Below are 71,116 nucleotides of genomic sequence, written 5' to 3' on the forward strand. Positions count from 1 at the left end.
TGTTGTAATACTGTATAAAGATACAAAATATATACTATATACTGTTGCAATATACAGTAAATATACAAAATGTATACTGTACAGTATACTGTTGTGATATAAATATACAAACTATATACTGTATACTGTTGCAATATAAATATACAAAATATATACTGTACAGTATACTGTTGTAATATAAAGATACAAAATATATATACTGTTGCAATATAAATATAAAGATACAAAATATTTCTGGATCTACATTTTTGAAGGTGTTATAAATATACTGTACTGTACTTATGCGTTAGCTACCCTTGGTGCCCTTTTGCGTTCTCTGTTTTTTCCGTGTGCATGATAGCTCACGGTGGTTGCTGGCACAACGATGCCAGAAGTAGCTAACCAGCGTTAGATAGTAGCAATTCGGTGTCCGCTCGTTTACATCTCCTAAATTCGCATGCTGAGATCCTTGGAAATCTTCTTAACAACCATTGCTGCGAGTAGAAAGAAATACAGTTCAAACACAAGAATGTATATTCGATGTTTAGTCTGTGTATTCAATGTGCAGTGAATCCACAAAATGGATGGTGTATTTATACGGAAATGACTCACACGCCCACTTTCAACACCTGTACCTCGCTGCCATGCATAAAAGGTTACACACTTTGCATTCTGTACAGTAGCACACCACTCGATTATGTTTATCTGAACTTGCCCTTGTCCAGATACTGCATTGTGCCACCTGCTTCCATGGAGCAACCCCGATTCTACGGACGCAGGAACCCACTCGCCTCTGCCGTGCCTGTCAAGCAGAAAAAGCGAAAGGCGGTTGCCGTTCCCACACCAAGGCCAAAGCGACAGGCTAAGGCCAATAAAGAAAACCTTCCGCTGACCCCAAAGGCTAAGGGTTTTCATAGACGTAAGCCTTATTATGTCAAGAAGATATACGGTGATATACTGTCGACGCAAAACGATTGGCAGCCAACCCATCGAACCCGCAGACCACCACCTCCCATACGCTTCGACGACTCTGCCGCCGCTGTCCCGGAAATCTTCAGCCCGTCTTCTCCACCCCTCGTTGACGACGCTGCCGCCTCTGAAATCCATGGGTCACTTTCTCCTTTGCTCTTAGACGACTCTGCTTCTCGCCCGGAAATCCAAAGGTCACTTTCTCCATCCCTCTTCGACGATGCTGCCGCTTCTCCTCTACCGGATATCCACAGGTCACCTCCTCCACCCTTCTCATCCTCCGTTGCACCCAACCACCCAGATGTCCAGACGCCATGCACAAGAAGCAGCTTGTTAGACCGGATGCTCAATGGGATAAGTGTGGATATCCCCGGGAACTCTATTTTGCTGGCAAAGATAGATTTGCTTCTGGAGACAATGCTAGATATGGAGCAGCGGATGGATCGACGGATGAAGAAGATAGAGGCTGACATAGCGGGGTATACATTATTTGCTCGGTGTTCATGCCCCAGTTTCCCAGGTGCCAGAGCAGGGGGGTGACATGGATGTGATGAATGGGACCTTCGACCCCTTCCATCACCAAGCGCACCCTCTCCACCAGAAGATGTAGTGTACCAGTACATGTATGCCGTTGAGGAGGAGGATAACATGACAACCCCATCAAGACGATGCCAGGAGACAACACGGCGACCAAGACTGGAGGAAAGCTTCCTCCCAGACAACCTACCATCGCCTGTCGCCTCAAGTACACCCGCTCCCAAAAGACCTACTCCCGCTCACATCGATACGGTGCCCGACATCACCCTGTGCGATCTGACACCAGCACTCAGGGAGAAGTATAGGGTGAAGAGTGCTGGTGCACCCCATAAGTATGCCATGTTACTTTTTTTTTTTTTTCCAAATTTTTTTATTAGGCAATAATAATTGTTAACAAATTTGTTAAAACAGATCATATGTGGCCTAATACAGTTTTTAACATTTTGAAAGAAAGAGACTCCACGTCCCCCTGTTCCTCCGGGGTCAATCGGGGTAGCATGGAGTTGAAACAGAAAGAAGATGAAAGAGAAAGAAGAGAGGGGGGGGAGGGGGGGGAGCGGGTGTATCACCCCCTCGTCCTGATCCGCCCAAACACTTGCCATCTCCTATGATGGCCTCCAGGGCTGTATTTATGTATTAGTTCTATTGGTCTGGGTCATACGTGTGTACCACGGATCCCAAGTTTTGTTGAAGGTGGTAGTGGACCTTTTCACAAATGCAGACAGTCTCTCCATGTCTTTTACATCATTGATTCTGTTTATCACCGTCTGTCTGGAGGGGGGAGACACCTTCTTCCAGGCGGCTGCCACCGCACATCTGGCCGCCGTGAGAATAAGGGAGATTAATTTGCCTGTTGGTCGGTCCAGTGTCTCTAAGGGCCTGGCCAAGAGGTAGGTCAGCGGTTCAATTGGGATTGTGAGGTCTGTGACCTCTTTTATAAGATTATGTATAGTTTCCCAGTATTTTTGAATTTCTGGACATGACCACCAGATGTGGGCCATGTCCCCCCGTTGACCGCAGCCTCTCCAGCATAGGTCGGAGGCCAGTGGGTAGATTTGGCTAATTTTGGCTGGGGTAAGATACCAGCGAAACAGGATTTTATAAATATTCTCTTTTATTGTGGTGCATATGGAAGTTCCTGAGGCTGTCTCCCAAATACTTTCCCAATCCTCTCGGTCTATAACAATGTCCAATTCTGCTGCCCAATGCAGCATATAGTCGTGCGTCTGAGCTTCTGAGGCTTTCTCAAGCTCTGCACATATTTGCGTTATAAGACCTTTCTGATGGCCGGACTCTCTGCAGAGCCTTTCAAAGCCAGTGAGAGGGGGAAATTCCAACGTTGGGGATAGTGTTTGAGTGAAGTGCCGAATTTGTAGGTATTTGAAGACGTTTAGGTCTCTTAGTTCATATTTGGTCCGTAGATTTTGGAAACTCAGGAACTGCCCAAAGCTCAGGAGGTCAACAATTGCTCTGATATTTTTGGTTTCAAATTGGTCAAATTGTCTGGGCTCACATCCAGGTGGGAATTTTGGGTTTTTGTGGATTGGTGTAAGTTGGGAGTGAGGTGACATGAGCTTAAATTTATATCTGCATTTCGTCCAAATTTCCCAGGTGTGTCTCATTGGGCCTAATTGGAATTTGTTACTTGGTATGTCTTCCTTACTCATGGACCAAAGGCAAGCTGGCAGTGAGGGCGTCCCGGCATAATGTGTTTCTATACCTAGCCAGCAGCATTGTTTCGGGCTAGTGTTCCAGACCACCTCCTGTCGCAGTTGTGCGGCCAGGTAGTATCTTGATACGTCTGGGACTCCTAGTCCTCCTCTCCCCCCTGGGGCCAGAAGAACCGTTTTGGCGACTCTAGGTTTTTTACCTTGCCAAATAAAGTGGAGAATTGATTTTTGAATATTCTTTAATTCTGAGCCAGGGATGGGGACCGGGAGTGTCTGGAAGTAATATAGCAATCTAGGGAGTATGTTCATTTTAACCGAGACCATCCTCCCGGTCCATGATATTTGGTATCCTCCCCATTTGTTTAGATCTTGTTTGATTTTTTTGAACAGTGCCGGGTAGTTATGTTGGTAAAGAGTTTGGTAGGTCCTCGATATCTTAACTCCCAAGTATTTGATACAGGAGGAGCTCCAACGATAGTCAAAATTTAATTTGAGGAGTTTCACCTCTGGCTCTGGCAGGCTTAGATTCAGGCCTCCGATTTGTCTTGGTTTATTTTATATCCTGAAATTTGTCCAAATTCATGGAGTTCTTTATGAAGGTTGGGTAGGGAGATTTGAGGTTTGGAGAGGGTTAGTATGACATCATCAGCAAATAGGGATATTTTGTGCTGCCTTTGTCCAATTTCTATTCCCTGGATGTCTCTATTGAGTCTTATTGCTGATGCCAGCGGTTCTATGGTTAGTGCAAAGAGGAGAGGAGATAAGGGGCACCCCTGTCGAGTACCATTTGTAATCTCGAACCTCTGGTTATTGCCGCCAGGTAATTTTACCGTTGCTGATGGGTTGTGGTATAATCTGCGGACCCCCTCTAGGTATGCGTCTTTGAAGCCGAATTTACGCATAGTTTGGTCCAGGAATTGCCAGTTTATCCTATCGAACGCCTTCTCTGCGTCTAGGCTTAATAAAAGTGCTTTGGTCCCCGAGAGGTGGACATGCTCAATTATGTTGATTATCTTCCGAGTATTATCTGAGGTTTGTCTGCCCATTACGAATCCGACTTGATCTATATTTATGAGCCTCGGTAAGATGGGATTTAATCTGTTAGCCAGAATTTTACTATATAGTTTGAGATCACTGTTAAGTAGGGAGATTGGACGATAGCTTCCACACTGCATCGGGTCTCTGCCGTCCTTATGAATAATGGCCAGATTGGCTAGAGACATTGATGCGGGAATCTGATTCCCTTCCAAGAAATGGTTAAATGTAGCTAGAAGATGTTTGGATAGTGTGGGCAGGAATCTTTTATAGTAAACATTGGTGAAACCGTCAGGGCCGGGAGACTTGGTGATCTTTAATGATTTGACCGCCATTTCCAGTTCCTCTTTTGTAATCTCAGCATTGAGGACTGTGTTTTCCTCCTCCGTTAAGGTGGGGAGTTGGCATTTATTCAGATATTGTGTTATATTTTCTATGGTTATTGGTGGAGAGCGGTCATTTTTGGATCTGAGGTTATATAACTCCGTGTAGTATTTAGTGAATTCTTCTGCGATTTTATTCTCACTATATTGTATCTCACCAGATTTACTTTTGATAGCTGTTATTTGGGATCGCTTTTGCACCCCTCTTAGTTTACTTGCTAAGAGTCTGTCAGCCTTGTTCCCTTTGTCGTAGTACAGTTGGTTTGTCCATTTAAGGGCCTTTTCCACATCCTCCAGCTGAATTTGCCTAAGTTTTGATCTAGCTGCAAGCAATTGTTTATATAGTTTTTTTGTAGGGTCTGCCTTATGGGCTTGCTCTATTGTTTTAATGTTATCGGTTAGTTCCTTGATTTGTATTAGGCGGGCTTTTTTCCTATGGGAGGCGATGGAGATGATTTTCCCTCTGATGTTTGCCTTATGGGCTTCCCATAGGATTGCTGGAGAGGAAACTGTACCTGTGTTGAAAAAGAAATAGTCCTTAAGTGAGGCTCTTATTTCCCTTTCTATCTCTGGGTGATTTAATAACGAATCGTTAAGTCTCCAAGAGTAATTTGTTGTTTTTTCAAAGGGGAGTGATAATGTCAAGGTGATTGGGGCGTGATCCGACCAGGTGATAGAGCCAATGTCTGAATCAGTGGTTGCCGCCAGTACGTTTTTTGTGGTCAGGAAATAATCTATTCGAGAATAAGTCTGGTGAGGAGCTGAGTAAAAAGTATAGTCTCTCTGGCCCTGATGCTGGGATCTCCATATGTCCACTAATGAAAATTCGCTTAGAATTCCCCTAAACCTTTTCCCCTTGATCTGGGAGTGGGTTGTGCGGGGGGGTCCCATCGTGGTTGATCTATCCTCGGTGGGGTTTAGCACCATATTTAGGTCTCCTCCCACTATCATCGAGGATAGATATCCCGGGTCGACGCCCTCGAGAACAGTCTGTAGAAATTCAATTTGGTTTTCGTTTGGGGCGTATACATTGATCAGGGCAATTGTCGAGCCCGCTAAAGAGCCATACACCACTAGAAATCTACCCTCTGGGTCCGCTGTTGTTTTGATATGATTGAATGGGGTGCCTTGTCTGATCAGGACAGCTACACCCCTTTTCTTACTGCTGAATGAAGCAAAAAAGCTTGTTGGGAACATTTTTTTGAATAAATTTGGGGGGTCCTGGGATGTGAAGTGGGTCTCCTGTAGGAATATAATGTCCCCCCCTGTTTTTTTCATGTCCTGGAGGGCCAATCGTCGCTTTCTATGATTTTGCAGTCCTTTAACGTTTAGAGATCTGACTCTAATCGAAGCTGACGTTGCCATTTTAATGCTTTAAATTTATGGTGCGTGGGCTTGAGGTCTCAGCTTTCCCACTAGCTGAGACCCTGCTCCCATTTTTGGGTGAGATGATGTGCACGGGAGTGCAGTTTTTTAAAGTAGGGGGTATGGCTTCTGTGACAGTCTTTGAGGGCTTATAGTCGGGCTGCTCAGGCGAGGGGGTGGTTGGGGGAGGGGAGAGGGGGGGGGGGATAGATCTGCCGGGACAGGGTCAGCAGATAAAGGAGAAGTGAGAGTAGGCCTTGAAAAGGTCTAAATGTGGTTTTGCCTTGTCTCCGAGAGACCGGCATTCGGGTAGGTTTACCCGTTCTGGGGTGGGTCCGGGGCCCGAGGTCAGGGGTGCAACAGTGAGGTCCTGGCCCTCTGTTGCTTGTGTGACCCTTCGACCCTTCGACCTTTGGTTACAGGTAGGTGTACTGGAAAGGAGGGGGGGTGGAGGTGGGGCTACGGCGGGAGGGGGGGGGATTGGTATTGGGTGGGGGGGGGAAGGGGGGGGGAGAGGGGGATGGGAGGGGAGTGGTTGGCAGGGAGGTAAGGAACGAGGTGGGCGGGGGTAGGGAGGGAAAGAGGGGGGGGGAACAGATAGGAGGGGAGCAAGAAAAATGTAGATCAGAGCCGGTAGTTGAGCAGCCGTGAGTTATATGGTACTGTTCTAACATCTTTTGCAAACTGATAAGACATGGTACACATTGTGATAACATTAGTTAACATAGGTACGGGGAACATCATTTTAGTTATACATTTTGTAATACAGAGTTCTTCTGGCTTTGCCTCATCCGAGGCGTAGGCCTTTTGGGAGACGCTCCGAATGTGTCAATAGGGTCAGAGTCCGTGTTCGGTGCAATGTTGGTTAGCATGTATCTAATTTGCACTTCTTAGAGGTAATCGGAGTGTAGAGCAAGGCGTGCTTGAGTTATGTGTTGGTTGTGGTTTGGTTCCTGTCACATAACTGGGTGTATTATTGAGTTGAATGTGGTGGTTAAGTAGTGTATTACTAAGTGTTGTGTTATCTTTGGGTTGGTGATCTGTACCTTTTTAGATATTTACGGAGTTGCATATTTGTCACATAATGATTACCTTTGGGCAAGTTCGGGCCCAGCACACATTGATCTCTACTGAGGCATGCTCAAACCAAGTCATAGTACATTTTACACCACTTGTTGCCATGCGATATCGATGCGCGGGCATTCAGGGGCCTATCGGATAGGCATTTAGACTTTACATGTGTCTCATTAGTGTGAGCGCACTGGGTCACATTTGAGATAAACCTGTGGCTGTGTACTGAGTCCCTTTTGAATCCCCGATAGTAATATTTAGGTTGGACCCATTTCAAGGGTTGGGGTTGGAGGGGGGGGGAGGGGGGGCACTGGGTACCCGTGATTACGTGGGGGGGGGGGATTGCCAGCTGGATTTCATGTCTAATTGGGGGGGGAAGGGGGGAGAGGGGGGGTGGTCCTGGGGAGGGTGGTGGGGGTGGTGGGGGGGGCGGAGGGGAGAGGGGAGAAAGGGGGGATGGACGGAAGGGGGAGAGGGGCGGAGGGGAGAGGGGGGAGGAGGGGGTGGGGGGGAGAGGGGGGAGCGGGTGGGGGGGAGGAGAGGGGGGCGGGGGATAGGGGGGAGGGGGGATAGGGGGGGGTGGAGGGGAGAGGGGGGGGTGAAGGGGAGGGGTGGTGGAGAGGGGAGGGGGGGGAGGAGGGGGAAAGGGGGGGGTGGAAGTGGGAGGGGGGAGGGAGGAAGGGAGAGGGGGGAGGGGGGGATGGCGAGGGAAGGGAGGGGGAGGAATCCACAGTTTGTATGGCAGACTACCAGTGGGGACATTTATATTGGTGCAGCTGCTGCCTTATGTATAGTCCACGACGTGTGTATGTGAGTACAAATTGGGTCAACATTGTGCAGGTTACAGTGAGTCTGAGACCAGTGGCTCTGGTTAGAGCTTCTTTGGGCTCATTCTGTGCTCAGTCTGCTGGTTGGCGCCGTCCTAGTTGGCGGTGGGTTCCAGGATTATTGAGTTTAAGAGCGTTCTCTTTTGGGCTAGTAAGGAATGGCTGGGGAAGGGGTAAGGGAAGCAGAGGGGGGGGACGGGGGGGGGTTAAGGAAGCTAGGGGGCAGGGAAACAGGGGGGTGGGGATGAGGAGGGGAAAATGCTAGGGAGCGAGTGGAGGGAGGGTGAGCAGGGAATAGAAGGGTTAGGATGGGGTAGGGGCAGCTTTATTAATAACTCCTACTAACTTTAAACTTTAAACCTTTTAGGGATGAAGGTAAGCACTTGTCATTTTTTGTTGCCGTGCGCATGTCTGGTCTGGAGTGTATTTGTGGGGGCTCAGAGGTCACCAGCGCAGACAGGTTTTATTCCCGTATGCTGAGAGGCCCCACTCGTAGCAAAAATGTACTTACAGTTTTCTGTTGGTGGAGGGGGGGGCCCGATCTCGTGCCTGAGGTGGATCAGGATGCAAGCTTTGTGAGTGACCAAGCACTCTGGGTCGCCGGCTGTTGCAGGCCAGGGATTAATGAGGGGGGGGGGGGCGGCACAGGCAAGGGAAACCGTGGAGGGTTTCCATCCGTCTGATCTCCATAAATGAGTCCTTTCCCTCCCCCACCCATGACGCCCAGCCCCTCCCCCCCCACCCAAAGGGTCGCTTTATTACTGCGACTCAGCTGGTAAGCTTTGTGCCGGTCCCATGGTTGGCTCCTCCTGGACACGTGATCGGCGCTCTGTGCTGGTCATTCTGGATCCACAGTCGGTCTCCTCGGCTCGCAATTCCAGGCGGGGATGGCGCCCTCTTCTGGTTTGTGCCGTGTGTTCCTCGTTGTGCTGCTCCAGGGTTGTTCCAGCTTCTGTGCAGGGAGCTTGCGTGAGGGACCTCATGCGGTGCAAACCTTTCTGCTTTCCCAGTTCGAGTACTGCACTGTCACGTTGCCATGTTACTTTTTAAGCACCATGTTCCCTACTCGTTGTACTGCAACTGGGCCTTCAAAGTGAACTATGAAGGAAATCGCGTAAAAAAGGCGCTTCCTGTCAATTTAAGACAGAACATTATGGACGAATTGCAGCGCTTTTATCCAATTACAGATCCTGTAATGAGAGGCGTTCGAGACTGCATTAATGGCGTTTTGCGCCATGCAAGGCATCGGCCATGGACGGACCATGTGGAGGACATACTGTTGTGCTGAACTGTATTGTGCATGTTTTGACATTACTGAAGCCCATGCGCATTACAATTCATGAATATCTGCCATCTGGCGGACACGCGAAGAATTGCAACCTATTAAATCAGAACCATTCTCAATAAACGCATCAACCGCGCATCAACCCGTGGCTGAGAATGCAAAATGAATGCAGCATGCTCCGGGTGAAGTGCCTCGCATTCCAGGAAAAAGCCAGGGAAAAACCGGCGATGTGTTAGACTCAGATGCGCCGCAGCAGTAGTTTCAATTAATGGCTCCGCAGAATAGAATAGGGAGGGGCATGTATGCGCCCTAGTTAAAGAGCAATGTTGTGTATTTATCCAGGATTCAGGGACCATAGGACTTGGTGGTTGGATTGATTTGCTTTGAGCGAAGCTAGCGAATGTTTTTGTATGTGTGTGTTTGTCCTACTCATTGCTCTCTATGTGTTAAGTACAGCAAAACTCTGATCCAGAAGTGCGTTGCAACCCCCACCGACGCTATGCCTCTCTGCGGTGATGATGTCGCCAGTCCCCCAAAAGAAGAGACCAAAGAAGAAATCAACTGGGCTGATATAATGGCTGGAAAAGAAAGGAATTAAGTTATGCACAACTTGGACATCTTGGTCCATCAGGACTATGAAATGGTTAACTGTTCTTTAAATAGACTGTCTCTTAAGGATCTGGGGGGACTGAGAAGACTGGATATGAGGAAGGTGGAAGGACACCAAGGGCCGTGAGTCAACCACAAGGAAAGGATCACAAGTCATCCATTTTGACCATAGCAGTCTTCTTGGTCCGTTTTGCCATTCTGAGTAAATGCAGTATGAAAGATGCGTGCAAGAAGAATGTTTGTGCAGTCGCTCTTAGCAGAAATGAGCCCCCACCAATTCTCACAAATAGCTGACCCTTAAATTATGTGACATATTGAGATGTAAGCCATTTCTAATCTATAGAAATATTTAATGATATATATATATATATATATTATATATATGTCTCTATTGGTCACTACAAGGTCATAGTCATAGAGAAGAGTACCAAATAAGGGTATTTGTTCTTTTAGAGAACAAAAAGGAGGGAATTGTTAGGACCAGTAGGTCAGGCCAGAATCTACACTTGTGTTAAGCTTCCATTTTGTCTGATCATAACTAGTTAAGATTCTGTAGTCAGCCTTTTGCTGAAATATAATTCCTAACGCACTCACTTTCTGCCAAATTGCATTTCCTTTCTTCCAGCTCAGGATATTGCTAAGATACTTTTTGTATCGTTAGTCTCCTGCCTTTTTAGTCAGAATATAATAAACTGGTTCTATGCAAAAAGCAAAATAGTGTAATTTAGTTGCTAAAGATTCAAGGTCTCTTTTGATAACAGACAATGAATAAGCTATGTATTCATACATTGCTTGTATTGGGAGAGACACTTCCAAAAATCATGCCACTAATATGTCCTGCCCCTAAATCAAGCCTCTAATCAAAGCTATGCCCAAGACACACCCAGGTTACGCCTATGTTACGCCTCTAACCAATATCTTCTTTTTCTGGTATAAAAGTAATTACCCTATGAGTAATAAATTGAGACAAAGGATTTGAAACCTGGCTTGCGTTACGTTTCATTTCTTTCGTATTCCCAGGCCTGTAAATTCAACAAAGATCAAAGATAACAGTGGCAGAGCGTGAAAGCTTCCCGGGGAAGTCTGCTGTAAAACGGTGCAGATTGTATCCAGTCACAAGGCCTTCAGCTATCTTGGCAGAGGAAAGGTTCCTCTCAGTTCTGAAGCCTAGGCGAGGAATAACGGGTTTCCTTCAGTGTCCATACCAATAAAGCTACTGCATTCAACTGTGGATCTGACGTCATTTGGCTGTTTGCTGTTGCACCGGATCTTTCCTCTTCATTTTCTCCATTTTGCAGCTCCCTATAGGTCGCTGTTGCAGCTCCATACGATCCTATGGGGAAACTGGCAATTTGGGCCCATTTTCATCAGAAGGCCTGCAGGTGGCGCCCGAGAGGAGCGGCGGTTCCCCATTGTAAGTCAATGAAGCCATTAATTTCAAAGGGGATTCCTCGATGTCGACCTCCAGGAACGGGTTGGCAGCCATCCAAACCGCAGACCGCAGAAGCGGATACATTGTCTAAAAAAGAAAATTGATCACATTAGGTCAAGTTCAATGACAGTTGGCATGGGAAACTTAGGTTCTAGGGCACCCAGTAATAAAATTTGTTTTGCCCCTAGACCCTAGGAACACCCACACTCGACAACCACCGGGTACGAGAATTAAGGACCCCCGTAAAGGGTCGCGCTCGCCACGAGGGTCGCGCCATTGACTTTAATGGGAGCGGAGGTCCCATTGAATGCTATGGCGGCGCCAGCCCATACATTTCCTATGGAGGCACCGGCCATATTAATTCTAATGGAGGAAAGCCCCTTGGCTTTGAAACGGCTAAATCAGAAAATGTGAAAGTCTATATCTCCGGTTCTGTGAGTACCAGAGGGCTGGGATTTTGGTCGCAGATAGTCACTGTTCCGGCATGACTGCATGGCCATTTCCAGCCCTCTCCGATCAACCAGACGGAGTATGGGCAAATGTGAAAATTGTGATTTCCCCATTGACTTCAATGGCGGAGTTGCTCTATTGAAAGCCTATAGCGGCGGAGCCCATTGATTTCAATGGGAGAGTGAAACGCATAGATTTCTTTTAGCTTATAGCGGAGAATCCTGCATTAAAGTTAATAGGGGATTTTAACTTGATTCTTGTATCTCCGGTTCTCGGGGTCGTGGAAGGCTGATATTTGGCCACTATGGCAAGGGTCCTCCGGCATGAGGACCTGGCAAATTTCGGCCTGCTCAGACCCACAGAACGGATTATTTTAATATGTGTAGATATTTAAGAATGTATTGTATTTTTGGTCCAGGGTAAAAGACCGGGAAGACTAGCGCCCATATGGTATGTTAATGCTCAGGGGGGAGACAAGTGGTCTACAATAAACCCCCTGATTAAAGGCTCCCCCACCCTGCTTGTGTAGGCTAGCACAAAGGAAAGCAGGACGTGGGTACTTTATGATAAGTGTTGTGTTTCACACATTGGGACAAAGGTTTTCCTGTCCCAAGCAGGCTTTCAGATGCCAGTCTTGTGGGAGGGGGGCTAGGGAAATAAGCCTGATAAGAATAATATCCACCCAGTGGGCAGGTATTACTTTGCCTCTCAATTGAGGTGGCAAGGAGAGATTGGGTGCAGATAATTGTCCTCCAATGACTTGCACTCAATGCCAGGGTATAGAAGTGAAACCCCATATAAACGAGTGTAAGCTCTATGCTCAGTGTCTTTCGTGTCTTTTCGTGATGTCTTCATTCGAACCTGTATTGCTGAATGAATTGCCACTCCTGTACCTGATTGCTTCATTGTCCAACCCTTAAGTAAGTGTCCATTTCTTGTCGGTTATTTGTATCATCTTATGTGTTCTCCTTCTTTAAGGAATAAACTATATTTATTATATCTAAGTCGTGTTCATTTCAACTCAGATATTTTGGTGTATATTATACCCTGTCACAAGCTACCGTGACACTTTTTCCCTATGAAATATATGGGGTGCTGGTTCTAAGTTTCCCCGCTCCAAGATTGCAGGACAAAACAGCACCAGGATTATGATGGGAAAACCCCATGTATTTGCATTGGATGATTTTTATTATCTATCAATGACTTGCAGCAGCATACAATGCGTTGTTAAGCTTTATTACCGGAAACATTACACGTTTAGATATACAGTAACATAAGCGATTTAAGAAGCATATAACTGTTAGCGTCCATGGCAGGTCCGTGCGCGCAACTGTGCTAGGGGTTTCACGCTTGGCTGGAGCGATGTGTGCCCTGTAGTTGGACGCGACGAGGGGGGCATGGCGTGGCCGTGACCGACTTGATTCACTCTCATTGGGCGAACTGCTCACATGGCCCAGCCGTCATGCGAGGTAACACATTTATTTGGTTCCTTGTGCATAGGGTGACCAGATGTCCCGGTTTTTAATGTCTGTAACGGCTGCCCGACATAATTTAAAATGTCCCGTTTTTTTGTGACTGTCCTGGTTTTGGCCATCAGAGCAGGGGGGGCAGCTGAGAGCAGAGAATGCTGGCAGGGAGGAGAGCGGAGGACGGGGCTGCAGCGGCAGAGGGTGGGGGCGGGGTTACCTTCTCCGGTGCCCCAGCAGTGTGACCCGGAATTGTCAGTGAGAACTTCCGGGGTCTGCTGCCAGGGCTCAAGATGACTTCCCTCCCCACCCATGCAGGTAGGGTCCAGAATGTGGGGGGGACACACACTTTCTAAAGGGAGACAGACACAGAATGGTTGGGGGGAGAGACAGACAAAGATTTGGGGGGAGAGAGACAGACACAGAATGGGGAGAGACACACACACAGCATGGGGAGAGAGACGCTCAGCATGGGGAGAGAGACACACACACACAGCAGCATGGGGAGAGAGACAGAATGGGGGGGGGAGACACAGAGAATGGGGGAGAGAGAGAGACAGAGAATGGATGGGGAGAGAGAGACACAGAGAATGGGGGGGGGGAGAGAGACAAACAGAGAATGGGGGGGGTGAGAGAGACAGAGAATGGGGGGAGAGAGACACAGTGAATGGGGGGGAGAGAGAGAATGGGGGGGAGAGAGAGACAGAGAATGGCTGTGGGGAGAGAGACACAGAGAATGGGGGGGGGAGAGCGAGAGACACAGAGAATGGGGGGAGATAGAGAGAGACAGAATGGGGGGGAGAGAGAGACAGAATGGAGGAGAGAGACACAGAATGGGGGAGAGAGACACAGATAATGGGGGAGAGACACAGAGAATGGGGGAGAGACACAGAGAATGGGGGAGAGACAGAGAATGGGGGAGAGACACAGAGACACACACACACACACACACACACACACACACACACACACACACACACACACACACACACACACACACAGAGAGAATGGGGGAGAGAGAGACACACAGAGAATGGGGGGGGGGGAGAGAGACACACAGAGAATGGGAGAAGAGAGAGAGACAGAGAATGGAGGAGAGGTCTCTGGTGTCCCTGCTGGGCAGACCTATAATATCTGCTAAAGACTCATTATGCCAAATCTTATCCCAAATGGTTGATTTTTATTTCCAACCACTTGTTTGCAATATGAATGGTTACTTAAAGGACTGAAGCGATTTCATTATCTGTACCATACATCTTGACACAATTAACCCCAATACTTTATTGGTTACACTCGACGTCTCAAGCCTTTATACCAACATCCCCCACAACTTGAGTAAAGAGGCCATAATATCACACATCCTGACTCACACTGACTATATACGACCACCTAGTGGCTTTGTTTTGCTGCTGAGAGATGTCATTCTCAATAAGAACAGTTTCTGATTTGAGCATACTTACTACCTGCAATTAAGGGGCACAGCGATTGCATCAAACATGGCCCTTGTAATGAAAATGGCAGGGAATATTAAGTATTTTAAAGAAAGGTAGAGGCCCTAAGATAGGTCGTCGCCCACATAAGGGCTGATGTGCCTCAGAGGTTTTAGAACCAAGATGGCAGAGACACAGAGCCACACACAGAGCCATTGACCCACACACACAGAGCCACAGACCCACACACACAGAGCCACTGACCCACCTACACACAATCACAGAGCGCCACACACACACTCGCAGAGCGCCACACACTCGCAGAGCGCCACACACACACTCGCAGAGCGCCACTCGCAGAGCGCCACACACACACACTCGCAGAACCACACACAGAACCACTGACCCCCACACCCACTGACCCCCACGCACAGAGAGACATACAGAGACACACAGAGACACACACACACAGAGACACACACACACACACACAGAGACACACACACACAGAGACACACACACATAGAGCCACACACACACAGAGCCACACACACACAGAGCCACACACACACAGACAGACACAAAAAGACACACACACAGACACACACACAGACACACAGACACACACAGAGACACACACAAAGAGCCACACACACAAAGAGCCACACACACAAACAGAGCCACACACACACACACAGAGCCACACACACACACACACACACACACACACACACACACACACACACACACTCACACACACACACACACACACACACACACACACACAGACACACACACACACACACACACACACACACACACACAGAGACACACACACACACACACACACACACACACACACACAGAGAGAGACACACACACAGAGAGAGACACACACACACACACACACAGAGACACACACACACAGAGAGACACACACACAGAGAGAGACACACACACACACAGAGAGACACACACACACACACACACAGAGACACACACACACACAGAGAGACACACACAGAGAGAGATACACACAGAGAGAGATACACAGAGAGAGAGATACACACAGAGAGAGATACACACAGAGAGAGACACAGAGACACACACACACACACACACACACACACAGAGACACACACAGAGGCACACACAGAGACACACACACTCAGAGACACACACAGACACACAGAGACACACACACACACAGAGACACACACACAGAGAAACACACACAGAGACACACACACAGACACAGAGACACACACAGAGCCAAACACACAGAGCCACACACACACAGAGCCAGAGCCACACACACACATATAGAGCCACACACACAGACACACAGACACACACACACACACACACACACACACACACACACACACACACACAACCACTGACCCCCCCCCCACACACACACAGAACCACTGACCCCCCCCCCCCACACACACAGAACCACTGACCCCCCCCCCACACACACAGAACCACTGACCCACACACACACAGAACCACTGACCCACAGACACACAGAACCACTGACCCACAGACACACACACACAGAACCACTGACCCACACACACACAGAACCACTGACCCCCCCACACACACAGACCCACTGACCCACACAGAACCACTGACCCACACACACAGAAACACTGACCAACAGAGCCACACACACAGAGCAACACACACACACACAGAGCCACACACACACAGAGCCACACACACACAGACACACACACACACACACACACACACACACAGACCTCTACCTGCTCTGAGAAGGAAGCAGCTCAGTGTGCTATGTCCTCCAACCAGTCCCCGGCAGCCTACACACTTGGGACGTTAGTTTGTGTCTCTGTGTCACGGTTGTGCTCGCCACAAACCTGGGTCGGACCGAGTGGCTGAGGTGGGGTTGTAAAAGCACCGACCTTAGACCGCGCAGGCTGATCCGGATTGCGCAGTTCGTAGTCGTACGTAGCAGGGTCAGGACTGGAGAAGGCAGCATCGTCAGTGGATAAGCCAGGGTCAGGACTGGAGACATCAGGATAAACGTTGTTCAAGCAGGAGTTCGGCAACAGGTAGTCAGGAGTTCCCCGCTTCAGCTTAGGAGCGCGGGAGTGGACTCTGCGCGTGCGGTGACCATGGCCCATGGTGTTGGTCTCAGGAAGTGATAGGTAGACCGGAGTGGGCACACCGTCAGGCAGCAGTGGAAGATCAGTGCTTCAGCGCAAGAGTCCTGAGCGGGCTGGAGGATCCTCCGCTTCAGCGCCGGAACCAGGACATGGCCTCTGCAGTAGAGAAAGAGCAGCAGGCCCCAGGAACCAGGGAGCTGAAGGCAACACTGGGGAAACCTCCGCTTCAGCACAGGAGACAGGAAACAGACCGCTGCGTGACACTAGCAGCCGGTCTCAGGAAGCAAGGAGCTGAAGAAAACAAGGAGAGTACTCCGCTTCAGCACAGGAGACAGGAACAGACCGCTGCGTGACACTAGCAGCCGGTCTCAGGAACCAAGGAGACAGGCAAGGCTTATGGCAGAACACTGTGACATCCAGGAAGGACTATGCTCGGCAGGGAGCATTGTGGGAAGGCAGTACTTAAAGGTCAGTGAACCAATAGCAGAAGGGGCGTGTGACAGTATTGTTTTAATGAGTGAATCCAGGCTGCAGTAAATATCAGGGGAAGTGTTCCAGGACTGCACAGGTCTGTAAGGCAAGATAAACAGTAACCTGAGGTGTGGATTCCTTACACTCTGTCCTCCACCTCAGTATTCAAAGGACGATTCTTGGACATTTGGTCGCGGCCGTTTCACCGCGACTCATACCACCCCGGCCACTTCGCTTCTAAGGTAAGTGCCTAAACCCCCTACCATAAAACCCATATATCCTAAGTCCCCCTTACCCTAAACCCCCCCCCCACCCTAACCGCTAAAACCACTTAAATGAACCCCCTAAAGAGTAATAATATTAACATTAGAAGCGGCTGGTGGCGGAGGGTCCGTCTGCGGCATAAAGCCGACGGCCAGCTGGTCGCGGCAAAACTATTCTGATTCAAAGTTAAGTGTGACTACATACCGCTTCAGCATAATGGGAAAAGTACATTTTATTAGAACCAACAGCATAGAAATATAAAACATTATTAAGAACAACATTTTTCTTTAAATAAAACTACAATAAGAATGATACAAATAACCTGAATTTAAAACATTATAACTTTTTATCCTTTTAAAATGCTCGTTTTATGCACCATAAACTAAAGTCACTTTTCATTGTGATTTAGCGTAACACAGATACACGTGTGCACTTATATGTGAGCGTCTTAGTCGCTGGTTATCCCTAAACATGCCTGGCTTTAGAGATAGGTCTCTCACTTGTGTGTGTCCTCTTGTCTTTCCTCAGGCTGGATAAATCACTAAATCCCTTCCCACATTCACCACATAAATGCGGTCTCTCCCCTGTGTGTGTCCTCTTGTGTTTCCTCAGGCTGGATAAGTCACTAAATCCCTTCCCACATTCCCCACATAAATGCGGTCTCTCCCCTGTGTGTGTCCTCTTGTGTATGTTCAGGCTGGATAAGTCCCTAAATCCCTTCCCACATTCCCCACATACATGCGGTCTCTCCCCTGTGTGTGTCCTCTTGTGTTTCCTCAGGCTGGATAAGTCACTAAATCCCTTCCCACATTCCCCACATACATGCGGTCTCTCCCCCGTGTGTGTCCTCTTGTGTATGTTCAAGTGGGATAAGTCACTAAAACCCTTCCCACATTCCCCACATACATGCGGTCTCTCCCTTGTGTGTGTCCTCTTGTGTTTCCTCAGGCTGGATAAGTCACTAAATCCCTTCCCACATTTCCCCACATAAATGTGGGTCTCTCCCCTGTGTGTGTCCTCTTGTGTATGTTCAGGCTGGATAAGTCACTAAATCCCTTCCCACATTCCCCACATACATCCGGTCTCTCCCCCGTGTGTGTCCTCTTGTGTATGTTCAAGTGGGATAAGTCACTAAATCCCTTCCCACATTCCCCACATACATGCGGTCTCTCCCCTGTGTGTGTCCTCTTGTGTTTCCTCAGGCTGGATAAATGACTAAATCCCTTCCCACATTCCCCACATACATGCGGTTTCTCCCCTGTGTGAGTCCTTGTGTGTGTGTTCAGGGTGGATAACAAACTGAATCCCTTCCCACATTCCCCACATACATGCGGTCTCTCCCCTGTGTGTGTCCACTTGTGTGTTTTCAAGTGGAATAAATCACTAAATCCCTTCCCACACTCCCCACATACATGAGGTCTCTCCCCTGTGTGTGTACTCTTGTGTTTCCTCAGGCTGGATAAATGACTAAATCCCTTCCCACATTCCCCACATACATGCGGTTTCTCCCTGTGTGTGTCCTCGTGTGTGTGTTCAGGTTGGATAAATCACTAAATCCCTTCCCACACTCCCCACATACATGCGGTTTCTCCCCTGTGTGTGTCCTCGTGTGTGTGTTCAGGTTGGATAAATCACTAAATCCCTTCCCACATTCCCCACATACATGCGGTCTCTTCCTGGTCTGTGTTCTCTTCTGTGCGTTCTGGTCTGATAACCATGTCAGACTCTTCCTACTTTCTCCAAGATCTTTTCCTGAGGCAGCTGCTAATATATATCTTTGGAATGAGAAGCAGTTACATTGTTTATTAATTGCCTTGACTGGTTGAAAGATGCATTTTTCTGTCAAATTTTATTGGAATGTTGCAAGATGTGTTCTGTCCTCATCTTTTCCATATACTCATTTGGGTGTTTGAACTTCAGATGTTTGAGGAGGTAATCCTGACTGCTAAAAGCAACCTTCCAGTTTTGGCATGGGTGGATTATTGAAGCTTGTCTTTGTACTAAGACGAGACAAAAAAAAAAATACATAATGCGAAAATTGGGTGAAAATTAGGCATTAGTTATCAAAAAAGTGTGTGCGCGCCCCAAGCAATTTCAGTGAGAAAATGCATTATTTTTGGTGCAGCAATGCTGATCATTGCAGAATGTGTATAAGGTACTTATTTTATGGGTGGTAATATGCATTTTTGGTTACTGTACAAGAGGCCTACACAACTCAAAGTGAGAAGGGCCGAACTGCTCCAAGGAAACAAAAATTGGGCCGCACGGGTAAAATCATCATCATCACCATCATCATCTCTCCTCCAGCACCTCATCCTCATATCTCCCCCAGCACCCTTCATCATCCTCATATCTCCCCCAGAACCCATCACTATCAACCTTTGCGATACTCCCCATCTATCTCTCATACCCCCATCTCTCCCATTCACCCACACACATAATACTCCCCCTCCACATCAAACACACAATACCCCCCTGCACAGCACACACATCACACCCCCTGCACCTCACACCCCTCTCCCCCTTGCACCTCACATCGCCCTCCCCCCCTTGCACCTCACATCACTCTCCCCGCTTGCACCTCACATCACTCTCCCCAATTGCACCTCACATCACTCTCCCCCCTTGCACCTCACATCACTCTCCCCCCTTTGCACCTCAAATCACCCCCCCTTGCACCTCCTCCAATCACCCCCACATGCACCTCCAATCACCCCCCCCTGCACCTCCAATCACCCCCCCGCACCTCCAATCACCCCCCTTGCACCTCATATCAACCCCCCCTTTGCTCCTCAAATCACCCCCCCTTGCACCTCAAACCCCATTGCACCTCAAATCACCTCTTGCACCTCCAATGATCACCCCCCTGCACCTCCCCATCACTCATCATCCTCCCCCCCTGCACCTCCCATCACCCATCACCATCTCCCCTCCTGCACCCTCCCATCACCCATCACCCCTCTCCCCCCTGCACCTCACATCACCCTTCCCTGTCCCCCCCCTGCACCTCACATCACCCACAGGGCCGCCAACAGAAATCATGGGGCCCGGGACAAATGAAAGGAGCAGGCACCCCACCCCCCTGAACCCATAGCGCACCTACCACCAAAAAATATATTTTAGCACGCAACTTTTACTTAACACTGTTTTCTTATTGTGATACAGAAAAAAAACATACCCTCCTCATACCTCACCCCTCCCCTCCTCATAACCTCACCCCCCTCCCTCTCCCTTCTCCCCCCCCTTCCTCCCTCTCCCTCCACTCTCCCCTTCTCCCCCCTCCCTCCACCCACCCTCTCTCCCTTCTGCCTCTCCTCTCCCTTCTGCCCCTATCTCTCCCTACTGCCCCCCCCCCTTATCCCTTCTGCCCCCCCCCTTTATCTCTTCTGCCCCCCTCTCTCCCCCTCCTGCCTCCTCTCTCCCCCCACCTGCATCCTCTCTCCCCCCCACCCCTTCTCCCCCACTTTCTCTCTCCCTTCTGCCCCCCCTCTCTCCCTTCTGCCCCCCTCTCTCCCTTCTGCCCCCCCTCCCTCTCCCTTCTGCCCTCCTCTCTCTCCCTTCTGCCTCCTCTCTCTCCCCCCATCCCCTTCTCCCCCCACCACACCACTTCATTTGCCGCCCCCCACCAGCAGCCAGTTTTACACACCCGCCCCCTACCCCCTGCACCAGCCCGCTTTACACACCCACCCCCACACCTGCACCAGCCCATTTTACACACCCACCCCCCCACTAGCCCGTTTTACACAACCACCCCCCACCCCTGCACGAGCCCGTTTTACACAATTGCACCAGTCTGTTTTACACATGCACCAGCCCCGTTTTATACACCCACCCCCCCACCAGCTTGTTTTATACACCCACCCCCCCACCCCATGCACCAGCCCGTTTTATACAACCACCCCCCCCACCCCTGCACCAGCCGGTTTTACACAAACCACCCCCCCACCCCTGCACCAGCCGATTTTACACAACCATCCCCCCACCAGCCGGTTTTACACAACCCACCCCCCCACCAGCCCGTTTTACACACCCACCCCCTCCACCTCTGCACCAGCCCATTTTACACCCCCGCTTCCCCACCCCTGCACCAGCCCGTTTCACACAGCCCGTTTTACTCACCCACCCCCCCATCTCTGCACCACTCCATTTTACACACCCACCCCCCCCACCAGCCCGTTTTACGAAGGTGCTGGGAGAGATGAAGGGTGCTGGGGGATATGAAGGGTGCAAGGGGAGATGAAGGGTGCTGGGGGAGATGAAGGGTGCTGGGGGAGTTGAAGGGTGCTGGGGGAGATGAAGGGAGCTGGGGGAGATGAAGGGAGCTGGGGGAGATGAAGGGAGCTGGGGGAGATGAAGAGAGATGAAGGGTGCTGGGGGAGTTGAAGGGTGCTGGGGGAGAGGAAGGGAGATGAAGGGTGCTGGTCGATTTGAAGGGTGCTGTAGGAGATGAAGGGTGCTGGGGGAGATGACGAATGGTGCTGGGGGAGATGATGAAGGGTGCTGGGGGAGATGATGAAGGGTGCTGGGGGAGATGTTTAAGGGTGCTGAGGAGATGATGAAGGGTGCTGGGGGAGATGATGAAGGGTGCTGGGGGAGATGATGAAGGGTGCTGGGGGAGATGATGAAGGGTGCTGGGGGATGTGACGATAGCTTCCACAGGCTTATTAATATTACACAAAAATAATTGGGTTTGAACTGAACGAGGCTTAAGATATAATAAATTGTATTTATTCCTTCGAATAAAGGTGAACACAACAGATAATACAGTAACAAACAAGAAGTACACTTACTTAAGGGTTGGGGAATGAGAAGTATGATGTAGCATTTCTTTCAGCAGTGAGGAAATCATTCAGGTGATATCAGGTAACAATATCAGCAAACGAAGACAAAGGATATATGGGTGGACAGCAGTTTATAAACCATTCTCCTTCTATTCTTAACCTTAAGCACAGGGGATTGGTTTACAATTACCTCCAGCCACTCACTAATGTGGGAAAGCATTCTGACCCATGCCCCCCTGCTAGTTGGCACATGCGCAGTAGAACTCTGGGGGTCTCATTTCTGAAGCCCCACATTTACGTCAGGAATGCCAGACAGTCTACCATTTGGAGTTCTGGCAGGAAAACCTTTGTTGAAAGGTGTTAACTGGAACACTTAAGACCTGCCCTGGTTTGGGCTTCGGATAAACAGTGAGGGTGATAAAACTCTTTGAACAGCACTTAAATCCTAGACATAGCGGCGTCCCCAGGGCCATCTGCTACCTTATGGCCCAAAAGAATTTCTTCTGGGTCTTTGTCCATACCTTAAGATACACTATTAAGCATAAAACATAAACGTATTAAAATATCCGGTTCCGTTAGGTTTAGCAGGTCCAAACATCCCAGTTCGCATTGCCAGAACTGGGACACCATATGGTCCAAAAAGCGACTTGCTACGACCTAAGAAACCGGAGTTACACCAATGCACATTAAATCATTTTAATACAAAAATCTCCATTGAAAAAGAAATCTCAGCTTTTCACTAAATCCCCATTGAAAACAACGGGCAGCTCCGCCATAGACTTTCAATGGTAAATCGCCGCCATTGAAGTCAATGGGGGTTTTCTGCCATTGAAGTCTATGGGAAAAGTCCCGAACTTCAAGGGGGTCCATACTCCGTCGGGTTGGTCCAAGCGGGTCAAGGATGGTTCTGCAGCGATGCCGGAGCAGTGGCTACAGATACCCCAAACCCTGATCCGCTGAACCCTCCGGAACCGGAGATATGGATTCCTAAAATTCAGCATTTCTCACTTAGTCATTTTTCTGAGCCGTTTCTGCCGCCGCCGGCAAAGCCTATGGCGCGACCCGCTCTATCTGGTTCGACCCTTATCCGGGGTCCAGGATTCGGGGACCCGGTGGTGGTCGAGTGGGGGGACGATTAGGAACTAGGGGCAAAAAGAATTTTATCCCTAGGTGCCCTAGAACAGTTTATTCCCCCGCTAACTGACGTTGAACTTGACCCAGTGATTTTAGCTCTTTTGAAGGACATTGTATCCGCTTTGCGGTTTGCGGTCTGGACAGCAGCCAACTAGGTTACCTCGAGGCATCTCCATTGAAGTCAATGAGCCCATTGACTTTCAATGGGAAACCGCCGCTCTCCCTCTCGGACGCCACCTGCTGGTCACTACAGGAAACAGGACGAAAACAGCACAAATTCCTATTGAAATGCATTGAGCCCTAATGGCGGCCAATGGGGACCTGCAAAATGGTGTCCGAAAAGGCGGGAAACTTACACAAAGAGCTATAATCATTAAAGAATTATTAACCATTGTGCTCCCGGATGGATTCTAGTGTGTGTGTGATGCAAACACTGAGTAACCAGACATTACAATGGAACAGGGGAAAATACATTTACATGTCATAACAAGCGTTACATCACATTTCTGGACCTCAGCCCAGTTAACCCCTTGTCTCCCTGGTGCGGTCAGGGGTGGCCAAATGGGGGTGCAACCCCTTTAATACCGGGCCACCCCCTCTCTCCCTCTACAGGGGAGATGATGAAGGGTGCTGGGGGAGATGATGGAGGGTGCTGGGGGAGATGATGAAGGGTGCTGGGGGAGTTGATGAAGGGTGCTGGGGGAGTTGATGAAGGGTGCTGGGGTAGATGATGAAGGATGCTAGGGGAGATGAAGGGTGCTGGGAGAGATGATGACGGGTACTTGGAGAGATGATGAAGGGTGCTGGGAGAGATGATGATGGGTGCTAGGAGAGATGATGAAGGCTGCTGGGGGAGATGATGAAGGGTGCTGAGGGAGATGATGAAGGGTGCTGAGGGAAATTATGTTTTGTGCATTTTTTGTATGTCTGCGGTCTCACCAAATAAACACCATTTTATTCAACAATGTTGTCCTGCTTAGTGGATTGATCCAAGAAGGTATAAAAGGTGTTAAAAGTGCTTGTCTTCCGTGACAGGCTTTTAAAAAAAGAAATGTATAAATTGAATAATAAATGCTGTTTTACCCGTGCGGCCCAAATCTGTTTTCGTTGGAGCATTGTGGCCCTTCTCTCTTTACAAGTTGTGCAGGCCTGCTCTACAGGGTTCCTCCTTACATCACGGGCTACACCCTAGACATCAACTAACGAGCTTCTCTTACCTAATAGCCATCAGGTATTGCTGCAATATCCTGCAAGTCATTTACTTCAGGATAGTGGATGGTTACATTGTTAAATACCATCTTGATATTAAGTGTACAGATTATCTAGTTGTCTGTTATATTATAAACCACTGCACAACTAGTTAGATTAGCTACACTTACCCACACCTCTTTGGTTTATTTTTAATTGTTTTTATCTGTATTTTGTTCAATATTTGTGGTGTCCAAACAGTTATATATTTAGTTGATCCTAATAAAGATGTAATATTTTAATTTAGGGTGTCTCTCTAGTGCCACACAAGGGATCCTTTCTTTCCTAGTTTACCAATTGTCTCTACTTCCCTGTGAGCACCGCCCGCCCTACACTGTTTGGCTATAATTTATTCAATTTTTGGTTATCGCAGCTTGAAGTATCTGGCCCTTTGACAAAAGTCAGGTTTAGTGATATTAAGTTCTAGTTGACCGTAATGGTGTATATAGATCTAACACTATTTGCAATTTAACATCAGAAATAAGACAATAGAGATTTAAAAACCACGTAACACACATATTCCTGATTACCTTGTGCTGGCGCATTACTTTTCCATAGCGCACCCCCTTGATACCGAGCTCTTTCCCATATTCATCTCCAAACCAGGAGCTCTATGTGTGGGGGGGGAGGTCTGTGCAGGTTCTGTAGTAGATTTTCTTGTGGACTGGAACGCCACAAGGTTCTGTTCTTCCTCGTTTCTCACACAATTTACAAACCTAAAATTGTGACAGTTAGTGAGGTCTCAAAGTAATGTATATTTTATAAAGGAAGAGCTGAAAAAAGATACAAGTTGATAATAATGTGACTTGTCTTTTCTTTCTTCTCTACAGTTTTTGAGAACAGAAGTTAATGGAGAGCAATGTACATACGATGACTCACTCTTATGTACCCACTGTTTGATTGGAATAGGAGCCACAGGCCACACCAGTGACTACTTTCTTATTACTTAAAAAATAAATAAAAACACAGTAATTAATTAAAAAGTCCCCGACAAGATGACAAGTGACACAAAGGTGAGTTTTCTTCCGGTGGAACTAAACAGAAAGTGGGGTTGATGTAACAAGGTGTTGTAGCAGGAATGTGTTCCATTAGCAACCTGAGCTTATAACAGGCCGTGGACTGATTTGGAAAATGGACTATAGAAAACGCCTTGAGCCTCAGTCTAATGAGGTAACAATGTCAGTTTGGGTTTGAACCCCTTCCCTCCCCCCCATGCACATCCCATCGCTCCACATAGACCACAGATCACGGACCCGTGCACGTGCCACCAGGCAGTCAGACGCGCCTGCAGCAGTGACCACTGGGGCCGTAGCCTAAGCTCACACTGCCTGCTACAGCCGCGCTCTCCCATGCGCGCCTCTGCCGCAGGTTCCTGCAGCCCAGAAATCTGTGCTCAAGCTACAGGAGTAGGGTCATGGCAGACAGCTGCGGGTGCCGTCCCCCGTTCCTTCCCCTTTTTATTATTATACTCTGTTGACCTGTGTGTGGAGAGCTAGGACCGGAGAGGGGGGAGGGGGGGAGCTGTGTAAACAAACATAAAAGAAAAGCATAATTGTGTGTGTGTGTGTGTTTGGCTGGAGCAGGGAGCTGCCGAGTCTCTGTTCACTTTCAGCAGCCAATGCATTGATTGGCTGCTGAAACTGACGTCACGCTGCTGCAGCCAGAGATCAGTTTCAAAAGACTCCCGCGACTGCAGCAGCGTTGATGCCGTACTTTGCAGCCAATGGTAGTTTCAATACTGAACACTACCATTGGCCTCCAGGAGTCTGTGACGAACGCGCAAGCGTGCGCACGTCGTGTAGTGTGTTGTGTGAGCGGGGCCTAAGGCCCAGGACATAGTGAACTCAGCGTCGGGTTGAGCCGCACTGAACAGATGCACAAAGCCCCTGCATCTGTTATCAGCGCGGCTATAGTTTCTCCCTCCGCATGCGCGCTGATGCGTGCGGAGGAGAAACTTCCCCGAGAGTGGCAAGTTTGAAATTTGCCGCTCGGGGAAGCGGAGCAGCGGTCACGTGACCGCTCCCATCCAATGGGGCTGCAGCCGGTCCGCCATTGTTCCCTACTGAGCAACTAGACCAGAGGCAGCACCGAGGTGTGTGTGTGTGTGTTAAACTGGCTGGGGCTGGTGCAGGGGGGTAGGTGTGAAAAACGGGCTGGGGCTGGTGCAGGGGGGTGGGTGTGAAAAACGAGCTGGGGCTGGTGCTTGTGCAGGGGGTGGGTGTGAAAAACGGGCTGGGGCTGGTGCTTGTGGGTGTGAAAAACGTGCTGGGGCTGTTGCAGGGGGGTGAGTGTGAAAAACGGGCTGGTGGTGGGGGGGGGGGGGCAAACGGAGTGGTGTGGTGGGGGGAGAAGGGGTGGGGGGAGAGAGAGGAGGCAGAAGGGAGAGAGGGGGGGGAGAAGGGAGAGAGAGAGGGGAGAAGGGAGTGATAGGGGGGGCAGAAGGGAGAGAGGGGGGAGAAGGGAGTGATAGGGGGGCAGAAGGGAGAGAGGGGGGAGAAGGGGTGGGGGGAGAAGGGGTGGGGGGAGAGGGAGAGAGGAGGCAGAAGGGGGGCAGAAGGGAGAGAGGGGGGGGGCAGAAGGGAGAGAGAGGGGGGGAGAAGGGAGAGAGAGGGGGGTGGAGGGAGTGATAGGGGGGCAGAAGGGAGAGAGGGGGGGAGAAGGGGTGGGGGGAGAGGGAGAGAGGAGGCAGAAGGGGGGCAGAAGGGAGAGAGAGGGGGGGGCAGAAGGGAGAGAGAGGGGGGGAAGGGAGAGAGAGGGGGGGTGGAGGGAGGGGGGGAGGTATGAAGAGGGGAACCGGAGACGGGGGGCGGGGGGTGAGGAGGGGAACCGGAGACACCAGGCAGGATCAGGTGGGGACCAGAAGGAGTGTATGTATGTACAGCATAGCACCAACCACCCAGAAATGAATGTGCATGTGTGTGTGTGTGTGTGTGTGTGTGCATGCGTGCGTGTGTGCATGTGTGCGCGCGAATATATTTATCAAAGTTGCACAATGTTAATAAATAATTTATTCTCACGTCTTTTTTTTCCATTTTTAAAATATTATATAATATATATACACACACACACACACACACACACACATATATACACACACACACACATACACACACACATATACACTATATACACTGTCCCCAGTGACACAGAAACACACAGACCACTTCAAAGTGACACACACACTGACAGCTACCAAGTGACACACACACAGTGATACCCGCCTCCCAAGCGCGCTTGCTGTCTCCTTTGCCAGGACAGCAAAAAGCTCCTGGTAGAGCGAGCAGCAGCACCTAAGCGCTTACTATGTCCCAGGCCTAAGGCTACATACGGGCAGCAATGGTGCTGAACAAGGCTGTGAGCAGAAGACAGCAGTGAGGGGAGAGGTGCAAAGAGCTGCTGTGATCACATGCTCATTGCCATTTACTTGAGTGGCTGTTAAAGTGCAATTGGGGCTTTTGCACTTTAGTGAATCTAGTGTCTGGTAAACAGAGGAGGCAAAGTGGGTAAGGAAAAATAACCCCCTGGAGATCAGTACCTGGGAGGCAAATAAAGGGAGTGGGAAGAAGGGGGATACAGAACACAAACAACAATAGAAACAAAGTAAGAGAAACCATGTGAGACGGGTAACTCTTCTCCTGAGGGGTATTGAGGAAATTATTTGACAAGCTGTTTGGGGGATAAATAAAATGAATATTTCTGTTTCTTCAGTAGTTTCGGGAGGTTTTGCAAGCATTTGGAAAGACAATAAGTGATGGTAATTGTCTGGAGAATATAGATGTGGCATTAGTTGCCCAGTAAACCAGGTAAAGTAGTGTAGGTGACAGTAACCAAAGTTATCCATAATGTCAACAGCTGCCTCTGGTTAAATAAGGCTTTGAAAAGTGTGGCCCTGCGATCCTAAGACGGGGAAAGACTTGTGTGGGATGAGAGGAAAAGGAGTGCTTAGGATAGCTAGCAAGGAGAAAAGGCTGATTGTACAATCTCTTATGGGTTTGTATTCTCAGGATTTATTTAGACTGAAGCAGAGTAGAATTTAAAGGGGCAGTCCCTCCTAGGAAGAACGTGAACCAACAACAATGGCATATTTAATAGGTTAAATGTAGAGAATTGTCAAGTTAAAAAACTTGTTTAGCAAATAAAGAAAACATAACACTTCCATAGAAAACAAAGTAATTATAATGTCCTCATTAGTCAAACACATAAATGTTCCTGGAGAAATACAGAACAGGATTTCTTTCACAATACACAAATAAGTAAAACAGTTATTTTAACCCTTTGAGTGACGGAGGAGTCACGTGATCACTCCCTCACTGATGACAGAACGGACGGGGAGACCCCCTCCCTTCTATCCCACGTAGTGATAGATCCGTCCTGCCCTGCACAGGAGCACAGAATGTCATCTCCCCATGGAAAACCAGCAGGATTACTATGACGTAGCTATTACATCATGGGGCCAGACGCGGTGACATAGCAGCTACATTAAAAGGGCACCCAAAGGGTTAAATGGTGATTTCATCCTTTTCAAGGAAGTCATGTACTCCAAGTGATTTCATGTTTTCCCGCCGCTAGGTTGGATTTAAAGCAGCAGTTCAAGTGGCCTTTAAAAAAAAAGAATATATATATATATATATATATATATATATATATATATATATATAAGACAGAAATACAATGAGCGCAACCACACTGAAATGAGTAAATAGAATAATTACCACATGTAATGGAGGGTATACACCCTTACAATCTAACTTTCCCTGACTCAGTCTGCAGCCAAAAGGTCTACCGCTCCACGGGCTGGTAACGAAAATTTCCAAAGAGAATGACCTAGGCGCAAATGGAGACAAGAAAAAACAAACATAGGGTAGTATGTTCTAACAAGTAAACCGCCAGAAGGTATAATATGCACTCACAGCGTATAGGATAATATCAAGCCTTGTATCCACTCTGGGATCTGGAACAATTATATGATGAGTCTGGAACAGCTGGTCATCCACAGCAATTGCAATCTCGAGCAAAGATACCCATGCAGGAAGAGAGATAGAACACAAATAGCGTAACACAGTTTATTAAAATTATTAATAAAAAATGACTATAAGTAAAAGACTCACGTTCTGTGAGATATCATAAAACTTTTGAGAATTCTGAGCATCTCACACTCATTAGAAAAGGGTAGTAACACTAAGCAGATTTCTTCAACAGTCCTTAGTCTGTAGATTAGTAACCAATAGGGAAATGAGTCCAGGTTGTAAATAGCACACACACTTGGTGTCTCTACTGTTCCACACAGTCTCCTTGTGTGAGCTGTCTCTTTCCGTGGTTATCAGCCTACATAGGTCTATCTCACTGCACCTAATGTGCGTATAGTACTCACGGTACTTAAAGATAGGTGCTGTCCGGTTTCACATTTAGTAAGTTTTTACTGTTTTCCCACGAAGAGTTCTCAATCTTCCTCCGGTCACCCACGTCTCCTGGGGACGCTCCGTGCCACGTGACGACGCGGTGACGTCACTCCCTCTCGCGAGAGTTCGTCCGGTGGGCTGTGGGAGCGGGGCCTCAATCCTCTGCGCTGCTAGTCTTCCTGCAGGCAAATAATGGGACAAACGGCCACCGGCACCTCTTGGCTGCTGTGTGCTGCTACTCCTGCTGAATACACTGTGTTCACTGTCTGTAAACCACGCCCTACGCGTTTCTCCGTTAGTTCAGCCCCTGACGAAGCCTAACGGAGAAACGCGTAGGGCGTGGTTTACAGACAGTGAACACAGTGTATTCAGCAGGAGTAGCAGCAGACAGCAGCCAAGAGGTGCCGGTGGCAGCGCAGAGGATTGAGGCCCCGCTCCCACAGCCCACCGGACGAACTCTCACGAGAGGGAGTGACGTCACCGCGTCGTCACGTGGCACGGAGCGTCCCCAGGAGACGTGGGTGACCGGAGGAAGATTGAGAACTCTTCGTGGGAAAACAGTAAAAACTTACTAAATGTGAAACCGGACAGCACCTATCTTTAAGTACCGTGAGTACTATACGCACATTAGGTGCAGTGAGATAGACCTATGTAGGCTGATAACCACGGAAAGAGACAGCTCACACAAGGAGACTGTGTGGAACAGTAGAGACACCAAGTGTGTGTGCTATTTACAACCTGGACTCATTTCCCTATTGGTTACTAATCTACAGACTAAGGACTGTTGAAGAAATCTGCTTAGTGTTACTACCCTTTTCTAATGAGTGTGAGATGCTCAGAATTCTCAAAAGTTTTATGATATCTCACAGAATGTGAGTCTTTTACTTATAGTCATTTTTTATTAATAATTTTAATAAACTGTTTTACGCTATTTGTGTTCTATCCCTCTTCCTGCATGGGTATCTTTGCTCGAGATTGCAATTGCTGTGGATGACCAGCTGTTCCAGACTCATCATATAATTGTTCCAGATCCCAGAGTGGATACAAGGCTTGATATTATCCTATACGCTGTGAGTGCATATTATACCTTCTGGCGGTTTACTTGTTAGAACATACTACCCTATGTTTGTTTTTTCTTGTCTCCATTTGCGCCTAGGTCATTCTCTTTGGATATATATATATATATATATATATATATATGTTTCCCTTCAATATGCGCATCAATGCAATCCCAACACTGAAAAGTGATTAGCTACGTTGCGGATCGATCAGTTCTCCTGTGATCAATCGGCCAAGATTCGGCTCGAGGTGTCACTAAATCACTGTGTAATGAGTTAGTGGAACACATTTATATTCATATGCGTTCCACTGACGTGTGCTCGCTCCCGAGCCCTGGTCCTGTCTCATGGGGGTTCTCCAGCAGCAGCAGAATCTCCCTGTCGCAGTAAGTATTGTGACTTGAACTAAACTGGTTCCTGGGGTAAGGTCAGCCTCTACTATTAACCCAGATATATGTGGGTGGATATACCAGAGATACAAATGAAATAGCATGAAAGTGATAGGGAAATAATCTATAGATGTACTCACACGGCCATGTGTGGTACTAGGATTAAACAGTTATTGGGTTAATGACATTAAGTCAGCCCTATATAAGTATGTATTCCCAGGTCTTCTGCATGAACCGAACAAAGGATTACTAGATCCGAAACGCGTTGTTCATGCAGAGACCTGGACCGGAAGTGTTGTCTGACTGCGTCAGGACACCGTAACTGGCGCCTGCGTCTAGGGATTGCAGTCCTGTGTACCGGGAGCACACTGCACCAGAGAACATGAGGCTGGCCTTGTGGTCCTGGAGCAGCTATCCATATGTGAGTTCTAATGTTACACACTTATCTTTAATAAATCCTTTTTTTTTTTCCAACTTCAATTTTATTGGTGTTCCACATACAAACATTATGCCACCACCCATTATAATGTACACCATCAGTTTTTGAATGCTTAACATCTAGTAATAAAATACATAAAGAAAACTGGTATGACAGACATCTAATGGACTACCCACAACAAAAGACAAGACGTACTAGACAAGGGAACCTGGGGGCGAGGGGAGGGGGGGGCGGGGGATGGAGGCTGGCGCTGCTATTGCATGACTGAGTTCTTCGACTACAGATCTTAGCACAGGTGAGTTGTAGATTCTGAGAGACTTTTCACCACAGCTTTTGCTCCTATTTATTATAGTGAATACCGGGGTGGCAACTTTTAAGAGCCTACGTGTCCGTCGCTGTGTGCTGTCGAGTCACTTACTGTCAAAGGAGAATGCATTTGTGGCTATCATTGAAAAATCACGACAGCCTCCACCCCGGGGATATCTATCTGGGCCAACCATGGCGTCCAGACTTTTTTTTTAAAATCTTTTTTTCCTTTATAAGAGACACATACAGAAAGTATATACAGAGGTTACAATCAATGCGGTACATTACAATCTGAGGATAGTTGCTCTTGATTGTGAGGTGGGTGTATAGTCTCAATAAATTCTTTTGTTGATTTTTGGTAAGGAAAGCTCAGGGGGGGACTCAGAGGGGGGCGATAGATGGGAACGACAGGAGAGGGGGAAAGTGGGGGGGGAGGGGGGAGGTTGACCCCTCTCTCTCTCTCTTTGCCTCCTTAGCCCGTAGACTCTTCGTCATTAGGACCTAGTCGGGGGGTAGGGATGCGGAGCTAATCCAGGGCTCCCAGGTGTTACAGAATTGTGGCATTTTTTGTTTTAACATGGCCGTTAGTTTTTCCATAGTCATTACTGTATTTATTCTGTTCACCACAGTCCTCCTGGAGGGTGCTTTTAGTTGCTTCCAGGCCGCCGCCACCGAGCATCTTGCCGCCGTAAGTATAGCGGAAGTCAGCCTGGCCGCGGGGGCTGGGAGGTCCTCCATTGGTTTGCCCAGCACGTATGTCAGAGGGTCCAGGGAAACCTCCAGGCCCAGGGTTTCATCCAGCAGCCTTTGAACTCTGGTCCAGAACCGCTGGATCTCAGCACATGTCCACCAAATGTGAGGCATGTCGCCCTTTTGTCCACATCCTCTCCAGCACAGGTCAGTTGCGCCGGGGAAGATCTGGCTCAATCTACTCCGGGTCAGGTACCATTGAAATAGTATTTTGTATATATTTTCTTTTGTAACAGAGCAAATTGAGGTTTTAGGGGCTGCGTCCCAGATGTCCTCCCAGTCCTCGAGGTCTAATGGGATGCCGAGATCTATGCACCATTTTTGCATATAAGCATGAGTGGGTGAGGGAAGAGAATTCTCTAATATGCTGTAGATTGCTGTGATTAGTCCTTTCTGGTATTCTCTCACTCGACAGAGGGACTCAAAATTGGTCAGGGGGGGGAATTTTGAGGTCGGGGATAGAGCTCCAAGGAAATGCCTTATTTGTAGAAATGCGAATATGGGGAGGTGGGGGGCTGATATTTTGTTTTTGAGCTCCTGGAAGGACAGAACTTCGTCATTCTCTAGCAGATCCGCAACCATGCTAACATTTAGGTCCTGGAATTGACCGATCTGAGCTTGGGAGCACCCAGGAGGGAAGGCAGGGTTCCCAAGTATGGGGGTGAGTTGGGAGGGGGGTGAAGTTAGGCCGTATTTCCCTCTATTTTTGGACCAAATAGACCACGTGCATTTCATTGCTCCCAGTCCAAGCCTCTGAGGGGGTTTTTCCTTGTGCTCAGGGGTCCAGAGCAGTACTAGGAGAGGGACAGGGGATACATGACTGGTCTCTATTTCCAGCCAGCAGGCAGAGCCTGGGGGGTTGTTCCAAACCACCGCCTGTCTGAGCTGGGCTGCGTGATAGTATCTGATCACGTCAGGCACCCCCAGTCCGCCTCTTGTCTTTGCTGCCATGAGTACTGACCGCGGGACTCTGGGTTTTCGTTGTTTCCATATAAAGCGTATAATTTGCGTTTGTATATTTCTTAGTTCGGCTAGTGGGATTGGAACTGGGAGGGTCTGGAAATAATACAACAGTCGGGGAAGGATATTCATTTTAGCGGAGACGATTCTGCCAAACCAGGAAATCTGGTATGTATTCCAAGCTTCTAGATCTCTCTTTATCTGGCTAAATAGGGGGGGATAGTTAGTTTTATACAGCGAGGAATACATTCTAGTAATTTTTATCCCTAGGTATTTTATGTGGGAGGAATTCCATTTATATTTATGATTTAATTGGAGAAGTTTCCATGTGGGCTCGGGGAGGGATATATTCAGTGCCTCAGATTTGTCCATATTTATTTTGTAATCTGAAGCCAGACTAAACTGGTCTAGCAGTTTTTGTAGGTTGGGGAGGGAGATATGTGGGTCGGCTAAGGTCAGAATGACGTCGTCCGCGAAAAGGGATATTTTATAGTCTTTGTCGGCTATGTTTATGCCTGAGATATCTGGGTTCGCTCTGACTTGGGCTGCCAGCGGTTCTATTGAGAGCGCAAAAAGCAATGGGGATAGGGGGCAACCCTGTCTAGTTCCGTTTCGTATGTGAATCGGGCTGGCTTGTCCTCCTGGTAGCTTTAGATATGCAGTGGGGTTCTGGTATAGTGCACGAACCCCCTCTAGGAATGGTCCTGAGAAACCGAATTTGATCATTGTTTGATCGAGGAAGGACCATTTGATACGGTCAAAGGCCTTCTCGGCATCAAGGCTCAGAATCATGGCCTGGAGTTTATTGAGATGCACGTGGTCGATAATATTGATAATTTTGCGGGTGTTGTCAGAGGCCTGTCTTCCTGACACGAATCCCACTTGGTCTATATGAATTAGTCGGGGGAGAATAGGGTTTAGCCTGTTTGCGAGGATCTTGCTATAGAGTTTTAGATCTGTGTTAAGCAGGGAGATTGGTCTGTAGTTACCGCATTGCAGCGGGTCCCTTCCTTCCTTGTGAATGATAGCTAAATTGGCAGCAGAAATTATGCCTGGGATCGGGGCTCCTTCTAGAAAGGAGTTGAACATATCCAGTAAATATGGGGAAAGAGACAATCTAAATTTTTTATAATAAGCGTTTGAAAAGCCGTCGGGACCAGGAGTTTTGGCTATCTTAAGGGTGCTTATGGCTTGCGCCAGTTCCTCCTGGGTGATTTTACCGTTCAGGGCATTGAGTTCCTCGTCGGTAAGAGAGGGAAGGTTGCATTTCGCCAAGAACCGTGAGGCCGAATCTACATCTGCTGGGGCTTGGTTGGGGGGGGGGGGGGGCGGTGGAGGTTATAGAGCTCCGTGTAATCATTTGCGAATTCTTGGGCAATTTCTTTGTCTATATAGGTAGTACGGCCTCCCTTAGTACGGATTCTTGTGATTTGGACTCTTGCTTTTATGCCTCGTAGTTTTGATGCTAGAAGTTTGTCGGCTTTATTACCTCTATCATAGAAGCTCTGATTGGTCCACTTGAGTTTTTAGTTTAGATTTTTTCTTGTAAGATGCCAATGAGATTAGGTCGCCTCTGGTTATTGCTTTGTGGGCTTCCCACAGCGTTGATGCTGCGGGAACTGATCCTTTATTTAATTCAAAAAATGAGGTTAGTTTGTGCCGGATTGTATCTACAATTTGCGGGTCGTTCAGTAGGGAATCATTTAGTTTCCAGTTATAAAAGGTGTTCTTTACAAAAGGGAGAGAGAGGGTCAAATCGACCGGGGCATGGTCGGACCACGTAATCGGCCCTATGTTGGACAGGGAGGACGCCTGGAGAACATTCATGGAACCTAGTAAGTAATCGATCCGCGAGTAAGACTGATGTGGGGCCGAGAAGAACGTGTAGTCCCTCTGGCCCACGTGCTGGGCCCTCCAAATATCCGTAAGGGAAAAATTCTGCAGGATTTCCCTAAACCTTTTCGCCTTTTGCTGGGTCTGGGATGTGTGTTGAGCAGAAGGCAAGGAGGATTTGTCCTGCTCTGGTGACAGTACCATATTGAAGTCCCCGACTACCAACAGTGAGGCGAGCACAGATTGGTCCAGGGGTTCCAAGAGGCCCTGAATAAATTGTGCTTGATTTTCGTTGGGTGCGTAGATATTAATTATGGAAATGGGGTTTCCAGACAGGGATCCTTGTAAGAGTAGGTAGCGTCCCTCTGGGTCTCGGGATATATTGGTGGGGACAAATGGTACGCTATTTTTTATTAGAATGGCTACTCCCTTTATCTTTACGGGGGAGGAGGCGTAGAAGGCCTGGGGAAAGGCCTGTTTGAATGTGTTGGGGGGGTCATTAGAGTTAAAATGGGTTTCTTGTATACAGATAATATCGCTCTTGGTTTTTTTGAGTTCCTGTAGCGCTAGCTTACGTTTCCTGACTGAGTTGAGGCCCTTAACATGTTGGGGGGTGGGGGGGGGAGGGGAATATGGAGGAGGGGTGGATGGTGGGGGGGGCAGGTTCAGGAGGGGGAGGGTGGGTGGGAGTGTGGGTGGCGTTTGTTTGCAATCGATCTTATTTCCTGACATTTCGGCTTACAACATATTAGCCTGCATTTATATACAAATAGTTTCAAAACAATTGTCATCATCTGTGTTTTTCAACCTCAAGGCAACCTGGCGGGTAGGAGGGGGGGTGGTTTGGGGGGGGGAGGGGTTAGGGGAGGTGGGTGGAGATAATGCCAATTCTTTGTGGTCATTCTCATTTCTCGGCTATTTGGGGGAGAGAGAAGGGGGAAGGGGGGTGGGGGGGGACGAGACTGGGGGGGGGGGAAGAGCAGGGGGGAGGGGGGGGACTGAGTGGGAAGGGGGGGAGGGGGGGTGGGGGGGGTGCTTATGGTGGTCTGACATTTATAGAGTTGGGTTATTCTACCTCTTTTTTTTTTTTTGACAGCTTTTGGTCCCCAAAAGGGCAGTGTAGTGGATCGCTGGGGGCTCAGGCGTCTGCTTAGGCAGACTCCGGGAGTTATTGTAATCGGAGTGGGGGGGGAAGAGGTGGGGGGGATGGGAGAGAGGGGTTGAGAGAGGGGGGGGGGAGGGAACTCGTGGGGCACAGTCTTATTCGCGTAGAATGGTGGGGGTTCGCTGAATTGAGGGAGGACAGTACCCGATGGGTGAGGCCGGGGGACACCTACCACCCACCTCTACCTGGCGGGGGGGAGGGGGTTCAGTGTATACGACCTGATTTCCAGGATTGTCAGCGGGGGGCGCCCATTGTCCTCGCCAGGTAGTTCGGGTGTGCGCCACTGTTAGTGTCTTGGGGTTTCTTTGGGTCGGTCATTGGGAATCCAGGGAGGGAGGGGGGGGGGGGCCAGGCCCTCTTCGAAGTGGGGGCGTAAGGCCTTGATAGGGGTTGTTCCACTGGTCTGGGTCTTTAGGGTCTCCGCTTCTCTCCGGGAGCCGGACTTCATCGGGTCACGTGGGTCGCGAAGCTAGCTCCATCTATCTTTGCTGGTCCGGCTCTGCAGATGGATCGAACGACTCTTGGTACCATCTTTCAGCAGGTCCTCGGAAACGGATCGGAAGCGGTGAGGGCTGGGCGTCGGCTGGATCGTGGTGCCGTCCGGTGTGAGGAGGGAAGGAGGAGAAGGTAAGGAGGGGAGGGAGGGGGGGGGGAAGCAAAAGAAGGATAAGAGGGGGGAGAGAGGGACGGAGACGGAGGGGGGCTAGGGGGCAGGGGGGGGATGTGCGTGAAGGGGGAATCCTCGTATTAGGTATGGGGGGAGGGTAGTGGGGGGGGAGGGTAGGGAGGGGAGGGTGAGAGGGGGGGGAGAAAGAAGGGGGGGAGGGGGGTGGGGGGGAGAGAGAGAGGGGGGGAGCAGGGTATAAGCAGCTGTGTTGCCTCTTTAGTGGTTCGGGGTTTGAAGCAGGAGGGAGATGTCATGGGTGAGTGGGGCCTCTGGTGAGGCTATCTGGTCTTTTAGGTCTCAGACTCGGGTTCACTGGATCCGCTGGTTGGCGAGTCTTTCGGAGGCCCGGGGGGTTTCGGGAGGGTCAGATCTTGTTGCTCGGGGGACCCGCTCTTCTCCTCGTGGGGGGGTGATGCTGATGACTTTGAGGAAGTCGTTCGTGTCTGCTGGATCCGAGATGGTATAGAATCATCCATTTCTCGGGACGATAAGCTTAAAGGGGAATCCCCAGCGGTAGGAGACCCCACGGTCACGGAGGAGAGCTGTAAGGGGTTTCATGTCCCCGTGCGTTTCATAACCGTGGACCGGGATAAGTCGCTGTATACTTGAACAGCGTGGTCGTCCATTTTAATATTTCCCGCGCTTCTTGCTGCCGCCGAGATCTTTTCTTTAGCAGAGTATACGTGATACCGAACGATCACGTCTCGTGGGCGTTTAGGATCAGGGGATTTCGGGCCAAGAGCTCTGTGTGCTCTGTCTAACTGTAGCTCATGCTCGGTTAGACCGGGGACCAGGCTCAGAAAAAGTCTTTTAAGATAAGACTGGAGGGATTCTGGCGTGATTGACTCTGGGATCCCTCTGAAACGTAGGTTCTGCCTACGGTCTCTATTTTCTTGATCCTCGATAGAGTTTTTAAGGGCGGCGATCTCGTGCCCCATTCGGGCCATGTCGTCTTCCATGTTGGAGTGTGCATCTGAGATAGTGGTGATTTGGGCCTCCACCGCGTCCGTCCTTGCGGTTAGGGTGCTCAGATCCGCACGTATATCCCTCAGGACCTTTTCTAATTCCTCTATAAACCCCCTTCGCATCTTCAGGAGGAGCTTCTCAAAGAACTCCTTGTTGAGTTCTTGGTGGGCCGGGACCGCTTGGCCCAAAGTTGCGGCCTCCGCGGCGTGCTCCTGCTCCTCGGCGCCATCTTGCGATTCCGAGGACGGCTCCAGCCGGCGCGGGTTTGGCTGAAAAAACTTAGACACGGGGTTCTGAGCCTTTTTCTGCTGCTTCCCCGCCATCCCTGGAGGTTCGGGGGGAGTGCTGGCCACTTTTGGAGGGACTCTGCGGTGTTTGGAATGCTTTTCTGTATCTCTTCGTGGGGAGGGTGTCGGGAGCTCGTTTCCTAACCTGCCATTCGCGGTGACGTCCGGCGTCCAAACTTTTAAGAAACTTAGACCAGAGTCATTAACCATACTCGTCAATTGCTCCAGACATGCCAAATTCTGGTTCTGATTTGGGGGATGACTGGTACTTCATTTAGCTTCCATAATGCTGCAATCTCGCATCTAGTGGCTGTTTCGAAACGTGCGATTAATTTATGCGACGCATTCAATATACCCTGGACCCGCCTGCCCAAAAGGAACACCCACGGGTCCAGGGGGATCTCCAAATTGAGTATCCGTTGTAGCCATTCATGAATTTGTTCCCAAACTGCGACCACCTTACGGCAAGACCACAGCATGTGTTGCAAATCTGCCACCTCCTCGTCCTGCTTAGGGCAGAGCGGGGAGTAGCCCTTGATAAATGTAGCTAATAGCAGGGGGGTGTAATACCATCTCATGAGGACTTTATATGCATTTTCCTTTAACGTCGTGCATATAGAGCTTTCTGCTGCTGCCTGGATTATCTTGACCCATTCCTCGTCCTCTAATGTCTCCCCTAAGTTCGCCTCCCACTGTCTGATGTAACTAAGTCTGTTTTCGTAATGGGTCTCAGGACAGATCACTTCCCTGTACATCCTAGATGTCAGTCCCCTAGTGTCCGTGCTTCTGGAACACAGCTGCTCAAAATTCGTTCTTACAGGTCTAATCGGGGTTTTGTTGCAGAAATCTCGGATCTGGAGGTATCTAAAAAATTCTTTGTTTACTGAATTTGTTCAAAAGTTTTAATATATTTTCTACCCTCCAGATCCCTAAGTCTTGTTATATTCGACTGTTCCCAAACTAACAAATTCTTCCTATTCATTCCTGGAGTGAAATCTGGATTGCCTATGATTGGTGTCATAAGTGAGTTCTTGGAAGTTAGATTACAGTTCATTTTAGAGGCCTCCCATACCTTTAGAGAATTGGCTATGGTCTGGAGCGGCATTGTCATCTTAGATAGCCCCTTCCTGGGTAACCAAATCAGGTTGTGTAATTCAATGGGTGCACAGCAACTTTTTTCTAATTCGACCCATCTCCTTATGGAGGGGTCCGCGTGCCATTGGATGATCTGACTTAATTGCGCCGCTTTGTAGTAATCCAACAAGCCAGGTACCGCTAGTCCTCCTTTCATGGTGGGCTTCGTTAGAATACCCTTTGCAATTCTTAGGTTTTTCTTATTCCAAATAAATTTCATAATTTGAGACTGTAGGAAGAGGATGTCTAAATTTATTATAGGAATAGGTACTCTGGAATAGATATAATATCTTTTGAAGGAGGTTCATCTTCATGCTATGTATCCTTCCAATCCACGAGATACTACCTTTCATCCATGTCCTGAGATCCTCTCCCAGTGTCTTGATCAACCTGGGAAAATTGGCTTTGTATAGTTTTATAGTCCCTTGTTAAATATACCCCTAAATATTTGATGGCGGAGGTTTGCCATTTGAAATTAAAGTTTATTTCAATTAATTTCTCAATCTCTTTGGGTAGATTTATATTAAGTGCTTCCGACTTAGTCTAGTTGATTTTAAACCCAGAGACCTGATTAAACCTACCTAAGAGCTCAAAAACATCAGGCAAGGATGTGAGTGGTTTTGAAAACGTTAAAATTATGTCATCTGCGTACAAAGCTGCTTTGTGCATCTGGTCATCTACTGGGATGCCAGTAATGTCAGGACTAAGCCTGAAATGCGCCGCTAGGGGCTCAATACAAAGGGCAAACAGCAACGGGGACAGTGGACATCCTTGTCTTGTTCCGCTTTTTATAGCGAACTGACCAGAGGGAAAACCCTGATGGTGCACCCTTGCTGTCGGGCCGTTGTACAGAGCCAAAATGGCTCCCAGGAGGCGTCCCTCAAACCCAAATTCCACCAAAGTTTCTTTTAGGTAGGGCCAGTCAATACGATCGAAAGCTTTCTCAGCATCCAGACTCAACACCATGGAGGGTATATTTAGTTTTTTAGCCAAATCAGGCAATTATTCTCATGGTGTTGTCTGCTGCCTGTCTGCCTCCGATAAACCCCACTTGATCCGGTTGGATTAATCTGGGAATAACACTACCCAGCCTGTTTGCTATAAGTCTAGAAAAAAAAATTGACATCCGTATTGATCAGGGAAATAGGCTGGTAGCTCTTACAGTCTGCAGGGTCCTTACCAGGTTTATGGATCAAAGAAATGGAAGCTTGTAGCATATGCGATGGGAAGGAGGCCCCCCGCTAAGATTTCATTAAATAGTTTTAACAAATGAGGAGCCAACAATTTAAGATACTTTTTGTAATATAGATTCGAAAAGCCATCCGGCCCTGGCGCTTTAGTTGGTTTGAGTGTCTTAATGACCCCCGCTAACTCCTCAAGTGTAAAATCGGCCTGTAGTGCCTCCCTCACATCTCTGCCCAGTGTGGGTAGTTTAGCCGCAGCCAAAAATGTTTTCAATCTCTCTGTTGTTTTTGAGTTATGTATGACCTTATCTCCATTGTATAATTTTTCATAGTAGTCCTTAAATTCTTCTACTATCTTCCCAGGAATGGAAGTGAGGTCACCATTTTGGGTCCGAATAGTGTGAATATGAAAATTTGGAAGCCTATTTTTTAGCTTATTGGCAAGTAGGGTATCTGGCTTGTTTGTCTTTTCATAAAATTTACGCCTATACCAAGTCATTTCCTTCTCGGCTTGAGAGGAGAGGAGGAGATTGAGTTTAGTTTTGGTATCTAGTACTTGTTTCAGGATGTGGTCCTGTTTTGCTACTTTATGTAGAGAGGAGAGGTCTGCTAATTGGTTCTCCAGTTCTTTAATTTTCCCCAATCAATCCCTTTTTCGCTTGGCCACCAAATTCATTAGGATCCCTCTGAGGGTTGCTTTATGTGCTTCCCACAGCGTGGAGTGTGTGTTTACACTCCCCTCATTCTCCATGAAATATTCTTTAATTTTGTCCCCTATTTCCCTCTCTAAGGCTGGGACTTTCAGTGAAATCTCATTTAGCCTCCAATTCGTTCTAGGCCTGTCTAGTGGTACCAATTCGCATCGCAGCTCCATTGATGCATGGTCAGACCATGAAATATCATGAATCTCTGAATGCGTGACCGCAGGGACCAATCTATTGGATATTAGGAAGTAATCAATTCTGCTGTACGTTTTGTGGGGATGTGAAAAGAATGTGTACTCCTTCACCCGTTGATGCTGTTCCTGCCAGATGTCCAGCAGCTGACAATCTTTCAGGTCTTTTGATATTGTTAATCCATCCTGTCTGTAGGTCTTGTTAGTGGTAGTACATCTGTCCCAGTCCGAGTTTAATGCTCTATTTAGGTCCCCTGCTAAGATAATGTTCCCTGTTGCAACCTTCCGGAGTTTACCAAACAAATTGACAAAGAAGTCTCCTGCTTGTGTACAGGGCGCATATATTGTCGCTAGCGTGATTGGTTGATCTCGTATAGTGCCTGTGACTATCAAATACCTGCCGTCTTTGTCGGCATGCATTCTCTGAGTCACAGACGGTATACTATTGTGAATTAAAAGGACTACCCCTCTTTTTTTGACCCGTGCAGAGGATAAAAAGTGTAATCTAAAATCTTTGTCAAAATATTTGGGGTAGTTTATTTGCGAGAAGTGAGTTTCCTGCAAAAATATAATTTCAGCCCCCTTTCGCTTGTAATCTTTGAAGGCGACTCTCCTTTTTATTGGACTATTAAATCCCTAAACATTATGAGAGATTAGTGTTATATCCTTAGTCATTGTAGTAGTTGTGGGTGTATCTCAGCCAAATTCTACCTGTTTCCTGCAGTATTTGTCTCTGCTGGAGGTTGTGACCTGCTGCCTCGTCTTTCAGTTTTCTGCAAACTCCTGTGGGCACAAGTGGGGGGGGGGGGACACAAATGGGGGAACCAGGGAGAACCCTAACACGCAACAACATAAAACATAAAATGATAGGTTCCGGTGCCATCTCCTCCATCTGTCGGCACCAAATCCATTGCCTTGGGGTTTTTTCACACTTTGTATACGAACTCTTGACGTGGAATATTCCAAGTCCACTTCTAGTGATGTAACCCAAAGGACTTCGTCAGGCCCATGAAGATTTCCTCTCTTCATTCCCAACGCGCAGCCCATGCGGGCGCAAGAGCAGGTCCTCACCTACTACTCCCGCCCCACTCATTAAATAAACTTAACTCAATTACAACCCAACCAGTCCGAATTATGACCCTTAAACCCTGATATAAGAAGCCTCTTATCTGACAGGCTAACCTCCCTGTCACAGTAACATGAGGTACGATACTGCTGCGGCAGCTTTTATTCTTACTAATAACTGGCATGTACCTGGCATGTTCCTGGAATGTGACACTTTTCACCCGGAGCATGCCGGGCTCCTTTTGCCTTCCCAGCCAGGCGCATTACACGGCTGACGCGCGGTTGATGTGTTAATTAATAATGGTTCAGGATTTACTAGGCTGCAATGCTTCGCGTGTCCGCCAGATGGCATAAATTCATGAATTGTAATGCAGTATATATATATACATATATATATATATATATATATATATATATATATATACACTGTATAACAACAACCCCTATAACCCCTATAACAGTGTACATGTACAGGGGGTCTCCGGAGCTGAACCGCATTGGTTTCAGGTCGGGGGACCCCCTGCTCCCCGAGATACAGCCCCCTTTATGAGGTGCCGGTGATATCCCTCTGCTTGGGTTACAGGCCGCGGTCACGTGATCGGGCCCTTTAAACACAGAGGGATACCGGCACCTCATAAAGGGGGCTGTATCTCGGGGAGCAGGGGGTCCCCCGACCTGAAACCAACACGGTTCAGCTCCGGAGACCCCCTGCACATCTACACTATAAATAAAAATGTATTTTAAATATTTTTTAATGTGCCGATGTTTGCGCAGAAAGAGCAGCGGTTCTCTCTCTGCTTGCAAACACATCTCGCCAGGGGACGGCCTATAGTATCATTGATGTGCATATACAGTACTGTATGTGTATGTTAGGGGTTATAGGGGTTGTTGTTATACAGTATATACTGGATATATACAGTATATACTGCATTACAATTCATGAATTTCTCGGCTTCAAAGACAACAGCTCGCAAACGCCCCCATGCGTTTTTACACGGCATTGCAGTATTGCAGCCAGCCGGAATAAAATGCTTAAATCACAGCCGCGAATATAACGCTATATACCCCGGGAGAAAACGACACAAAACCGCACATCACCGGGGTCCTCTGAAATTCGCGGAGCTAGCCAAGTAAGAATAAAGTTGGTCGCCAGTGTAGTTTTTTTTTTTGCTCTTTCTTCCCTGCAGGAACGCCGGCTTGTAAATCCAATGCATAGTTCATTAAAGACCTTCCATTGTTTGCTTTGCCAGACTGGTACAGGCAACAACCGCTGATTTACAAACTGTAACTTTAACCTTGTCAACTTTTTAGGGGATCTTTTCATTTGTTTATTAACTTTGGGAAACTTGTCCAACTTTTGCAACGTGCTAACCTGTGTGTGTGGCGCTGTCTCGCACTGTATGTGCACTGAGAGGCTACTACAGAAAGACAGAGGGGAAAGAAGTGCGACCCTCTGTAGAGAAGGAGCAGCACAAAGATACCTATAGAAACTCCTAGTACCACACATGGCCGTGTGAGGACATCTATAGATTATTTCCCTATCACTTTCATGCTATTTCATTTGTGTGTATTACGGTCTAATATTTTATTTGGGTTTTGTTTGCGCCCCCTATTTCTTTCTTCATATACTCCACATCGAGGATTGTGGGAAGATCCTCTCATTGGGGCTGAGCAGCATATGCAGATTGTTTGTATTGGTCTGGTATATTTTACTGTATACTCCATTTATCTTTTCATTCACCTGTGTTTGTGTGTGAGTGCTGTGCGAAGGGAGCGCCCCAGTTTATTTTTATCGGATATACCAGAGACACAGGTTTAAACCTCTGTCAGGGGGAGGACACAAAGCGCAAAACTTCTTCTCCAAGGTGGAAAGATCACAAGGAATCTCAAATAGGCAGCATATGTAAAGAAAAAGAAGAAAAATATAGTGCAACACAATTTAATTTATAAAATATACTCGAGCAAGGAGGCTCCAATACACTCACATGCTCCTGGACAAATAAAAGCAATTTAACCACTCTGGGTTCAGACGCTGTGTGTAGGACTCGTCAGCTGTTACACGTCCTCTACTTTCGATCGGCGTCTGACGTCACGGACCGGCTCCCTCAGTATCCAGCAGTGAGGAGAGGATCATCTGGCTCCGTGAAGATCAGCGCAACGGCAGATATCCAAGCAGGAGGGCGTGATAGCAAGGCAGCTGATGTCACAGCAGAGAGTCCTTCGGAGGCACTGACTGCTTCACAAGGTCTATGAGCATGCAAAAACCCTACGCGTTTCATCCGAGATTCGGACTTCTTCAGGACGGGAGGAGACATGAGGGGGGTGGGGGGGGGCGGGAGGAGACGTGAGGGGGGTGGGAGGGGGGCCGGGAGGAGACATGTGGGGGGGGAGGAGACGTGAGGGGGGTGGGGGAGGGTCGGGAGGAGACATGTGGGGGGGGGGCCGGGAGGAGACATGTGGGGAGGGGGCCGGGAGGAGACGTGAGGGGGGTGGGGGGCCGGGAGGAGACGTGAGGGGGTTGGGGTGGGGGGCCGGGAGGAGACGTGAGGTGGGTGGTGGGCCGGGAGGAGATGTGAGGTGGGTGGGGGCCAGGAGGAGACGTGAGGGGGTGGGGGGCCGGGATGAGACGTGAGGGGGGTGGGGGGCCGGGAGGAGACGTGAGGGGGGTGGGGGGCCGGGAGGAGACGTGATGGGGGTGGGGGCCGGGAGGAGACATGATGGGGGTGGGGGGCGACGTGAGGGGGGTGGGGGGCCGGGAGGAGACGTGAGGGGGTTGGGGGCCGGGAGGAGACGTGAGGGGGGTGGGGGATGGGTGGAGACGTGAGGGGGGTGGGGGGCTGGGAGGAGACGTGAGGGGGTTGGGGTGGGGGGCCGGGAGGAGACGTGAGGGGGGTGGGGGGCCGGGAGGAGACGTGAGGGGGTTGGGGGGCCGGGAGGAGACGTGAGGGGGTTGGGGGGCCGGGTGGAGACGTGAGGGGGGTGGGGGGCCGGGAGGAGACGTGAGGGGGGTGTGGTGGGGGGCCGGGAGGAGACGTGAGGGGGGTGTGGTGGGGGGCCGATAGGAGACGTGAGGGGGGTGGGGGGCCGGGAGGAGACGTGAGGGGGGTGAGGGGCCGGGAGGAGACGTGAGGGGGGTGGGGGGCCGGGAGGAGACGTGAGGGGGGGTGGGGGGCCGGGAGGAGACATGAGGGGGGTGGGGGGCCGGGAGGAGACGTGAGGGGGGTGGGGGGCCGGGAGGAGACGTGAGGGGGGTGGGGGGCCGGGAGGAGACGTGAGGGGGTTGGGGTGGGGGGCCGGGAGGAGACGTGAGGGGGGTGGGGGGCCGGGAGGAGACGTGAGGGGGGTGGGGGGCCGGGAGGAGACGTGAGGGGGGTGGGGGGCCGGGAGGAGACGTGAGGGGGGGTGGGGGGCCGGGAGGAGACATGAGGGGGGTGGGGGGCCGGGAGGAGACGTGAGGGGGGTGGGGGGCCGGGAGGAGACGTGAGGGGGGTGGGGGGCCGGGAGGAGACGTGAGGGGGTTGGGGTGGGGGGCCGGGAGGAGACGTGAGGGGGGTGGGGGGCCGGGAGGAGACGTGAGGGGGTGGGGGCCGGGAGGAGACATGATGGGGGTGGGGGGCGACGTGAGGGGGGTGGGGGGCCGGGAGGAGACGTGAGGGGGTTGGGGGCCGGGAGGAGACGTGAGGGGGGTGGGGGGATGGGTGGAGACGTGAGGGGGGTGGGGGGCTGGGAGGAGACGTGAGGGGTTGGGGTGGGGGGCCGGGAGGAGACGTGAGGGGGGTGGGGGGCCGGGAGGAGACGTGAGGGGGTTGGGGGGCCGGGAGGAGACGTGAGGGGGTTGGGGGGCCGGGAGGAGACGTGAGGGGGGTGGGGGGCCGGAAGGAGACGTGAGGGGGGTGTGGTGGGGGGCCGATAGGAGACGTGAGGGGGGTGGGGGGCCGGGAGGAGACGTGAGGGGGGTGGGGGGCCGGGAGGAGACGTGAGGGGGGGTGGGGGGCCGGGAGGAGACGTGAGGTGGGTGGGGGGCCGGGAGGAGACGTGAGGGGGGTGGGGGGCCGGGAGGAGACGTGAGGGGGGTGGGGGCCGGGAGGAGACGTGAGGGGGTTGGGGTGGGGGGCCGGGAGGAGACGTGAGGGGGGTGGGGGCCGGGAGGAGACGTGAGGGGGGTGGGGGGCCGGGAGGAGACGTGAGGGGGGGTGGGGGGCCGGGAGGAGACGTGAGGGGGGGTGGGGGGCCGGGAGGAGACGTGAGGGGGTGGGGGGCCGGGAGGAGACGTGAGGGGGGTGGGGGGCCGGGAGGAGACGTGAGGGGGTTGGGGTGGGGGGCCGGGAGGAGACGTGAGGGGGTTGGGGTGGGGGGCCGGGAGGAGACGTGAGGGGGGTGGGGGGCCGGGAGGAGACGTGAGGGGGGGTGGGGGGCCGGGAGGAGACGTGAGGGGGGGTGGGGGGCCGGGAGGAGACGTGAGGGGGTGGGGGGCCGGGAGGAGACGTGAGGGGGGTGGGGGGCCGGGAGGAGACGTGAGGGGGGTGGGGGGCCGGGAGGAGACGTGAGGGGGTTGGGGTGGGGGGCCGGGAGGAGACGTGAGGTGGATGGTGGGCCAGGAGGAGATGTGAGGTGGGGGGCCAGGAGGAGACGTGAGGGGGTGGGGGGCCGCGAGGAGACGTGAGGGTGGAGACGTGAGGGGGGTGGGGGGCCGGGAGGAGACGTGATGGGGGTGGGGGCCGGGAGGAGACATGATGGGGGTGGGGGGCGACGTGAGGGGGGTGGGGGGCCAGCAGGAGACGTGAGGGGGTTGGGGGGCTGGGAGGAGACGTGAGGGGGGTGGGGGGATGGGTGGAGACGTGAGGGGGGTGGGGGCCGGGAGGAGACGTGAGGGGGTTGGGGTGGGGGCCGGGAGGAGACGTGAGGGGATGGGGTGGGGGGCCGGGAGGAGACGTGAGGGGGTTGGGGGGCCGGGAGGAGACGTGAGGGGGTTGGGGGGACGGGAGGAGACGTGAGGGGGGTGGGGGGCCGGGAGGAGACGTGAGGGGGGTGGGGTGGGGGGCCTGGAGGAGATGTGAGGGGGGTGGGGGGCCGGGAGGAGACGTGAGGTGGGTGGGGTGGGGGGCCGGGAGGAGACGTGAGGTGGGTGGGGGGCCGGGAGGAGACGTGAGGTGGGTGGGGGGCCGGGAGGTGACGTGAGGGGGGTGGGGGGCCGGGAGGAGACGTGAGGGGGGTGTGGTGGGGGGCCGGGAGGAGACGTGAGGGGGGTGTGGTGGGGGGCCGGGAGGAGACGTGAGGGGGGTGGGGGGCTGGGAGGAGACGTGAGGGGGGTGGGGGGCCGGGAGGAGACGTGAGGGGGGTGTGGTGGGGGGCCGGGAGAAGACGTGAGGGGGGTGTGGTGGAGGGCCGATAGGAGACGCGAGGGGGGTGGGGGGCCGGGAGGAGACGTGAGGGGGGTGAGGGGCCGGGAGGAGACGTGAGGGGGGTGTGGTGGGGGGCCGGGAGGAGACGTGAGGGGGGTGTGGTGGGGGGCCGGGAGGAGACGTGAGGGGGGTGGGGGGCCGGGAGGAGACGTGAGGGGGGTGGGGGGCCGGGAGGAGACGTGAGGGGGGTGTGGTGGGGGGCCGGGAGAAGACGTGAGGGGGGTGTGGTGGAGGGCCGATAGGAGACGCGAGGGGGGTGGGGGGCCGGGAGGAGACGTGAGGGGGGTGAGGGGCCGGGAGGAGACGTGAGGGGGGTGGGGTGGGGGGCCGGGAGGAGACTTGAGGGGGGTGGGGGTCCGGGAGGAGACGTGAGGGGGGTGGGGGTCCGGGAGGAGACGTGAGGGGGGTGGGGGTCCGGGAGGAGACGTGAGGGGGGTGGGGGGCCGGGAGGAGACGTGAGGGGGGTGGGGGGCCGGGAGGAGACGTGAGGGGGGTGGGGGGCCGGGAGGAGACGTGAGGGGAGTGGGGGGCCGGGAGGAGACGTGAGGGGGGTGGGGGGCCAGGTGGAGACGTGAGGGGAGTGGGGGGCCGGGAGGAGATGTGAGGGGGGTGGGGGGCCGGGAGGAGACGTGAGGAGGGTGGGGGGCCTTTAGGAGACGTGAGGGGGGTGTGGTGGGGGGCCTTTAGGAGACGTGAGGGGGGTGGGGGGCCGGGAGGAGACGTGAGGATGGTGGGGTGGGGGGCTGGGAGGACACGTGAGGGGGTTGGGGGGAGGCCGGGAGGAGACGTGATGGGGGGGGGGGCGGGAGGAGACGTGAAGGGGGGGGGGCGGGAGGAGACGTGAAGGGGGTGGGGTGGGGGGGCCGGGAGGAGACGTGAAGGGGGTGGGGTGGGGGGCCGGGAAGAGACGTGAGGGGGGTGGGGTGGGCGGCCGGGAGGAGACGTGAGGGGGGTGTGGTGGGGGGCCGGGAGGAGACGTGAGGGGGGTGGGGGGCCGGGAGGAGATGTGAGGGGGGTGGGGTGGGGGGCCGGGAGGAGACGTGAATGGGGTGGGGTGGGGTGCCGTGAGGAGACGTGAGGGGGGTGGGTTGGGGGTCCGGGAGGAGACGTGAGGGGGGTGGGGTGGGGGGCCGGGAGGAAACGTGAGGGGGGTGGGGGGGCCGCGAGGAGACGTGAGGGGGTTGGGGGACGGGAGGAGACGTGAGGGGGGTGGGGGGCCGGGAGGAGACGTGAGGGGGGTGGGGGGCCGGGAGGAGACGTGATGGGGGTGGAGTGGGGGGCGGGGAGGAGACGTGAGGGGGGTGGGGTGGGGGTCCGGGAGGAGACGTGAGGGGGGTGGGGGTCCGGGAGGAGACGTGAGGGGGGTGGGGGTCCGGGAGGAGACGTGAGGGGGGTGGGGGTCCGGGAGGAGACGTGAGGGGGGTGTGGTGGGGGGCCGGGAGAAGACGTGACAGGGGGTGTGGTGGAGGGCCGATAGGAGACGCGAGGGGGGTGGGGGGCCGGGAGGAGACGTGAGGGGGGTGAGGGGCCGGGAGGAGACGTGAGGGGGGTGGGGTGGGGATCCGGGAGGAGACGTGAGGGGGGTGGGGGTCCGGGAGGAGACGTGAGGGGGGTGGGGTCCGGAGGAGACGTGAGGGGGGTGGGGGTCCGGGAGGAGACGTGAGGGGGGTGGGGGGCCGGGAGGAGACGTGAGGGGGGTGGGGGGCCGGGAGGAGACGTGAGGGGGGTGGGGGGCCGGGAGGAGACGTGAGGGGAGTGGGGGCCGGGAGGAGACATGAGGGGGGTGGGGGGCCAGGTGGAGACGTGAGGGGAGTGGGGGGCCGGGAGGAGATGTGAGGGGGGTGGGGGGCCGGGAGGAGACGTGAGGAGGGTGGGGGGCCTTTAGGAGACGTGAGGGGGGTGTGGTGGGGGGCCTTTAGGAGACGTGAGGGGGGTGGGGGGCCAGGAGGAGACGTGAGGATGGTGGGGTGGGGGGCTGGGAGGACACGTGAGGGGGTTGGGGGGAGGCTGGGAGGAGACGTGATGGGGGGGGGGGCGGGAGGAGACGTGAAGGGGGGGGGGCGGGAGGAGACGTGAAGGGGGTGGGGTGGGGGGCCGGGAGGAGACGTGAAGGGGGTGGGGGGCCGGGAAGAGACGTGAGGGGGGTGGGGTGGGCGGCCGGGAGGAGACGTGAGGGGGGTGTGGTGGGGGGCCGGGAGGAGACGTGAGGGGGGTGGGGGGCCGGGAGGAGATGTGAGGGGGGTGGGGTGGGGGGCCGGGAGGAGACGTGAATGGGGTGGGGTGGGGTGCCGTGAGGAGACGTGAGGGGGGTGGGGTGGGGGTCCGGGAGGAGACGTGAGGGGGGTGGGGGTCCGGGAGGAGACGTGAGGGGGGTGGGGTGGGGGGCCGGGAGGAAACGTGAGGGGGGTGGGGGGCCGCGAGGAGACGTGAGGGGGTTGGGGGACGGGAGGAGACGTGACGGGGGTGGGGGGCCGGGAGGAGACGTGAGGGGGGTGGGGGGCCGGGAGGAGACGTGATGGGGGTGGAGTGGGGGGCGGGGAGGAGACGTGAGGGGGGTGGGGTGGGGGGCCGGGAGGAGACGTGAGGGGGGTGGGGGTCCGGGAGGAGACGTGAGGGGGGTGGGGGTCCGGGAGGAGACGTGAGGGGGGTGGGGGTCCGGGAGGAGACGTGAGGGGGGTGGGGGTCCGGGAGGAGACGTGAGGGGGGTGGGGGGCCGGGAGGAGACGTGAGGGGGGTGGGGGGCCGGGAGGAGACGTGAGGGGGGTGGGGGGCCTGGAGGAGACGTGAGGGGGGGTGGGGGGCCGGGAGGAGACGTGAGGGGAGTGGGGGGCCGGGAGGAGACGTGAGGGGGGTGGGGGGCCAGGTGGAGACGTGAGGGGAGTGGGGGGCCGGGAGGAGATGTGAGGGGGGTGGGGGGCCGGGAGGAGACGTGAGGAAGGTGGGGGGCCTTTAGGAGACGTGAGGGGGGTGTGGTGGGGTGCCTTTAGGAGACGTGAGGGGGGTGGGGGGCCAGGAGGAGACGTGAGGATGGTGGGGTGGGGGGCTGGGAGGACACATGAGGGGGTTGGGGGGAGGCCGGGAGGAGACGTGATGGGGGGGGGGGGGCGGGAGGAGACGTGAAGGGGGGGGGCGGGAGGAGACGTGAAGGGGGTGGGGTGGGGGGCCGGGAGGAGACGTGAAGGGGGTGGGGTGGGGGGCCGGGAAGAGACGTGAGGGGGGTGGGGTGGGCGGCCAGGAGGAGACGTGAGGGGGGTGTGGTGGGGGGCCGGGAGGAGACGTGAGGGGGGTGGGGGGCCGGGAGGAGATGTGAGGGGGGTGGGGTGGGGGGCCGGGAGGAGACGTGAATGGGGTGGGGTGGTGTGCCGTGAGGAGACGTGAGGGGGGTGGGGTGGGGGTCCGGGAGGAGACGTGAGGGGGGTGGGGTGGGGGGCCGGGAGGAAACGTGAGGGGGGTGGGGGGCCGCGAGGAGGTTGGGGGACGGGAGGAGACGTGAGGGGGGTGGGGGGCCGGGAGGAGACGTGGGGGGGGTGGGGGGCCGGGAGGAGACGTGATGGGGGTGGAGTGGGGGGCGGGGAGGAGACGTTAGGGGGGTGGGGTGGGGGGCCGGGAGGAGACGTGAGGGGGGTGTGGTGGGGGTCCGGGAGGAGACGTGAGGGGGTGGGGGGCCAGAAGGAGACGTGAGGGGGGTGGGGGGCCGGGAGGAGACGTGAGGGGGGTGGGGGGCCTGGAGGAGACGTGAGGGGGGTGGGGGGCCAGAAGGAGACGTGAGGGGGGTGGGGGGCCGGGAGGAGACGTGAGGGGGGTGGGGGGCCGGGAGGAGACGTGAGGGGGGGTGGAGGGTCGGGAGGAGACGTGAGGGGGGTGGGGGGCCGGGAGGAGACGTGAGGGGGGTGGGGGGCCGGGAGGAGACGTGAGGGGGGTGGGGGGCCGGGAGGAGACGTGAGGGGGGTGGGGGGGGGGCGGGAGGAGACGTGAAGGGGGGGGGGGCGGGAGGAGACGTGAAGGGGGTGGGGTGGGGGGCCAGGAAGAGACGTGAGGGGGGTGGGGTGGGCGGCCGGGAGGAGACGTGAGGGGGGTGTGGTGGGGGGCCGGGAGGAGACGTGAGGGGGGTGGGGGGCCGGGAGGAGACGTGAGGGGGGTGGGGTGGGGGGCCGGGAGGAGACGTGAATGGGGTGGGGTGGGGTGCCGTGAGGAGACGTGAGGGGGGTGGGGGGCCGTGAGGAGACGTGAGGGGGGTGGGGGGCCGGGAGGAGACGTGAGGGGGGTGGGGTGGGGGTCCGCGAGGAGACGTGAGGGGGTTGGGGGACGGGAGGAGACGTGAGGGAGGTGGGGGGCCGGGAGGAGACGTGATGGGGGTGGGGTGGGGGGCGGGGAGGAGACGTGAGGGGGGTGTGGTGGGGGGCCACGAGGAGACGTGAAGGGGTGGGGGGCCGGGAGGAGACGTGAGGGGGGTGGGGGGCCGGGAGGAGACGTGAGGGGGGTGGGGGGTCGGGAGGAGATGTGAGGGGGGTGGGGGGCCGGGAGGAGACGTGAGGGGGGTGTGGTGGGGGGCCGGGAGGAGACGTGAGGGGGGTAGGGGGCCAGAAGGAGACGTGAGGGGGGTGGGGGGCCGGGAGGAGACGTGAGGGGGGTGGGGGGACGGGAGGAGACGTGAGGTGGGTGGGGGGCCGGGAGGAGACGTGAGGGGGGTGGGGGGCCGGGAGGAGACGTGAGGGTGTGGGGGGCCGGGAGGAGACGTGAGGGGGTGGGGGTCGGGAGGAGACGTGAGGGGGGTGAGGGGCCGGGAGGAGACGTGAGGGGGGTATGGTGGGGGGCAGGGAGGAGACGTGAGGGGGTGGGGGGCCGGGAGGAGACGTGAGGGGGGTGGGGTGGGGGGCCGGGAGGAGATGTGAATGGGGTGGGGGGCCGGGAGGAGACGTGAGGGGGGTGGGGGGCCGGGAGGAGATGTGAGGGGGTTGGGGGGGACGCCGGGAGGAGACGTGGGTGGGGTGGGGGGCCGGGAGGAGACGTGAAGGGTGTGGGGTGGGGACGCCGGGAGGAGACGTGAGGGGGGTGGGTTGGGGGGCCGGGAGGAGACGTGAGGGGGGTGGGGGGCAGGGAGGAGACGTGAAGGGGTGGGGGGCCGGGAGGAGACGTGAGGGGGGTGGGGGGCCAGGTGGAGATGTGAGGGGAGTGGGGGGCCGGGAGGAGACGTGAGGGGGGTGGGGGGCCGGGAGGAGACGTGAGGGGGGTGGGGGGCCAGGTGGAGGCGTGAGGGGAGTGGGGGGCCGGGAGGACACGTGAGGGGGTTGGGGGGGGTTGGGGGGGGCCGGGAGGAGACGTGAGGGGGGGGGGGGGCGGGAGGAGACGTGAAGGGGGGGGGCGGGAGGAGACGTGAAGGGGGTGGGGTGGGGTGGGGGGCCGGGAGGAGACGTGAAGGGGGTGGGGTGGGGGGCCAGGAAGAGACGTGAGGGGGGTGGGGTGGGCGGCCGGGAGGAGACGTGAGGGGGGTGTGGTGGGGGGCCGGGAGGAGACGTGAGGGGGGTGGGGGGCCGGGAGGAGACGTGAGGGGGGTGGGGTGGGGGGCCGGGAGGAGACGTGAATGGGGTGGGGTGGGGTGCCGTGAGGAGACGTGAGGGGGGTGGGGGGCCGGGAGGAGACGTGAGGGGGGTGGGGGGCCGGGAGGAGACGTGAGGGGGGTGGGGGGCTGGGAGGAGACGTGAGGGGGGTGGGGGGATGGGTGGAGACGTGAGGGGGGTGGGGGGCCGGGAGGAGATGTGAGGGGGTTGGGGTGGGGGGCCGGGAGGAGACGTGAGGGGGGTGGGGGGCCGGGAGGAGACGTGAGGGGGATGGGGGGCCGGGAGGAGACGTGAGGGGGGTGGGGGGCCGGGAGGAGATGTGAGGGGGGTGGGGGGCCGGGAGGAGATGTGAGGGGGGTGGGGGGCCGGGAGGAGACGTGAGGTGGGTGGGGGGCCGGGAGGAGACGTGAGGTAGGTGGGGGGCCGGGAGGTGACTTGAGGGGGGTGGGGGGCCGGGAGGAGACGTGAGGGGGGTGGGGGGCCGGGAGGAGACGTGAGGGGGGTGGGGGGCCGGGAGGAGACGTGATGGGGGTGGGGGGCAACGTGGGGGGCGACGTGAGGGGGGTGGGGGGCAGGGAGGAGACGTGAAGGGGGTGGGGGGCCGGGAGGAGACGTGAGGGGGGTGGGGGGTCGGGAGGAGACGTGAGGGGGGTGGGGGGCCGGGAGGAGACGTGAGGGGGGTGTGGTGGGGGGCCGGGAGGAGACGTGAGGGGGGTGTGGTGGGGGGCCGGGAGGAGACGTGAGGGGGGTGTGGTGGGGGGCCGGGAGGAGACGTGAGGGGGGTGTGGTGGGGGGCCGGGAGGAGACGTGAGGGGGGTGGGGGGCCGGGAGGAGACGTGAGGGGGGTGGGGGGCCGGGAGGAGACGTGAGGAGGGTGGGGGGCTGGGAGGAGACGTGAGGGGGGTGGGGGGCCGGGAGGAGATGTGAGGGGGGTGGGGTGTGGGGGGCCAGGAGGAAACGTGAAGGGGGTGGGGTGTGGGGCCGGGAGGAGACGTGAGGGGGGTGGGGGGCCGGGAGGAGACGTGAGGGTGTGGGGGGCCGGGAGGAGACGTGAGGGGGGTGGGGGTCGGGAGGAGACGTGAGGGGGGTGAGGGGCCGGGAGGAGACGTGAGGGGGGTATGGTGGGGGGCCGGGAGGAGACGTGAGGGGGTGGGGGGCCGGGAGGAGACGTGAGGGGGGTGGGGGGCCGGGAGGAGATGTGAATGGGGTGGGGACGCCGGGAGGAGACGTGAGGGGGGTGGGTTGGGGGGCCGGGAGGAGACGTGAGAGGGGTGGGGCGCAGGGAGGAGACGTGAAGGGGTGGGGAGCCGGGAGGAGACGTGAGGGGGGTGGGGGGCCGGGAGGAGACGTGAGGTGGGTGGGGGGCCGGGAGGAGACTTGAGGGGGGTGGGGGGCTGGGAGGAGACGTGAGGGGGGTGGGGGGCCGGGAGGAGACGTGAGGGGGGTGGGGGGCCGGGAGGAGATGTGATGGGGGTGGGGGCCGAGAGGAGACGTGATGGGGGTGGGGGGCGACTTGAGGGGGGTGGGGGGCCGGGAGGAGACGTGAGGGGGGTGGGGGGCCGGGAGGAGACGTGAGGGGGGTGGGGAGATGGGTGGAGACGTGAGGGGGGTGGGGGGCCGGGAGGAGATGTGAGGGGGTTGGGGTGGGGGGCCGGGAGGAGACGTGTGGGGGGTGGGGTGGGGGGCCGGGAGGAGACGTGAGGGGGGTGGGGGGCCGGGAGGAGACGTGAGGGGGGTGGGGGGCCGGGAGGAGACGTGAGGGGGGTGGGGGGCCGGGAGGAGATGTGAGGGGGGTGGGGTGGGGGGCCGGGAGGAGACGTGAGGTGGGTGGGGGGCCGGGAGGAGACGTGAGGTAGGTGGGGGGCCGGGAGGTGACGTGAGGGGGGTGGGGGGCCGGGAGGAGACGTGAGGGGGGTGGGGGGCCGGGAGGAGACGTGAAGGGGGTGGGGGGCCGGGAGGAGACGTGAAGGGGGTGGGGTGTGGGGCCGGGAGGAGACGTGAAGTGAGTGGGGGGCCGGGAGGAGACGTGAGGGGGGTGGGGGGCCGGGAGGAGACGTGAGGGGGGTGGGGGGCCGGGAGGAGACGTGAGGGGGGAGGGGTGGGGGGCCGGAAGGAGACGTGAGGGGGGTGGGGGGCCGGGAGGAGACGTGATGGGGGTGGGGGGCAACGTGGGGGGCGACGTGAGGGGGGTGGGGGGCAGGGAGGAGACGTGAAGGGGGTGGGGGGCCGGGAGGAGACGTGAGGGGGTCTGGGGGGTCGGGAGGAGACGTGAGGGGGGTGGGGGGCCGGGAGGAGACGTGAGGGGGGTGTGGTGGGGGGCCGGGAGGAGACGTGAGGGGGGTGTGGTGGGGGGCCGGGAGGAGACGTGAGGGGGGTGTGGTGGGGGGCCGGGAGGAGACGTGAGGGGGGTGTGGTGGGGGGCCGGGAGGAGACGTGAGGGGGGTGGGGGGCCGGGAGGAGACGTGAGGGGGGTGGGGGGCCGGGAGGAGACGTGAGGAGGGTGGGGGGCTGGGAGGAGACGTGAGGGGGGTGGGGGGCCGGGAGGAGATGTGAGGGGGGTGGGGTGTGGGGGGCCAGGAGGAAACGTGAAGGGGGTGGGGTGTGGGGCCGGGAGGAGACGTGAGGGGGGTGGGGGGCCGGGAGGAGACGTGAGGGTGTGGGGGGCCGAGAGGAGACGTGAGGGGGGTGGGGGTCGGGAGGAGACGTGAGGGGGGTGGGGGGCCGGGAGGAGACGTGAGGGTGTGGGGGGCCGAGAGGAGACGTGAGGGGGGTGGGGGTCGGGAGGAGACGTGAGGGGGGTGAGGGGCCGGGAGGAGACGTGAGGGGGGTATGGTGGGGGGCCGGGAGGAGACGTGAGGGGGTGGGGGGCCGGGAGGAGACGTGAGGGGGGGTGGGGGGCCGGGAGGAGATGTGAATGGGGTGGGGACGCCGGGAGGAGACGTGAGGGGGGTGGGTTGGGGGGCCGGGAGGAGACGTGAGAGGGGTGGGGCGCAGGGAGGAGACGTGAAGGGGTGGGGAGCCGGGAGGAGACGTGAGGGGGGTGGGGGGCCGGGAGGAGACGTGAGGTGGGTGGGGGGCCGGGAGGAGACTTGAGGGGGGTGGGGGGCTGGGAGGAGACGTGAGGGGGGTGGGGGGCCGGGAGGAGACGTGAGGGGGGTGGGGGGCCGGGAGGAGACGTGAGGGGGGTGGGGGGCCGGGAGGAGATGTGAGGGGGGTGGGGTGGGGGGCCGGGAGGAGACGTGAGGTGGGTGGGGGGCCGGGAGGAGACGTGAGGTAGGTGGGGGGCCGGGAGGTGACGTGAGGGGGGTGGGGGGCCGGGAGGAGACGTGAGGGGGGTGGGGGGCCGGGAGGAGACGTGAAGGGGGTGGGGGGCCGGGAGGAGACGTGAAGGGGGTGGGGTGTGGGGCCGGGAGGAGACGTGAAGTGAGTGGGGGGCCGGGAGGAGACGTGAGGGGGGTGGGGGGCCGGGAGGAGACGTGAGGGGGGTGGGGGGCCGGGAGGAGACGTGAGGGGGGAGGGGTGGGGGGCCGGAAGGAGACGTGAGGGGGGTGGGGGGCCGGGAGGAGACGTGATGGGGGTGGGGGGCAACGTGGGGGGCGACGTGAGGGGGGTGGGGGGCAGGGAGGAGACGTGAAGGGGGTGGGGGGCCGGGAGGAGACGTGAGGGGGTCTGGGGGGTCGGGAGGAGACGTGAGGGGGGTGGGGGGCCGGGAGGAGACGTGAGGGGGGTGTGGTGGGGGGCCGGGAGGAGACGTGAGGGGGGTGTGGTGGGGGGCCGGGAGGAGACGTGAGGGGGGTGTGGTGGGGGGCCGGGAGGAGACGTGAGGGGGGTGTGGTGGGGGGCCGGGAGGAGACGTGAGGGGGGTGGGGGGCCGGGAGGAGACGTGAGGGGGGTGGGGGGCCGGGAGGAGACGTGAGGAGGGTGGGGGGCTGGGAGGAGACGTGAGGGGGGTGGGGGGCCGGGAGGAGATGTGAGGGGGGTGGGGTGTGGGGGGCCAGGAGGAAACGTGAAGGGGGTGGGGTGTGGGGCCGGGAGGAGACGTTAGGGGGGTGGGGGGCCGGGAGGAGACGTGAGGGTGTGGGGGGCCGAGAGGAGACGTGAGGGGGGTGGGGGTCGGGAGGAGACGTGAGGGGGGTGAGGGGCCGGGAGGAGACGTGAGGGGGGTATGGTGGGGGGCCGGGAGGAGACGTGAGGGGGTGGGGGGCCGGGAGGAGACGTGAGGGGGGTGGGGGGCCGGGAGGAGATGTGAATGGGGTGGGGACGCCGGGAGGAGACGTGAGGGGGGTGGGTTGGGGGGCCGGGAGGAGACGTGAGAGGGGTGGGGCGCAGGGAGGAGACGTGAAGGGGTGGGGAGCCGGGAGGAGACGTGAGGGGGGTGGGGGGCCGGGAGGAGACGTGAGGTGGGTGGGGGGCCGGGAGGAGACTTGAGGGGGGTGGGGGGCTGGGAGGAGACGTGAGGGGGGTGGGGGGCCGGGAGGAGACGTGAGGGGGGTGGGGGGCCGGGAGGAGATGTGATGGGGGTGGGGGCCGAGAGGAGACGTGATGGGGGTGGGGGGCGACTTGAGGGGGGTGGGGGGCCGGGAGGAGACGTGAGGGGGGTGGGGGGCCGGGAGGAGACGTGAGGGGGGTGGGGAGATGGGTGGAGACGTGAGGGGGGTGGGGGGCCGGGAGGAGATGTGAGGGGGTTGGGGTGGGGGGCCGGGAGGAGACGTGTGGGGGGTGGGGTGGGGGGCCGGGAGGAGACGTGAGGGGGGTGGGGGGCCGGGAGGAGACGTGAGGGGGGTGGGGGCCGGGAGGAGACGTGAGGGGGGTGGGGGGCCGGGAGGAGATGTGAGGGGGGGTGGGGTGGGGGGCCGGGAGGAGACGTGAGGTGGGTGGGGGGCCGGGAGGAGACGTGAGGTAGGTGGGGGGCCGGGAGGTGACGTGAGGGGGGTGGGGGGCCGGGAGGAGACGTGAGGGGGGTGGGGGGCCGGGAGGAGACGTGAAGGGGGTGGGGGGCCGGGAGGAGACGTGAAGGGGGTGGGGTGTGGGGCCGGGAGGAGACGTGAAGTGAGTGGGGGGCCGGGAGGAGACGTGAGGGGGGTGGGGGGCCGGGAGGAGACGTGAGGGGGGTGGGGGGCCGGGAGGAGACGTGAGGGGGGAGGGGTGGGGGGCCGGAAGGAGACGTGAGGGGGGTGGGGGGCCGGTAGGAGACGTGAGGGGGGGTGGGGGGCCGGGAGGAGACGTGAGGGAGGTGAGGAGACGTGAGGGAGGTGGGGGGCCGGGAGGAGACGTGAGGGGGGTGGGGGGCCGGGAAGAGACGTGAGGGGGGTGGGGGGCCGGGAGGAGACGTGAGGGGGGTGGGGGGCCGGGAGGAGACGTAGGGGAGTGGGGGGGCCGGGAGGAGACGTGAGGGGGGTGGGGGGCCGGGAGGAGACGTGAGGGGAGTGGGGGGCCGGGAGGAGACGTGAGGGGGGTGGGGGGCCGGGAGGAGACGTGAGGGGGGTGTGGTGGGGGGCCGGGAGGAGACGTGAGGGGGTGGGGTGGGGGGCCGGGAGGAGACGTGAGGGGGGTGGGGTGGGGGGCCGGGAGGAGACGTGAAGGGGGTGGGGGGCCGGGAGGAGATGTGAAGGGGGTGGGGTGGGGGGCCGGGAGGAGACGTGAGGGGGGTGGGGTGAGGGGTCGGGAGGAGACGTGAGGGGGTTGTGGTGGGGGGCCGGGAGGAGACGTGAGGGGGGTGTGGTGGGGGTCCGGGAGGAGACGTGAGGGGGGTGTGGTGGGTGGCCGGGAGGAGAAGTGAGGGGGGTGGGGTGGGGGTCCGGGAGGAGACGTGAGGGGGGTGGGGTGGGGGGCCGGGAGGAGACGTGAAGGGGGTGGGGAGGAGACGTGAGGGGGGTGGGGGGCCGGGAGGAGACGTGAGGGGGGTGGGGGGCCAGGAGGAGATGTGAATGGGGTGGGGTGGGGGGCCGGGAGGAGACGTGAGGGGGGTGAGGTGGGGGGCCAGGAGGAGACGTGAGGGGGGTGTGGTGGGGGGCCGGGAGGAGACGTGAGGGGGGTGGGGGGCCGAAAGGAGACGTGAGGGGGGTGGGGTGGGGGGCCGCGAGGAGACGTGAGGGGGTTGGGGGACGGGAGGAGACGTGAGGGAGGTGGGGGGCCGGGAGGAGACGTGATGGGGGTGGGGGGCGGGGAGGAGACGTGAGGGGGGTGTGGTGGGGGGCCACGAGGAGACGTGAAGGGGTGGGGGGCCGGGAGGAGACGTGAGGGGGGTGGGGGGCCGGGAGGAGACGTGAGGGGGGTGGGGGGCCGGGAGATGTGAGGGGGGTGGGGGGCCGGGAGGAGACGTGAGGGGGGTGTGGTGGGGGGCCGGGAGGAGACGTGAGGGGGGTAGGGGGCCAGAAGGAGACGTGAGGGGGGTGGGGGGCCGGGAGGAGACATGAGGGGGGTGGGGGGACGGGAGGAGACGTGAGGTGGGTGGGGGGCCGGGAGGAGACGTGAGGGGGGTGGGGGGCCGGGAGGAGACGTGAGGGTGTGGGGGGCCGGGAGGAGACGTGAGGGGGGTGGGGGTCGGGAGGAGACGTGAGGGGGGTGAGGGGCCGGGAGGAGACGTGAGGGGGGTATGGTGGGGGGCAGGGAGGAGACGTGAGGGGGTGGGGGGCCGGGTGGAGACGTGAGGGGGGTGGGGTGGGGGGCCGGGAGGAGATGTGAATGGGGTGGGGGGCCGGGAGGAGACGTGAGGGGGGTGGGGGGCCGGGAGGAGACGTGAGGGGGGTGGGGGGGACGCCGGGAGGAGACGTGGGTGGGGTGGGGGGCCGGGAGGAGACGTGAAGGGTGTGGGGTGGGGACGCCGGGAGGAGACGTGAGGGGGGTGGGTTGGGGGGCCGGGAGGAGACGTGAGGGGGGTGGGGGGCAGGGAGGAGACGTGAAGGGGTGGGGGGCCGGGAGGAGACGTGAGGGGGGTGGGGGGCCAGGAAGAGACGTGAGGTGGGTGGGGGGCCGGGAGGAGATGTGAGGGGGGTGGGGGGCCGGGAGGAGACGTGAGGTGGGTGGGGGGCCGGGAGGAGACGTGAGGGGGGTGGGGGGCCGGGAGATGTGATGGGGGTGGGGGCCGAGAGGAGACGTGATGGGGGTGGGGGGCGACTTGAGGGGGGTGGGGGGCCGGGAGGAGACGTGAGGGGGGTGGGGGGCTGGGAGGAGACGTGAGGGGGGTGGGGGGATGGGTGGAGACGTGAGGGGGGTGGGGGGCCGGGAGGAGATGTGAGGGGGATGGGGTGGGGGGCCGGGAGGAGACGTGAGGGGGGTGGGGTGGGGGGCCGGGAGGAGACGTGAGGGGGATGGGGGGCCGGGAGGAGACGTGAGGGGGGTGGGGGGCCGGGAGGAGACGTGAGGGGGGTGGGGGGCCGGAAGGAGATGTGAGGGGGGTGGGGGGCCGGGAGGAGACGTGAGGTGGGTGGGGGGCCGGGAGGAGACGTGAGGTAGGTGGGGGGCCGGGAGGTGACTTGAGGGGGGTGGGGGGCCGGGAGGAGACGTGAGGGGGGTGGGGGGCCGGGAGGAGACGTGAGGGGGGTGGGGGGCCGGGAGGAGACGTGAAGGGGGTGGGGGGCCGGGAGGAGACGTGAGGGGGGTGGGGGGCCGGGAGGAGACGTGAGGGGGGTGTGGTGGGGGGCCGGGAGGAGACGTGAGGGGGGTGTGGTGGGGGGCCGGGAGGAGACGTGAGGGGGGTGTGGTGGGGGGCCGGGAGGAGACGTGAGGGGGGTGTGGTGGGGGGCCGGGAGGAGACGTGAGGGGGGTGTGGTGGGGGGCCGGGAGGAGACGTGAGGGGGGTGTGGTGGGGGGCCGGGAGGAGACGTGAGGGGGGTGGGGGGCCGGGAGGAGACGTGAGGAGGGTGGGGGGCTGGGAGGAGACGTGAGGGGGGTGGGGGGCCGGGAGGAGATGTGAGGGGGGTGGGGTGTGGGGGGCCAGGAGGAAACGTGAAGGGGGTGGGGTGTGGGGCCGGGAGGAGACGTGAGGGGGGTGGGGGGCCGGGAGGAGACGTGAGGGTGTGGGGGGCCGGGAGGAGATGTGAGGGGGGTGGGGGTCGGGAGGAGACATGAGGGGGGTGAGGGGCCGGGAGGAGACGTGAGGGGGGTATGGTGGGGGGCCGGGAGGAGACGTGAGGGGGTGGGGGGCCGGGAGGAGACGTGAGGGGGGTGGGGGGCCGGTAGGAGATGTGAATGGGGTGGGGACGCCGGGAGGAGACGTGAGGGGGGTGGGTTGGGGGGCCGGGAGGAGACGTGAGAGGGGTGGGGGGCAGGGAGGAGACGTGAAGGGGTGGGGAGCCGGGAGGAGACGTGAGGGGGGTGGGGGGCCGGGAGGAGACATGAGGTGGGTGGGGGGCCGGGAGGAGACTTGAGGGGGGTGGGGGGCTGGGAGGAGACGTGAGGGGGGTGGGGGGCCGGGAGGAGACGTGAGGGGGGTGGGGGGCCGGGAGGTGATGTGATGGGGGTGGGGGCCGAGAGGAGACGTGATGGGGGTGGGGGGCGACTTGAGGGGGGTGGGGGGCCGGGAGGAGACGTGAGGGGGGTGGGGGGCCGGGAGGAGACGTGAGGGGGGTGGGGGGATGGGTGGAGACGTGAGGGGGGTGGGGGGCCGGGAGATGTGAGGGGGTTGGGGTGGGGGGCCGGGAGGAGACGTGTGGGGGGTGGGGTGGGGGGCCGGGAGGAGACGTGAGGGGGGTGGGGGGCCGGGAGGAGATGTGAGGGGGGTGGGGAGGGGGGCCGGGAGGAGACGTGAGGTGGGTGGGGGGCCGGGAGGAGACGTGAGGTAGGTGGGGGGCCGGGAGGTGACGTGAGGGGGGTGGGGGGCCGGGAGGAGACGTGAGGGGGGTGGGGGGCCGGGAGGAGACGTGATGGGGGTGGGGGGCGACGTGGGGGGCGACGTGAGGGGGGTGGGGGGCAGGGAGGAGACGTGAAGGGGGTGGGGGGCCGGGAGGAGACGTGAAGGGGGTGGGGTGTGGGGCCGGGAGGAGACGTGAAGTGAGTGGGGGGCCGGGAGGAGACGTGAGGGGGGTGGGGGGCCGGGAGGAGACGTGAGGGGGGTGGGGGGCCGGGAGGAGACGTGAGGGGGGAGGGGAGGGGGGCCGGAAGGAGACGTGAGGGGGGTGGGGGGCCGGTAGGAGACGTGAGGGGGGGTGGGGGGCCGGGAGGAGACGTGAGGGAGGTGAGGAAACGTGAGGGAGGTGGGGGGCCGGGAGGAGACGTGAGGGGGGTGGGGGGCCGGGAAGAGACGTGAGGGGGGTGGGGGGCCGGGAGGAGACGTGAGGGGGGTGGGGGGCCGGGAGGAGACGTAGGGGAGTGGGGGGGCCGGGAGGAGACGTGAGGGGGGTGGGGGGCCGGGAGGAGACGTGAGGGGAGTGGGGGGCCGGGAGGAGACGTGAGGGGGGTGGGGGGCCGGGAGGGCCGGGAGGAGACGTGAAGGGGGTGTGGTGGGGGGCCGGGAGGAGACGTGAGGGGGTGGGGTGGGGGGCCGGGAGGAGACGTGAGGGGGGTGGGGTGGGGGGCCGGGAGGAGACGTGGAGGGGGTGGGGGGCCGGGAGGAGACGTGAAGGGGGTGGGGTGGGGGGCCGGGAGGAGACGTGAGGGGGGTGGGGTGAGGGGTCGGGAGGAGACGTGAGGGGGTTGTGGTGGGGGGCCGGGAGGAGACGTGAGGGGGGTGTGGTGGGGGTCCGGGAGGAGACGTGAGGGGGGTGTGGTGGGTGGCCGGGAGGAGAAGTGAGGGGGGTGGGGTGGGGGTCCGGGAGGAGACGTGAGGGGGGTGGGGTGGGGGGCCGGGAGGAGACGTGAAGGGGGTGGGGTGGGGGGTCGGGAGGAGACGTGAGGGGGGTGGGGTGAGGGGCCGGGAGGAGACGTGAGGGGCCGGGAGGAGACGTGAGGGGGGTGGGGGGCCAGGAGGAGATGTGAATGGGGTGGGGGGCCGGGAGGAGACGTGAGGGGGGTGAGGTGGGGGGCCAGGAGGAGACGTGAGGGGGGTGTGGTGGGGGGCCGGGAGGAGACGTGAGGGGGGTGGGGGGCCAGGAGGAGACGTGAGGGGGGTAGGGGGCCGGGAGGAGACGTGAGGGGGTTGGGGTGGGGGGCCGGGAGGAGACGTGATGGGGGTGGGGTGGGGGGCCGGGAGGAGACGTGAGGGGGTGTGGTGGGGGGCCGCGAGGAGACGTGAGGGGGGTGGGGGGCCAGGAGGAGACGTGAGGGGGGTGGGGGGCCGGGAGGAGATGTGAGGGGGGTGGGGGGGGGGGCCGGGAGGAGACGTGAAGGGTGTGGGGTGGGGACGCCGGGAGGAGACGTGAGGGGGGTGGGGTGGGGGGCCGGGAGGAGACGTGAGGGGGGTGGGGGGCAGGGAGACGTGAAGGGGTGGGGGGCCGGGAAAAGACGTGAGGGGGGTGGGGGGCCGGGAGGAGACATGAGGGGGTTGGGGGGCCGGGAGGAGACGTGAGGGGGGTGGGGGGCCGGGAGGAGACGTGAGGGAGGTGGGAGGCTGGGAGGAGACGTGAGGGGGGTGGGGGGCCGGGAGGAGACGTGAGGGGGTTGGGGTGGGTGGGGGCCGGGAGGAGACGTGAAGGGGGTGGGGTGCCGGGAGGAGACGTGAGGGGGTGGGGTGGGGGGCCGGGAGGAGACGTGAGGGGGGTGGGGTGGGGGGCCGGGAGGAGACGTGAGGGGGGTGGGGTGGGGGGCCGGGAGGAGACGTGAGGGGGTGGAGGGCCGGGAGGAGACGTGAGGTGGGTGGGGGGCCGGGAGGAGACGTGAGGGGGGTGGGGGGCCAAGAGGAGACGTGAGGGGGGTGGGGGGCCAAGAGGAGACGTGAGGGGGGTGGGGGGCCGGGAGGAGACGTGAGGGGGGTGAGGGGCCGGGAGGAGACGTGAGGGGGGTGGGGGGCCGGGAGGAGACGTGAGGGGGGTGGGGGGCCGGGAGAGGTGAGGGGGGTGGGGGGCCGGGAGAGGTGACGGGGGTGGGGGTCCGGAAGGAGACGTGAGGGGGGTGGGGGGCCGGGAGGAGACGTGAGGGGGGTGGGGGGCCGGGAGGAGACGTGAGGGGGGTGGGGGGCCGGGAGGAGACGTTAGGGGGGTGGGGTGGGGGGCCGGGAGGAGACGTGAGGGGGGTGGGGGGCCGGGAGGAGACGTGAGGGGGGTGGGGGGCCGGGAGGAGACGTGAGGGGGGACGGGGGCTGGGAGGAGACGTGAGGGGGGTGGGGGGCCGGGAGGAGACTTGAGGGGGGTGGGGTGGGGGGGCGGGAGGAGACGTGAGGGGGGTGGGGGGCCAGGAGGAGACGTGAGGGGGGACGGGGGCTGGGAGGAGACGTGAGGGGGGTGGGGGGCCGGGAGGAGACTTGAGGGGGGTGGGGGGCCGGGAGGAGACGTGAGGGGGTTGGGGTGGGGGGCCGGAAGGAGACGTGAGGGGGTTGGGGTGGGGGGCCGGGAGGAGACGTGAGGGGGGTGGGGGGCCGGGAGGAGACGTGAGGGGGGTGGGGTGGGGGGCCGGGAGGAGACGCGAGTGGGGTGGGGGGCCGGGAGGAGACGTGAGGGGGGTGGTGTGGGGGGCCGGGAGGAGACGTGAGGGGGGTGGGGTGGGGGGCCGGGAGGAGACGTGAGGGGGGTGGGGGGCCGGGAGGAGACGTGAGGGGGGTGGGGGGCCGGGAGGAGACGTGAGTGGGGTGGGGGGCCGGGAGGAGACGTGAGGGGGGTGGGGGGCCGGGAGGAGACGAGTGGGGTGGGGGGCCGGGAGGAGACGTGAGGGGGGTGGGGGGCCGGGAGGAGACGTGAGGGGGGTGGGGGGCCGGCTTTGGATTTCCCTGGCTTTGACCTCTGCTTGTTCTCTGTACCCCTTTGAACCTTGCTACACTCTCAACCACGCTGCTCTCTGGAACCCTTGGACCTGGCTTGTACCTACGACTCTACTCTCTGGAACCCCTTCGACATTGGCACACGGACACGACTATCCCTACGCATACTCCTAAGACGTTGCAAGTAACGCTAACCACCTTTTCCAACAGGCCCAGCAACGCTATACCACACTCCAGGCTTGCTCCCACTGATGTGGGTGTGTGGTGTAATACCTTTCCCACCTCAGTACTGGGGTCTTGCCAGGTCTGCGGGCATACAGGCGTGACACACACATATTCTATCTTAAGATCCCAATATGTCATCTGCTTTTCAATAATTTATTATTTCTCATATCATTTTCATTCTTACACGTCATTTTTTTAATTTCAACAGTCAATATTATTTACAGGTTTGTTGTGCCGCCATGGGCCCCAGGTTTGCACCTAGCTATGCCAACTTATTCATGGGCATGTGGGAACAGAACAACATCTGGTCCCACTGTCCATATGGTGCAAACCTGGTGCTCTGGCGGCGCTATATTGACGACATTTTGTTTATTTGGCAGGGCAACCAACAGCAACTTGACTCTTTTATGACCTATATGAATAGTAACAACTTAAATCTCAAATTTACTTTTACGAGTAGTCCTCAATCGATAGAATTCCAAGATTTGGCTATTTCTGTCTCAAATAATGTTATTCACACTCAAACATTCTACAAAAAAGTTTAAGCAAATAACTACTTAATGGCCGATAGCTACCATAACCCAACTTGGGTTAATAACATCCCCAAGGGCCAATTTATTAGACAGAAGCGAAACAGTTCCACAAATAAGTCATTTAAAATCCAGACACAGGGATTGAAAAATACATTCTTAGACAGAAAATACCCTTTACATAAACTAGATGCCACAATAATGGAAGTAGAAGCAATGGACAGAAATTAATTATTGAAATACAAAGTTAAACCAGATACAATGGCTGAAGTGCCTTTTATTACAATATATAACCAAATGGTACCAACAATACGCAGAATTCTGCGCAAAAACATTGGCCGATCCTTAAAAAGGATAAAGATCTGGCCAAAATTCTACCTGCTCAACCCAAAATAATTTTTACCAAAGCATCCAATATTGGAAATAGACTAGCCCCATAGCTGCCCACTAACACGTTCAACTAGATTTAAAAGTTTGTAATAGTTGCACAGCCTGCACATTTAGTTGTTAAAGTGCATCATTTACTTCCAATATCACATCGAGCTCTTATAAGATCTTGTCTCACATCAGTTTTAACAGCACATTTGTCATCTATCTCGTGGAGTGTCCCTGCGGTCTGCAGTATGTGGGTATAATCACAAGAAGTGTCAAAAGACGGTTATACAAACATATTTATAACATCAAACGGGGTTTGATGACACACAGTGTGTCGAGTCATTTATTTCAGGCACACCAACAAATTCCAAAGGGGCTCCTTTGTAAAGCAATTGAGGCACCTACAATGCAATGGCGAGGAGGTAACCCAGTTAACCACCTTTCCAGACGTGAATCTTTTTGGATTTATGAACGTCGCATATTAACCCCATCAGGACTAAATGTAGCATTCGATATTAAGTCTTTTTTGGGGGACACCTAATTTTGCGGTATCTGCTTCCTTTTTCTATTTTGTTTTTTCTGTCTTTTTCCCCTATTCATCCGAAGTGGTTTTTGTCTCTTGTCTGTAATGTCTAATATCTATCCTTCTAGACAGGCGACAACCACCTCTATATATAGCTGTATCAAGTGATTGGCTATGTACTTTAGACTCAAGCATTATTCACTTTTCATTCTAAGCCAATAGCTATGCCATAGTAGTGATTTAATTATGCAGATTTTTCTTTCAAACTAAAGTGTTACAAACATCATTACAACAACTAATTACAACAGCTGAAGCTGACGAAATGCAGTCGGGTGACGTCATCACGCACACGTGGCCACGAGGTGCTGTGTTGTGTGAACTGAGGTCCCGGCGCCATTGCGGGGAGGGCTCTCGTGCGCACAGCGGACGCTGTAGTAGGCAGCGGGGGCAAGGCCTAAGCCTGCTGCCACATCACGGCATGACCAATAAAGCAGGTTCTAACGCTAAACTGTGACAATTCTCATTTACCTCTGCTGGAGGGAGAATGACAGCAGTGGGTCTGTCCAACACAGAAACATGAAAAAACCTTCTACTTTAAAAAGTGGGAAGGGGTGAGCTTAAACCCTGGGAGGAGGGGACACTAACCTTTTTAAAGTAAAGTTTTTTTCATGTTTCTGGGTTGGACAGACCCACTGCCCAACTCTACCCTGGCCCAAGTCAGTATAAAATGATCAATAACCACAGAATGATGCTAAAACAGCATTAGCACTTTTAACCTACTGTCGCCATGCTATGACAGCATAAAACACTATATACAGTATATATAGCTATTATAATTATAACACATAGGGAGGGGAGTGGGGCAGCCATTGTCCCCTAACCGCAGGTAATTTCCCTATCTGCTTCTGCTCTGTCTCTATATACTGTACCTCTCATTTTCCCACCCAAACTCCCTAGCCACGCCCTCTCTCTGGCCTGCCCAATCACCGCACTCTGCCCACCATCTACTCCTCAGCCAATCACCTGACAACTGTCCCACATCTGCCTGGTAACACAAGGCTCACTTTTCTGCCAAAACAGAACTAGACCAAATCAAAACCCAGAGGTGAACGAGGGACTTTCAGTGTCCCGTGCCCCCCGCCCCCCACAGCTAAATACTTTTCATTCTGGGTTAGAGTTACAAATACAAAATAAAGTTGGGTTTGTGTCTCCTGGACTCTGACCATAGGTTTTGGCCTCAGATTCCCATATGAACATCTTCCTCAGCCTAGCAATGTGTTTGTGGGGAGGTAACGCCAGCGCATGTGTAACAGGAATCTCTGCCACAGAGGTGTACAAGTGTCACCATCAGTGGGGAAGATCCCTGTGTGAGGTGGCACCACTTGTTACATTATTACTGCATATGTCATTAATAAAGGGACACTCAACCCCCTCAGGTGCATTTTCAGGTCCACGTGTAACCTGTGAAATAGATGGTCAGCCCTTGCTGCTCTCTAGAGATATTAAAGGAACATGACATACAGCATATAAAGGCGGCTGCATTAATGTCCCTCACTTGGGACGTTAGTCTGTGTCCTCCACCTCAGTATTCAAAGGACATTCTTGGGCATTTCGTAGCGGCCGTTACGCCACGACTCACCCCACCGCCGGCCACTTCGCTGCTAAGGTAATGCACCATAAACTAAAGTCACTTTTCATTGTGATTTAGCGTAATAACAGATACATGTGCGCACTTATATGTGAGCATCTTAGTCGCTGGTTATCCCTAAACATCCCTGGCTTTAGAGATAGGTCTCTCACTTGTGTGTGTCATCTTGTGTTTCCTCAGGCTGGATAACTGACTAAATCCCTTCCCACACTCCCCACATACATGTGGTCTCTCCCCTGTGTGTGTCCTCTTGTGTGTGTTCAGGTTGTATAAGACACTGAATCCCTTCCCACATTCCCCACATACATGTGGTCTCTCCCCTGTGTGTGTCCTCTTGTGTTTCCTCAGGCAAGATAAATGACTAAATCCCTTCCCACATTCCCCACATACATGCGGTCTCTCCCCTGTGTGTGTCCTCTTGTGTCTGATCAGATAGGATAAGTCACTAAATCCCTTCCCACATTCCCCACATACATGTGGTCTCTCCACTGTGTGTGTCCTCATGTGTTTGTCCAGGCTGGATGACACACTAAATCCCTTCCCACATTCCCCACATGCATGTGGTCTCTCCAATGTGTGTGTCCTCTTGTGTCTGATCAGATGGGATAAGATACTAAATCCCTTCCCACATTCCCCACATACATGCGGTCTCTCCCCTGTGTGTGTCCTCTTGTGTATGTCCAGGTGGTATAACTGTCTAAATCCCTTCCCACATTCCCCACATACATGCGGTCTCTCCCCTGTGTGTGTCCTATTGTGTTTGATCAGGCTGGATAAATCACTAAATCCCTTCCCACACTCCCCACATACATACGGTCTCTCCCCTGTGTGTGTCCTCGTGTGTCTGATCAGGCTGGATAAATCACTAAATCCCTTCCCACATTCCCCACATACATGCGGTTTCTCCCCTGTGTGTGTCCTCGTGTGTGTGTTCAGGTTGGATAACATACGAAATCCCTTCCCACATTCCCCACATACATGCGGTCTCTCCCCTGTGTGTGTCCTCGTGTGTGTGTTCAGGTTGGATAACTGACTAAATCCCTTCCCACATTCCCCACATACATGTGGTTTCTCCCCTGTGTGTGTCCTCGTGTGTGTGTACAGGCTGGATAACCGACTAAATCCCTTCCCACACTCCCCACATACATGCGGTCTCTCCCCTGTGTGTGTCCTCTTGTGTGTGTTCAGGGTGGATAACAAACTGAATCCCTTCCCACATTCCCCACATACATGCGGTCTCTCCCCTGTGTGTGTCCTCGTGTGTGTGTTCAGGTGGGATAAATCACTAAATCCCTTCCCACACTCCCCACATACATGAGGTCTCTCCCCAGTGTATGTCCTCTTGTGTCTCCTCAGGCTGGATAAATGACAAAATCCCTTCCCACATTCCCCACATACATGCGGTCTCTCTCTGGTCTCTGTTCTCTTCTGTGCGTTCTGGTCTGATAACCATGTCAGACTCTTCCTACTTTCTCCAAGATCTTTTCCTATGGCAGCTGCTAATATATATTTTTTGGAATGAGAAGCAGTTACATTGTTTATTAATTGCCTTGACTGGTTGAAAGATGCATTTTCTGTCATATTTATTGGAATGTTGCAAGATTGTTCTGTCCTCATCTTTTCCATATACTCATTTGGGTGTTTGAACTTCAGATGTTTGAGGAGGTAATCCTGACTGCTGAAAGCAACCTTCCAGTGTTGGCATGGGTGGATTATTGGAGCTTGTCTTTGTACTAGACGAGACAAAAAAATACATAATTCGAAAATTGGTTGAAATTAGGCCTTAGTTATCAAAAAAAGTGTGTGCGCCAAGCACACACATTTTAAGTGAAACTTCGGTGTCCTTTTTACAGAAATTGTATTTCTGATGGGGATGTTTTAATTTAAAATTCATACACAATTTCAGTGAGAAAATGCATTATTTTTGGCACAGCAACGCTGATTCATTGCATGGTAATAAGGTACTTCTTTTATGGGGGGTAATATGGCATTTTTGGTCACTGTATAAGAATACAGGAAATAAAGA

General features: G+C 55.9%; 1 protein-coding gene and 1 long non-coding RNA gene across 4 annotated transcripts in view; both read right to left on the minus strand.

Annotated features, from left to right (window-relative positions):
* Positions 1-10,122: 10,122 nt before the first annotated feature.
* Positions 10,123-19,202, minus strand: LOC142475654 (uncharacterized). Its single transcript, XR_012791072.1, has 3 exons — positions 19,045-19,202; positions 16,284-17,216; positions 10,123-11,249 (listed from the first exon to the last, which is right to left on the minus strand). It is a non-coding gene; the product is annotated as an uncharacterized LOC142475654 (long non-coding RNA).
* A 47,998-nt stretch (positions 19,203-67,200) lies between these two features.
* LOC142475655 (uncharacterized) overlaps positions 67,201-71,116 on the minus strand; it is a 17,352-nt gene continuing 13,436 nt past the window's right edge. For all 3 annotated transcript variants that reach the window (XM_075581428.1, XM_075581427.1, XM_075581426.1), the window contains one exon: positions 67,201-70,823. In XM_075581428.1, coding sequence (XP_075437543.1) covers positions 69,208-70,716 — 1,509 coding nt within the window. In that variant the 5' untranslated portion in view covers positions 70,717-70,823 and the 3' untranslated portion in view covers positions 67,201-69,207. The remainder of the gene's footprint in view (positions 70,824-71,116) is intronic.

Source organism: Ascaphus truei, unplaced genomic scaffold (assembly GCF_040206685.1).
Source record: "Ascaphus truei isolate aAscTru1 unplaced genomic scaffold, aAscTru1.hap1 HAP1_SCAFFOLD_1306, whole genome shotgun sequence".
Taxonomy (NCBI): Eukaryota; Metazoa; Chordata; class Amphibia; order Anura; family Ascaphidae; genus Ascaphus; species Ascaphus truei.